This window comes from Neofelis nebulosa, chromosome 2, assembly GCF_028018385.1.
Source record: "Neofelis nebulosa isolate mNeoNeb1 chromosome 2, mNeoNeb1.pri, whole genome shotgun sequence".
Taxonomy (NCBI): domain Eukaryota; kingdom Metazoa; phylum Chordata; class Mammalia; order Carnivora; family Felidae; genus Neofelis; species Neofelis nebulosa.
In genome coordinates this window covers 127,673,768-127,744,500 of record NC_080783.1, presented here as the reverse complement: position 1 = coordinate 127,744,500, position 70,733 = coordinate 127,673,768, and the positions used below count along the sequence as shown (strand labels likewise).

Sequence of the window (70,733 nt, the reverse complement as noted above, 5' to 3'; positions counted from 1 at the left end):
AAATTATGGAAAGAGCCTAAATGTCCATCAACTGATGAATGGATAAAGAAATTGTGGTTTATATACACAATGGAATACTACGTGGCAATGAGAAAGAATGAAATATGGCCTTTTGTAGCAACGTGGATGGAACTGGAGAGTGTGATGCTAAGTGAAATAAGCCATACAGAGAAAGACAGATACCATATGGTTTCACTCTTATGTGGATCCTGAGAAACGTAACAGAAACCCATGGGGGAGGGGAAGGGAAAAAAAAAAAAAGAGGTTAGAGTGGGAGAGAGCCAAAGCATAAGAGACTGTTAAAAACTGAGAACAAACTGAGGGTTGATGGGGGGTGGGAGGGAGGGCAGGGTGGGTGATGGGTATTGAGGAGGGCACCTTTTGGGATGAGCACTGGGTGTTGTATGGAAACCAATTTGACAGTAAATTTCATATATTAAAAAATAAATAAATAAATAAATAAATTAAAAAAAAAAAAAAAGGATGGGCTGCACAGTTGAAAGCAGAAAAGACGGAGTATAGAGGAATGTCTGTAAATGGGTCTGGAAAGGGAAGATAGGACCTTGGAATTGGGGCTCCAGAGGCCATGTGGAGAGTGGTGTCTGCCCCAAAACTTCACTTGAGGTCCAGTGAGGAAGGGCTGTGCTCCCCAAGGTCAAGGCTAAAGGAGAACGCTGGTCTTTTTGACAGAACTTCCCAGGCTCCTAGTTCATTATGGGGCATAATTTTGAGTGAAACTGTCCAGCAGGTTTTCATGAGGATCTGTTTGCCTGACACTGACCTCTCTCATCGAGTGTGATCTGTACCCAGAGATTTCCTCTCTGTGGGGAAATAGATTCTGCAGTGTGGCAGTGGTGAGAAAGGGCACAGGGCCTGGGGTCCAAGTCCTAACTCACCACTTTTGGGATGCCTTTGTTAGACCCCAGGGCTAGGTTACATTGATTTCCACGGCCCCCCGGGGCTTACTTGTCTCCATCTCTAACTCTACAGCACCGCGTGGAGAAAGTACATACTTTTGAGTCAAACTAGCGTTCATTATGGGTCTCTGCCTGACACTGGCCTCTTTGTAGACTCTAAGTCAAGGCTATATCAACCCAAGATTTCTTCATTGTTGCGAGCCTCTAACTTTAGACTATGAACTCCTCAAGGGTGGGGACCACATCTGTTTTTCTATGAGTCCCAAACACCTTGACCTGTGCCTGGAGTATCTGATTAATACACGTTTGCGAAACTGAACTGATCTCTGGTGACGTTGTCCTTCAGAGCTCGGTTTCCTCACTGGTAAAATGTAGACAAGGAGTAGTGCCCACACCGGGACTATGGTGTGGCCTGAATGAAATGAGCACCATTCTGAAAGGCCTGCAGGACATCTGGCACATTAGGGGGTCCTCACACACTCTGAATGCACGAACTTTCTGTATTTGGCATCTTTTAATGGAACAGAGAAGGAATTCTCATTCCTCAGGTGAGGGTGATGGAAGTGACCATGGATCCTGGGAGACCCTTTCTTGGGGTTTTTCCTGAGTCCACATTGTAAAATTTCTTCTCTTGACATGCCTGCAGCTTAGGCTTTCCTGGTAAAGGACCTGGAGCTGTCCTTCCCGCAGAGGGTTCCAGGGTCAAGGAGACTGGTCAGAGGCAGAGATTGGCAGTGGAGAGGGTGGTAGAGGGGAGGTGGGATGCTTCTTTATGAGCGTCTGAAGAGGTCCCCTTGACAGCAGTGGGCTTGGCCTCTAGGTTGCTCTCTGAGGATGGAACAAGCGGGAACAAGCTATGTTTGTGCACCATGAAGACTGAGGGTGAACTTGGAAGAAACTTCCCGAGGCTTCCAAAGCTGGTTGTCTCATTCTATCTCAAGGGATTATTCCTCGAGTTGAGGCAATTTCTGATAGTCTGGTTCAAGAGAAAACAGCCATTGATGACCTTTCCACTGTTTTGTTTTATTGCTTTCTAAAACACACGGCTCATAGAGGAATGTAGTTTTGCAAAAGATTCAAACAATATGCACATTGGCAAATAAAGTAAAAGGTGACCGTCCCCTTGGGTCTCAAGCTACTCTCTTCATTCTCACTTTCTTCCAGGGGGACACGACTGTTAACACTTTAATGCAAAGGTCAGAACTTTGCCCACCCACTTACACATATATGTACATAAATGAAAACAAATATAAGCTTAAATAGGATCATACTATTTGCATTGTTTCATAACATGTTTCTCCAGGGAATATGTTTGGAAATTTTCCCATGTTTGTACATACAGACTTGCCTTAATGTCTCCATAGCATCCTATAATCTATGGATTATAATTTTCTACTACTTTTAATGGATATTTGATGGGTATTCTGATTACCAATGAAGTGGAAATGTTAAACGTTATTAATTAATCACTCATTTTTTTTTTTACTGACTTGCCTATTCATAATATCTTTCCATTTTTATTTATATTGGGTATCTGGTCTTTTATAATTGATTTTAGGTGATTGCCTAGAGTCCAGACATTAATCCTTCTTGTGTCACACACATTGCAAATATTTTCTCCCAACCTCTCGTTTGTTTCTTTGTTTCTGAGTCTCTTATTATACAAAAGTTATAATTTGTAAGTTGTCACATCTGTCAACTATTTTCTTTATGGCCTTAGGTATTATGTTTTGCTAAGGAAAGGCTTTCTCAGATCTAGATGGTATACTCTTATATTGTCATGTGATATTATTTATTTATTTATGTATGTATTTATTTAAAAGTTTATTTATTTTGAGAGAGAGAGCACAAGCAGGGGAGGGGCAGAGAGAGAGGGAGCCAGAGAATTCCAAGCAGGTTCTGCACTGTCAGCACAGAGCCCGGTGCGGGACTCGAACTAACAAACCATGAGGTCATGACCTGAGCCAAAGTTGGACACTTAACCGACTGAGCCACCCAGGCACCCTTCATGTGATATTTTAAAGTAGTGTTTCACTTAGTCGTTTTGACATACCTGGACTTAATTTTGGTTGGTAGTGTGAGTCTATTATTTATTTGTTGTTGGAACATGTTAATGGTGTAGATGGACAAAGGCAGATAGTGGCAAAGATAATTCCCAATAGCAAAGAAATGTTTAGCTTTGAAATCATGTGATTGTGTATTTTTATTTTGGGGGGTCAGATTTTAAGAAATTTCTAAGATGTTTGTGATAATAAATTTAAACAATGCAGAAATACATAATGTAAAAACTGAGGGTCCGTCCAGCTTTGAGATCCAATCCTCCTTTGCATGAATTGAATTTTTTTTTTTTTTAATTTTTTTTTCAACATTTTTTATTTATTTTTGGGACAGAGAGAGACAGAGCATGAACGGGGGAGGGGCAGAGAGAGAGGGAGACACAGAATCAGAAACAGGCTCCAGGCTCCGAGCCATCAGCCCAGAGCCTGACGCGGGGCTCGAACTCACGGACCGCGAGATCGTGACCTGGCTGAAGTCGGACGCCTAACCGACTGCGCCACGCAGGCGCCCCGCATGAATTGAATTTTTTATGACAAGTGTGTCTTAACAAAAGCAGGACACAAGTTTGTTGGCTGTTTGTATTTCTTCTATGAATTACATCTTTGTATCTTTTATCAGTTCTTTTTTCTTTTTTGTTATTTTTAATTTAATTTTAGAGATTGAGAGAGAGAGAGAGCACGAGCAGGGGAGAGGGGCAGAGGGAGAGAGAGAGAGAGAGAGAGAGAGAATCGCAAGGAGGATCCACACTCAGCACAAAGCCCTATGTGGAGCTTCATCCCATAACCCTAGGATCTTGACCTGTGCTGAAATCAAGAGTCAGACACTCAACTGACTGGACCACCAAGGCGCCCCTGTTCTTTTTTGCTACTGGGGTTTTTTTTTTGTATTGATTTGCAGGCAATCTTTGTATATTAAGACAATAACTCTTTGATTATTATTTATGTTCCGGATATTTTGGACATTCCAGTCTGTAATGATTAGCTATTAAATAACAGCATTTATCATCAATTTCCATTTCATTCATTCATTCATCCATTCATTCATTTCTGAAGGGCTGAACAATATGATGGAGAAGATCACTGAACCGTGAATGAAAACAGTGAGGTTTGTGACTTGGCACATCGACTCTGTGTAAGTCACTCGAGATCTGGGCTTCAGTGTTCTCTCTTCCAAGATGAAGACGTTGCATTAAGCTCTAAGATCCCTAACTTCTAGGCCTGTATTATTCAGCTGCTGCATTAGCATTGGCCATATTTTCTGGGCAGGAGTATGACAGATTCACATCCCGGATATGTTGTGCCCAAGTCCATAACAGTGATTCTGATTCCCTGATATACTGACCAGAAAATGGGGAAGCGTGGTGAATGTTCACCAAAGAGCACAAAAGCACTGACCGGGGTGGGCCCAGTGCCCCGGAGACGACACAGAAGGGCTGGAGAAGCAGGATATGAGACCCGGCATCTTAGACAAGTCACTTTTCCTATCTCGGCCTCCGATTTGATCTGGAAAATGGGAATGGGGAACTGTGGGATGCCAGGGGTTCCTAAGCTTCTTGCCAGCTCTGAGGTTCTCTGATGGGCCACGGAAGTCACGAGTAGTGTTTCTGTGGCTGCTGGGCTGGCTATTTGTCTGCTCATCTCCCCTCCCCACTCCTGCGGGAGGTAACCTCTCCCTCCCTAACACACTGTGCACAGCAGCTTTTGTGTTAACAGCATCGATCTGGCAGTTAGTGCCTGGCTCCGTCTGAGCAACTTGAGAACAAGACTTCTCAGTAACTTTTTAAAAACCTTAGTAAAAGACATTTTAATCCCTTCCCTGTCTTATTATTGATACATGCTCGCTGTAGAAAAAACAAAGTTCATAAAGCAGGTAAAGTATCCTAATGATGGGAGACATCTACTGTTAGCATTATCTCTTCTTTGCACACTGTATACACAATTTTGTAATTCTGGGGTTTTCCCCTATGCCACAATTATTTCCTTGTTTCATGAAACATTCACCATAAGCATGATTTATAATCCCTGTATATCAGTGGGGCAGGACATTTTCTTGTTTAAAAATATCTTCATGTGTATGTGCCATCTTTTCCCCCAAAGCAACGTTGGAAGAAGAGCGGGTGTGGTTATTATCTCTATTGTGGGGGATGGAAACAAAGCTCGCAGCGATTACTGGGCCTTCCCTGGGTCATGGAGCTGGCCAGATGCAAGATGGAGCTACTTCATACCTGCCGTCTGCATGGGCATGACAATTCAGTGTATTTTCACACTTAGCTTGTTCACTCCTGCCAATCATTCTGTAAAGAAGGTGGCTAGGAATTAGTATCATCTTTGCCGAGAGCGAACTGAGGCTCAGAGAGTTGAATGACTCGGGCAAGGACGCAGAGCATCAGTGGCAGGACCAGAACTGGAATCCTCCTTTCCTGACTCCAGATTTGATACTCTTGTGTCCCCAGTTGAGGGCTCTTTCCACTGAAGTCCCAGCGCAACAGGAAATTTAAGTGAGGCTGGTTGGCCTCAAGATTTCAGCGATGAGAGATCAGGGTTGTTGCTGGAGGGAAAGCCAGTCCTCTAATCAATCCAGACATCATTGATTTATAACCGAAGAAGGTGCGCACGTCAGCAGGGGAGGGGGAGGGGAGGGGGAAGGAGCAGCAGAACTCATCCCAGGAGGGGCCACAGGTTTCCTGATGCAAGGAAGCTGGGCCCGGGGAGGCCAGGAGAGGAGACAGGACAGAACTCAGTATGGGAGTTTCTCTTGGCAGAAAGTGTCTCTCCTGGGTCGATGGGACAGGCCTTGGAGAGTCTTCCTTCCTCTGTCCCTCTGCATTAAGTTCTTCAAAAGAAATGTGCTTTCATTGCTTTTCTCTCCCAGCCCTTGACTCCTCTGGACAGAAATAGCTGGAAAGAGACTGCTCTGTTGTCCAGAGCAGATGGTGGGTTTGGTGATACTCCAGAAAGCACTGGTTTCGGCTTGATTTTTCCAGAGCTGACCTGTCTGGTCTGATTTTCCATCAGCATTGAGACTGCTCAGTTCTCTGGCTTAGGTCCTCAGGGATGAGGGCTGGGAGGTTGTCCCCTCTCAGCCTAGCCACTTATCCTGGGACAGCAGATGGGCCATGGTGAGAGGTAGTGGTGGGTGGTGGGGAGCACTGGCCAGGAGACCTGGGTTTCCATGGAGCTTGGTCACTGCATACTGTGTGCTTTGGGGTGGGTTAGCTTCTAGGATATGCCCTCAGTGTCTTCAACTCAAAAATTAGACGGTTGTAGTAGATGACATCCAGGGCCCATGGGACTCCAGTGTCCCTTGATTCATGTAAAGATAGTAGAGCTCAGAGGACAAGTGTGCTGATCTCAGAAACAGAGTTAGACCTCCTGCGCTTCTTCTAGTTCTGTCACTAGCTAACCATTGCTGTTGACTTATTAAGAGCAAGTTACTCAACCTCTTCTGCCTCAATTTCCTCACCTGTGCAATGGGGACAGTCGTTAACTCACTACCTTATTAGGATGATTAAATGGGTTAATTTGGTCAAACACTTGGAACAGTGTGGGGTATACAGTTAGTGCTTTTAAAATAAATACGTGTTGCTGTTAAGCTCAAGGAAAGGTGGGGCTGGGTACCAGATTGGACTCCACCCTCCTGGAAGGCACACAGCTCAGCTCAGCTCACACCAGCAGGAATTCACCATTGTTTCTTCCTTCTGGAGCACAGCTGGGACTCCATGGTGTGTCTGGACTGATCAGTGACTCTGCACAGCCAGCTCCTTCCCAGCCACCAAATTCATCCTGCCAGTAACTAACCTGGATGCTTTCAAAGAGCCTGCTTCCTACATTATTTTATTGAATCCTCTCTCAACCTGGGAGGCTCTTGGTGGGGATGACACCAAGCTCACAGGTAGAAGACAGAGGCTCGTAGTCAGGAATGGGGCGGGCTGGGACCCAGCTGTCCTGTTTGTCTTTGTAGCATTGGTCTGGGGCAAGGGCCTTCGGCCAGCTGGGGTATCTGTGCTTGAGGTCACCTTATAGAGCACTCATTAGCTGAGTTGGGGGTGGGGGGCGGCGGTGGACTGCCATGTGCCTGGGCAGTAGACCTGATTTTTGCTGATCGTGAAAAAAAAAAGTATACAGACTCACCATGCTTCTGAAACTCACTCCCTTATTGTTGAACATTTAAGCTATTTTCAATTTTGAGATATCATTATGTACCTATTAAACTAGTAAAAAATAATTCTTTCAGAACCTTAGAAGCAGTTACATGTGTATTTGCTGATGGCTCCATAAATTGATCCAGGTTTTCAAGAGAACAATCCAGTAATATTTAAGAGCTATAAAATTATTCCTACCCTTTGACCTGATAATTCCACTTCTGAGAATATACGCCAAGGAAATAGCTTAAAAGAGAAAAAATAAGAAAGTAATTGCTCTTAGAAATGCTATTTATAAAAATTGGAAGCAACCCAAATGCCCAGCCATCAGGGTTTGGCTTAAAACCCATGGTGTATTTACATTCTAGAATATGATAGAGCTTTTAAAAATGATAAATATGGGAACCATGTCAAAGCACAGACAAGTACGCACATATGAAATAATGATGAGTGGAAAAAGGGGTAAGTATGTGTGTTTGTATGCATTTTCCAATGACAACTACACAAAGCAGGCCAATATTTGTTCAGCGAGCTGATAAAGGTTAGGTGCAAGTTGGCATTGCTTTTAATGTTCATTAAAATAGTTTCAGCTTACAGTAAAAATAATATGGGTCCTTTTATAGTCACAGATGATAGGACCAGCTACATAATTTGCAGGGATCACTGCTAAATGAGAATATGGGATGCTTTGTTAAAAACTAGAGGTTTGAAGATAGTGATAGCAGAGCTTTAAACCAAGTGCAGGTCCTTTTGAGCCCTGGATCCCATGTAACTGCACTGTAAGCCTGGGAAGCTGGCCCTGGCTAGAGCTGTTAATCCATTCTACTCACTTCACCGATGAGCAAAACGGGTTTATGAAGTTCAGCTTTGCTTAGGAAACCTCAGAAGCACCAACAACCCAAGGCCCCTTGGGGCTTGGAGTTAGTGCGGAGATGACTGACCATCAGAAGGGTGTGGTCCAGAGGGGATGTGGTCACAGAACTCTGGCCATCTGTCCCTGGGCCTTGCTGCCCCAGCTGGAGAGTCCACTGTGCTTTGTTCACCCACCCATCCGTTCATTTATCAAGCATTTATTCACCAGTCACGTGTCTCAGCTGCTATGCTGACTGATGGGGACACAGAGGACAAAGACATGGGAGCTGAAGGTTTACTTGCAAAGACAAAGGATTCTATTTGGGAAAAGCTATGGTAGGTTTGGACCAGTGGTTTAGACACAGCAGAGGGGCTGTGGGAACCCAGGGCTCTTCTGGAGGAGCTGAATGGCACCTGCGTCTTGAGGATGGAGTGCCTTGATCAGGAAGGTGAAGCGTACCTGGCTACCTAGGAAACAACATTCTCTACAAAGTCCAAGTGAAGACGGCATGTTTGGGAACTGCCAATAAGGGCTTTGGGAGCAATGTCCCATGATCCACTAATACGGACAGAAGTCAACTAAAGCTCTGCAGTCTTTACCTGGAGACAAGCTAGGAGTTTCCCATTCTGTGTTTATTTAGCAGACTTGGTTACTTTGAGCCTGTTGTTCCGGCCTACAGAGTCTTTTAAGGCGGACTCTGGCATCTTTCCTGGCTTCATGCCATCTCAGGTTGAATCGGCATGCTGTCCGTTTCCTTACCCAAGTGGTCAGCGGGAATACTGATCCTCCATTGGAGACTTCCGTAAGTTGTCCACAGGACTTTGTGAGAGGCTCTGCTGAATGTCTTCCTGACGCTGCGATGTAGCAATTTTCTGGCCCATCACAAATGAATCTTGAGAGATGGGCAGTGTTGTTTTTGGAGAGCCCGCTTCGTTTCTTGCGGGCACTGCTTGCTATTCTAAAAGCTCGCAGACAGACTAGCTGAGGACATTCCTCCCCACCCTCCAGAAATTTTTGCTCTGACCTACTCCTGAGAACTGGGGGTTGTCCATAGTGAGCTTAGAAACAGAAAAATACACAGCTCCTTCCCTTTCTCCCCCCACCTTCCCAGCACACACTGTCCTGGCCACACATCTAATCCTTGGCTCAAGTGTTAGTACCACCAGATGCCTGCCCCTAGTGTGCAGAGCCCCGTGAGTCACGTCCTTGACCACTGACTTCCCCATATGGGGCTGGCACAAATGCCCAGGGAAGCTGGACCCAGGCAATGACCACCAGGAACTGTTTGATTCATTTGCTCTTAAAACCTTCAAATACTGTCCTTCACTACCCAGCTGAGTTTGTGCTTGCCACTCAGTGTTAAGAATTAATCATCTTTTGGGGGTGCCTGGGTGGCTCAGTAGGTTAAGTATCTGACTTCTGCTCAGGTCATGATCTCGCCGTTCATGAGATTGAGCCCCACATCAGGCTCTGTGCTGACAGGTTGGAGCCTGGAGCCTGCTTCAGATTCTGTGTCTCCCTATCTCTGCTCCTCCCCCACTCACGCTCTCTCTCTCTCAAAAATAAATAATAAAAACATTTAAAAAAATTAATCATCTTTTGTATTTACGTGTAAATGTTGGTAGTGAAGATATTTGAGAAAAAGTTTACTCCGTTCATATCACTAAAAAGAATCATCATCAACAATCTATGATAACCATCTTGTCTGTATGCATGTAAATAGAGAGCTCTTAGGTAGTTAGGGAAATAATTTGGCCAAGATAGAATCATACTGTGCAGGGCATTTTTACTAAACATGGATTAAATGTAACTGAAAAAAAAATTTTTTTTAATGTTTATTTATTTCTGATACAGAGAGACATAGCATGAGCAGGGGAGGGGCAGAGAGAGAGAGGGAGACACAGAATCCAAAACAGGCCCCAGGTTCTGAGCTGTCAGCACAGAGCCCGACGCGGGGCCCAAAGTCACGAGCCATGAGATCATGACCTGAGCTGAAGTTGGATGCTCAACCGACTGAGCCACCCAGGTGCCCCTAACTGAATTTTTTAATAGTACAATAAGAAACTCAAGGAATTGACATGGAATTTCTGAACATCAGATAAATTGTTTTCACTACAAGGAATATTTATATATTCCTAAAGTATATTCAAAATATATTCTTAAAACAGCCTTCAAAATTAAGAGATAGTGCTGTAATTATTAAGAGTAAAGTAAGTTCTAAGCAAAATTTCCATTTGAGACACTATCCAGTGACTCTCTGTTATGAGAAATGAGAAAATTAGCATGTTTCTCTTTTCCCCTCACTCTTGCACAATGCAAGGTGTTTATTTAATGCACTCCTTTCCTATTGTCCAAAGTAGTCACATTCATTTTCTGCTAACTGCAATTTCTACTTGCTTAATCCACGGACTGTGGGCTACCTTGGAATGCTCACTGCCAGTTGTCGGTTTTTTAACCACAATTTTTCTCTCTTCAGATTATTCTGATTCACTCTTTGGTTGACCAGACTCACTGTCAGATAGTTTTTCGGAGGAGGGGGTCCTTATTTTGCGTGCCTGAAGGGGTCTGTCTGTTGGCTTTACATTTGAAGTTATGCATTTTTTAATAATCTTTTTTTAATGTTTATTTTTTTATATTGAGAGAGAGAGAGAGAGAGAGCGAGAGAGAGCACATGAATGGGGAGGGGGCAGAGATAGAGAGGGAGACACAATCCAAAGCAGGCTCCGAGCTGTCAGCACAGAGCCCAACGTGGGGTTCGAACTCACTAATTGCTAGATCGTGACCTGAGCTGAAGTCAGATGCTTAACCGACTGAGCCACCCAGGTGCCCCTATTTATTTATTTTTTTAAAGAGAGAGAGAGAGAGAGAGCACAGTAGGGGAGAGGAGCACAGAGAGAGAGAGAGAGAGAGAGGAGAATCTCAAGCAGGCTCCACGCTCAGCATGGAACCTGACTCTGAGCTTGATCCCATGACCCTGGGATTATTACCTGAGCTGAAATCAAGAGTCAGTCACTCAACCGACTGGGCCAAATATTTTTTATTCTTTTAATGTGGCTTTCACACCTGTGGTGTTTTTATTTTTCCCTTTCTTTCCTCAACCCGGTCAACTCAGGTTTTCTTTTATTACTTATAATAATCCCCATTTTTGTTTTTCAAAGAATTTTATTAGATTGAGTTTTTTAAGTTTACACACAGTAAAATTCACTCTTTGTGGTGTATAGTTCTATGGGTTTTGAAATGCATAGAATTGTATATCCGCTGCCATGATCAAGATACAGAATAGTTCCATTATCTCAAATAATTCCTGTGTGTTGCCCTTTCATAGTTAACTCCTCCCCCTGACCTCTAACCCCTGGAAACCACTGATCTGTCCTCCAACCCCTTAGCTTGGCCCTTTTCACTAAAATCATATAAATAAAGGTATATGTTATACAGCTCTTTGGATCTGGCTTCTATCATTCAGCAAGATGCATTTGGATTTATTCACATCATTGTGTGTGTGTGTGTGTGTGTGTGTGTGTGTGTGTATGGCTAATTACATTTTGTGGCTGAACAGTACTCTGTTGTTTAGATGTTTGTTGATCCAGTAACTGGTTGAAGGATGGTTGAGCTATTCCCAGTTTTTAGTTATTATGAATAAAGTGGCTATAAACATTCACATAGTGGTTTTACGTGAATGTAAGTTTTCATTTCTTGGTTAAATACCTGGGAGTAGGATTGGTAGGTTACACACAAGTATATGTGTGGTTTCCTAAGACATTACTAAGCTGTGTCCTACAGGAGCTGTAGCAATTTGCAGCCAGTGATGTATGTGAGTCTAGCTATTTCACATTCCTAGTGCTTGCTATTGTTGGGAGTTTTCATTTCAGCAATTCTAACAGATGTGCAGTGGTCTCTACACAAACCACACGCATTGTGGTCTTAATTTGCATTTCTTTAATGACTAATGATGTTTTATACTTTTTCGTGTGTTTATTTTCCACCCGTACACCTTTTCTTTTTCTTCACAAAGCCCGATATTTCCAAGCCTATTTATGTATCGTTTCTTGAAGTATGATTAGCATATCATGATATATTAGTTTCAGGTGTGCAATGTATGGATTTGACGATTCTACACATTACTCAGCCATGGAAAAGAAGGAGGCTGTGCCATTTGCACCAACATGGACAGACCTAGAGGGTATATAATGCCAAGTGAAATAAGTCAGGCAGAGAAAGACAAATACCATATGATTTCCCCCTACGTGGAATCTAAAAAACAAAAGAAATGAAAAAAAATCATCCATATGCCTTTTTAAGTGAAACATCTGTTCAAATCTTTTGCTCGTTTTGTTTGTGTCTCCTTACTGTTGAGATTTTGAAAGTTCTTTATGTATACTGGATACAAGTCCTTTGTTTGTCCAATATGCCATTTGAAAATATTTTCTTCCAGCCTGTGAATTGTCTTTTCGTTCTCCTACTAGTCCCTCTCATAGAGCAAAAGTTTTCAATTCTGACAAGGCTCAATTTATCATTAAAAAAATAATAGATTTTGCTTGTGGTGCCGTCTCTAAGGACTCTTTGCCTAATCCAAGATTGTAAAGACTTTTCTCCCTGGTTTTCTCCTAGAAGTTTGTAATTTTGTATTTTACCTTTAGGGCTATGAGACATTTTGAACTAATTTTTGCATATGGTGTGAGTGTTCATGAGTGTTCGGAGGAGGTTGCCTGGGACTGGGAGAGCGTGTCCTTCCTGGGGGCATGGGTGTTTTTCTAAGGGTCTGAAGAAGAGCAGAGAGAAGAAACCAGAGCTTCCTGACCGGCTTTCTGAGAGGTGAGAGTGATCTTAAACCTCTCTCCGTAGGATACGACATCCGGTACTGGCACACGGACTCCAGAAAGCCTCAGGGAAGACAGAGCTTGAATGGGCACGAGAAGAAGACTCCACGAAGGGTTCATCTGGGAAAGCTGCTGGAGTGGGGGATCTGGTGGCAAGGCAGACCTGGGCTTTTAGAGGGATAACCTTTAAACAATAATAGCAGAATGTACCATCTTGTATTGAACAGCGATTCTGTGCAGACACTTTATGTACCTACTTTCTAATCCATATCACCACCAGGCAAGGAGGGAGTTATTCTTATATACAGATGAGGGAACCAAAGTTCAGAGAAGTTAAGTTATCTGTTCAGGGCCGCACAGCTATTGAGCAAGAGGGCAGGATTTCAAGCTTAGGCTGGGCACTGAAGCAGGTGCTCTCTCTCCTGTGACTCAGGGCTCAGGGAACACTGGATGGAGGTAGATGAAAGGCAAGGAGTTAAGAAATGCTGGAGGTTCATCAAAGGGAGATTTCCATGAGGTCAAAGGACAGTTGAGTTGACTCTTGGACAGGGGCTGAGAAAATCCATGGAGTTGTTCTCCCCAAGGTGTCTTCTGAAACGGAGTTTGTAACTTCTCATCCATGGAGGAAGTGGAGGCTGCCCGAGGACTGGACAAAGTGAGCCTGGTGGCCACTGAAGGAGAATTCCCTTGAGGTGGCCCCGATGGAACCAGTTGTGCCTGCTGTCCTGGATGCTTCCTTCCAGGGCTGACTTGGCACTTTTTAGACCAGGCTCAGCCTGGGAAGCTGTCCTGATGACTAGGTGATGAACAACCAAATTCCTGTCTGCTGGATGGGTACCTACATCTTCCCTTGGCATCCCAGGTGGGGCACTGCCAGCAGAGTCCATGAACCATCATTGGCCAAAAGTCACTGCCAGGGGTACCGAGGTGGCCTGGTAAGGAGCAGGAGGTGTCCATCCTGGGAGAGTGGGACTGAGAGTCTGGGAGAGGTGGCCCTGGCAAAGGCCAGCAATTCTGGATCATTCGGTTGTTCTGCGTAAAGGTTTTCTTCCCTTCACCAAATATGGGGCCTCTCTGGCCTAGGTTACTGAGCTATTCCTGGAAGGTAGACAGGCAGGCACTGTTCTTGCTCTGTAAATAAATGCAGTGGAGCCACTGCCCAGCACCCCCTGGGACCAGGAGCCCAATGTGCCTCTGCTCTGGGAGAGGTGAGGGCCAGGGAGACAGAGACCCAGAGTCCCCCCATAGTCAGCTTCTAGGTGGTCCCAGGTGGGGTTCCATTACCATCGTTCAGCCCTTCATTGGCCCCTCACTGACAGCAGTGGTCAAGGAGGGCTCTGGATGCTGCCCTGGCACCTGGTCTTGGGCTCTCGAGTCCGGTGGTGAGGATCCGGGTGAGCAGTGTCCGTGTGAGTCCGTGTGAGTGGAGGGGCAGGTGGACAGCTGAAAAGGAGCTGGAGTCATTCTTAAGACAGTAGGTCTCTCCTTAACTCAGAAAGACAAAAGCTGAGGGCCGTCTGGGTGGCTCAGTTGATTAAGCATCCAACTCTTGATTTTGGCTCAGGTCATGATCTCACTATTTCCTGAGTTCGAGCCCCGCCTCCGGTTCTGTGCTGACTGTGTGGAGCCTGCTTAGGATTCTCTCTCTCTCTCTCTCTCTCTCTCTCTGCTCCTTCCCCACTCATGTTCACTCACACTCTCTCTCTCTTAAATAAATAAACTTTATTTTTACTTTTATTAAAAAAATTTGTTTAATCTTTATTTTTTGAGAGACAGAGAGAGACAGGACATGAGCGGGGGAGGGGCAGAGAGAGAGAGGCAGACACAGACCCCGAAGCAGGTTCCAGGCTCCGAGCTGTCAGCACCGAGCCCGATGCGGGCCCCGAACTCACCAACCTCGAGATCATGACCTGAGCCGAAGTCGGATGCTTGACTGACTGAGCCCACTGGGAGCCCCAAACTTTTTTTTTTTATTTTTAAAGAAAGACAAAAGCTGAGAGGATGAGAGAAGAGTCATTACATTTAGGACGAGTCTGAGAAGCATGAACACAGCCCATGCCCACGTCATCTAGAATACGGGAGTAAGGGGTGACAGTGCCAGGGTGAGGGCCAGTCCAGCTTCCCCTTACTAGTTGGGCAAGTTCTATAAGTGCTCTGAGCCTCAGTTTCCTCAGCTGTAAAAGTTCAAGGTTGTTGGGAGGAGTATTTGACATGGCTGAAGTGCTTAGCATGGTGCCTACCACACACGGTAAGTGCTCAGTAATTGGGAGCAATCTTCATCATCATCATCCACACCAGACGTTTTTATTGGTGCATTTGGAGTCACTCTACTTCACTTGGAGACCACATCCAACATGTAGTTATTATGTGATCCTGGTGAAACTCCTTGACCACGCTGAGCCTTGGCCTCCTGATCTCTACAATTAGAAGCTAATAATGAAAGTGAAGAAAGCCAACCCAAATTAGCTTGAAAAACTGGGAATAATAGCTGAACTGAGCTGGGCTTCGGGCTCACCTGGAGCCAGGCATGTGGACAATGGCGTCAGCATACTGTCTGTCCGTCTCAAGTCCTCTCTTCCATTGTGCGGACTCCTTTCTCAGGCAGGTTATCTCCTTGTGGTGGCAAAGCCAGCTGCTGTCAGGCCCGGGGAGGCCACCTTCAGAGGAGAAAGCAACACTACCTCACCCTGAGCGTGTCACACTCCTCAAAACGACTGTCTGAGTCACATGACCACCCCTGAACCACCCACCAGATTGGGGCTGGATCACATGGCCAGCCGTGTGGCAAGGCCCGAGGGCCCTGTGTTTGACAGACGCGCCAGAGGCCGGGGAGGGGGCACCATTCCCATAAAGCAGAGAAGTGCGCAGTTTCCAGAAGAGAGAAGGCTGGCCGGCCAGCCAGAGGCAATCACTGGTGATTAGAGTTAAAAGGATGCTCTAGGTAATTCCCTGGATGACCTAATGCCTTGTCTTAATGGGCTGTTAATGGGAACGCTCACAAGACTTCATTCTATGGGTCCCTCAGTGCCCTGGCAGGAAAGGAAGCAGGGACTGGGCACCCACTAGACTGCCCTCCGCACACAGCCAGTCCCAGCGTGCCGCTGACCACACCCACACCCTCACCCCTGCCTGCAGGGCAGTCCTGGAGGGCCGACTGCCCCCCTTGAGCTAAGGAGGTCCAGGTTGCACCAGGGTCCGAAGGCTGCAAATTCATACCTTGCGTGGACGTGTGCTGGGAGGGGATGCAGTGAAATACAGACGGCTCTGGGCTTGGAATCAGAGGCCGAGGGGCTGATGTCACCCCGGAGGCATGACCTTGAACACATTACTGCCCCAGGCATCTTCCTCTGCCCAGTGAGGGGCTGGGCTGCCTGGTCTCTGACGTCTCTCCCAGAGCTGACATTCTGGGAATCTATGAATGTTATTAAATTCATGAATCGGCTTCTTTGCCTGGAACAAGTCAGCTTAAAATACATGCAAATTGCACTAAGTATAGCTGTCCCCTTGCTGAGGAGGCAGTCTGGCATATTTACATAGTTTGAAATTGGCTGCTGCATGCACGGGGTGGGGAGTAACAGGCTCTGAGGCCCGGCTCTTAATGCAAGTGGAGTTCTGGACCCTTCCCAGCCTGGAGTCCCGAGGCCTGTCGTTAGCAGGGAGGGGGAAGGGAGCTGCTCATACTGGAGGCTAGATATGCCAGGATCCATTCTGGGTTCTCATTCTCTAAGATCAGTGAATCTTCACAGCAGTCCTTGAGAGTATTACTGTTCCCATCTAATCAATGAGAAAACCTACAGCCTGCCCAAGGTCACATAGAGAGTAAATGTTGAGGTTACTCTCAAATGTTGAGCCAGGAAGGGGCTAACTCCAAAATCCATGCTCTTTCAACCACACTAGACCAAGGAGAGCTTCCTCTTCACACGCCCAAGCTCAGTCAGACTCCCTGAACTTTGGCCATGGTCTTGTGGGCCGGTGTTGAGAGTCTTCATTCATTCATTCATTCATTCATTCAGTACATGGTGGGCATCTGCTGGGCGCTAAGCTCCGTTCTGGTGATTCTGCGGTAAAACCAGACAGACATGGTGTTGGGACTCTTGGGGCTTACATTCTGGTGGAGAGTCAGCAAATAAACAGGGGAATAAAGAAATGAAATGAATTGCAGATCGCGACAGATGCTCAGAAGATAATAGAGTGCAGACACCAAGGACACCAGGAGCCTAGCCTAGAAGGGGGCCATTTAGGAAGGACCTGGGATGGTGCCAGTAAAGCTGAAAACAGAACAGTGTCCCTGGCGAGGGTTCATCCAGCAGCTCCGGGTTCCAGTCTCAACACCTTTGGACCTTGTCACCGTGGGCAGGTCACTCACTCTTTCTGAGCCTCAGTCTGCCATCTGTGAAAAGGAAGTGATGATACCTCTATTGAGAGGCGGGCTGGGAGAATCGTAATAGTGTATGTAAAGCACCCAACACAGTGCCTGTCATGCATGTTATTGCTATTGTCACTATACTTTCTGATCTGGGCCTGGGGCCTGCATTGCTCTTGGCAGTGAGGCTGTTGGGTCGAATCCCTCTATGGCTAACCCCAAGACCATCAAGCCTGGGAGGGCAGATATGGGTAACAGGTCAAGAATCTGGGGCCTAGTTCTGGGCCTGGCTCTCATACCTGCTGCTTGGCGACCTTGGCAGGTCAGGGAACACATGAGGTCCCTGTGCGTCTCCTCTTCCTGCCTCCCAGGATGGCGATGACACATCAGGGTAGGAAAGTGCTTTGAACAGCTCTTCTTCCAACCAGTTCTCTCGTCCAACCAGCAGCATGACCTTGACAGGTTTTTTTTGTCTCTGAGCCCCAGTTTTCTCATCTGCCAAAGGGGTATAAGAATATCCACCTCGGTGTCATTGTCAGGTGCAGATGAGAGGAAGACTGTGCAGTGGCCCCTCCCTTATCCATGTTTTTGCTTTTTGTGGTTTTAGTTACCCTTGGTCAACCGTGGTCTGGAAGCAGACGATCCTTCTGACATATTGTAAGGTCAACGGTAGCCTAAAGCTAAGTCACAATGCCTGTGTCATTTACCTTACTCCATCACATTGTGCAGGCCCTTTGTCACCTCACATCATCGCAAGAAGAAGGGTGAGTACAGCACAATAGGATATTTTGAGGGAGAGAGACCACATCCACATAACTTTTGTCACAGTATATTGCTACAGATACTCTAGTTTATTATTGGTTATTGTTGTTAATCTCTCAGTGTGCCCAATTTCTAAGTTAAACTTTATCACAAGTACGAATGTATTGAAAAAAAAAAACAACAATGTCCGTATGGTTTCGTGCTATCCATGGGTTCAGACATCCACTGGGGGTCTTGGAACTCATTCCCATGGATAAGGGGGATCACTGTGCAGCTTGATAGAAATGGAGGGCTGTGTGCGGAGGCTAGGGTCACGCTCACCCCCACGTCCCGGCAGCCCGCAGAGGAAGGATGCACTAGAGTGGCTTGTATTCTGAGAGCCAGTGGGGAACACCGGGGCCCAGAGGAAAGACACACTGGCCAGGGACTAAATTGGAGCCACTCCTGAGGTGAGGGTGGGGACGGAGTCTCATAAGCCAGTTCTCCAAAGATGTGCAAATGACTGGCTGAAGTCAGTGTCCTTCCTACATTTCCCACCTTGAGGAAGATTGGACTTGGATCTGTACCTGGCTCTGTACAACCAGAAGGAACAGAGGAAATCTAGCAGTCTTGGGGCCCCTGCTTTGAGCCAGTGAACACTCACAATGCCTTACAGAGGAAATAGCTCAATTCCAGAGAGGTTAAGCAACTTTCCCAGAATCGCACAGCTTATAAATGTATTTGAGTCTAGTTCGGTCTGACTCCCAAGGCAGATCCTATTTTGTGGAGCCTGAAGCTTATTCAATTCTGGGGAGGCTAGGGGCGAGGAGGATAGAGGAGGGGGGTCTTTAAGACAAACATTTTATAAGAACACAACATTTGGTAAGAAAGTGAATACTGGTCTAGAATGAAAACAAGGGACCTTGGAGGGCCCATGTAAGTGAAGGCCCTTTGTCCATAGACTCAGAAAACATCACGACCATACTGTTCCTCATAGAAATCCCTAAGGATTAACCCTCTGGGCCTGTAGGAAATCATATTTAAGCCCTTCATTTTCCAGGAGAAGGAACTGAGGTGAACTTGTCAGGGCAACTAACTGGCTTTCACACCTGAAACCCCCGCCATGGACATGTGATGTGTCATGGAGAAAAAAACATAGCTCACAGCATCAGACATATCTGGGTCTAAGGCTCTATGCATCACTTTCTTAGCTACATGAACCTCTTTGAGCCTCAGTTTCTCCATCTGTTAAAACAGGACAGTAATACCTACCTTATAGGTTTTATAGGTATTGAATACTATGAAGAGATAAAGGATACAGGGCACATCACAGCTGCATTGTAAGGGTGTCCTGGAGTAATGAGAACTGTTGTCTGGGAGTGGGGTGGGGGGGGTGTGGAGGGTGACAGGGGCTCACTGCTGTCCTATTGAAACGGAAACCCTGGGGGAAGGAGCCAGAAGAAAGCACTCAGTGCTATCCCACCCCACCCTCCATATCAGTCAGGGCCCCAGTAGGCTCTGCTCCCCAAACCCCATGGCCTCAGGCTGGCCTGACCTGCACTCTTCTCACGCTCTGGGTGGCCAGTGGTGGGGCCAGCCAGGCCTGCTGGACGGGACCCAGGGAGTGGCGAGTGAGGCTAACTCCCTCTGACAAGCCCAGGAGCCGTGCCCCAGGGGCTGGCCAAGCTGAGACCCAGGGGCACTCCTGCTGGCAGGGCAGCTGGTCACATTGATCTCGTAATTAAATCAGGGCCAGGCCTGGCTGACCATCTGGGCTCTGACCCTACTTGGGCTCTGGCCCTTGGCTCCCAGGACGGGCCAGCGTTTGCGTCTGAGAGAGCGGAGGCTTTGTGGTTGGATGGAGATGGGACAATGGGGTGTCTTATGAGAGGCGCTACTGTGGTTCCATCCGTGGCTAAGAAGGGCCCCCTCAACAGCGCCTGGCTGCCCGTAGCTAGGACTCTAGGGAAGGGGCAGGGCTAGAAGGTGCAGACTCTTAAATGAGCACCTGGGCAAGTGGTCTCCTGATTAGCTCGCGGGAAAGGGCGGCTCTGTTGTGTCAGAAGCTCAGGCCAGAAGCTTGTGGTCATCTTGGATGCCTTAGTTTTTCTCACACTGCACATTCGGTTCACCAGCGAGTCCTGCTGGCTCCATCTTGCTTATATATATATATATTTAAATTTAAATCCAAGTTAGTTAGCATACAGTGTAATAATGTTTTCAAGCGTAGAATTTAGTGATTCATCATGTACATGTAACCCCCAGTGCTTGTCCCACCAAGTGTCCTCCTTAATGCCCATCACCCATTTTAGCCCAGTCCCCACCCAGAACGCCTCTGGCAACCCTCAGTTGGTTTTCTGTATTTAAGAGTCTCTTATGGTTTGCCTCCCTCTCTGTTTTTATCTTATTTTTCCTTCCCTTCCCCTATGTTCATCTGCTTTGTTTCTTAAATTCCACATATGAGTGAAGTCATATATTTGTCTTTCTTTGACTGACTTATTTAGCTTAGCATAATACATTCTAGTTCCATCCACGTTGTTGCAAATGGCAAGATTTCATTCTTTTTTTTAATTTAAAAAAGTTTTTTTAAAATGTTTATTCATTTTTGAGAGAGAGAGAGAGAGACAGACAGAGCGTGAGCAGGGAAGGGGCAGAGAGAGAGGGACACACAGAATCTGAAGCAGGCTCCAGGCTCTGGGCTGTCAGCACAGAGCCCGACACGGGGCTCGAACTCACATGACCTGAGCCAAAGTCAGATGCTCAACCGACCCAGGCGCCCCAAGATTTCATTCTTTTTGATCACTGAGTAATATTCCATTGTATATATACCACATCTTCTTTATCCAGTCATCAGTCAATAGACATTTGGGCTCTTTCCATAGTTTGGCTATTGTCAATAGTGCTGCTATAAACATTGGGGTACATGTGCCCCTTTGCATCAGCATTTTTGTATCCTTTGGATAAATACCTAGTAGTGCAATTGCTGGGTCATAGGGTAGTTCTATTTTTAATTTTTTGAGGAACCTCCATACTCTTCTCCAGAGTGGCTGCACCAGTTTGCATTCCCACCAACATTGCAAAAGTGTTCCCCTTTCTCCACATCCTCACCATCATCTGTTTTTTCATGAGTTGTTAATGCTAGCCATTCTGACAGGTGTGAGGTGGTATCTCATCATGGTTTTGATTTGTATTTCCCTGATGATGAGTGATGTTGAGCATCTTTTCAAGTGTCTGTTAGCCATCTGGATGTCTTCTTTGGAAACATGCCTTTTGCCCATTGCTTTACTGGATTATTTGTTTTGGGGATGTTGAATTTGATAAGTTCTTTATAGATTTTGTATACTACCCCCTTTATCTGAGATGTTATTTGCAAATATCTTCTCCCATTCTGTCACTTGCCTTTTAGTTTTGTTGATTGTTTTTTTCACTGCACAGAAGCTTTTTTATCTTGATGAAATCCCAATAGTTCATTTTTGCTTTGTTTCCCTTGCCTCCAGAGACACGTCTAGTAAGAAGTTGCTGCGGACGAGGTCAAAGAGGTTGTTGCCTGTTTTTTTCCTCTAGGATTTTGATGGTTTTCTGTCTTACATTTAGGTCTTTCATCCTTTTTGAGTTTATTATTTTTTGTATAAAGTAAGAAAGTGGTCTAGTTTCATTGTTTTGCATGTCGCTGTCCAGTTTTCCCAGCACCACTTGCTGAAGAGACTGTCTTTTTTCCATCAGATACTCCTTCCTGCTTTGTCGAAGACGAGTTGGCCATACGTTTCTTTGCATCCATCCTCATACATAGGATGTATAGGTTGGCTACCTAGGTGGGCTCCAGAATCCACCTGCTTCTCCCCAGCCCCTCCGCTGCATAGCCCTCCACGCTACCAGCCTCTCTCACCTGTGTTATCACGGCACCTTCTTGCTGGTCCTCCTCCTGTCTCCATCTTTGCCCGCTATGAATTCTACACACAGCAGCTGGTGTGATCACAGAAAAACATGTCCAATCACTTCCCTCCTCCGCTCAAAAGCCTCCTGTGGCTTCCCACCTTACCTGGGATAGATTCCGGAGTCCTTTCTGTAACGACAGGGTCCTATGGGATCTGCAAGCCGCCACCGAATCCCCATTCCCAAGCTTTCTGGCTTTGTGTGTTGCTGGCTTCCCCTGCCCTGGCCTCCAAGGCATGCCCTCTCCTGCCTGGAGCACTCTGGCCCTGACATGCCCTGAGCCTGAAATGCTCTTCCCACATCAATCTGCATGACCACTTCCCTGGCTTCCTTGAGGTCTCTGCCTAGATACCACCTTATCCAAGAGACCCTCCTTGATGACCCAGTGCACAAGAGCCCCCTACCATCACTCTCTAATCTCCTCAACCCCATGAGAGCAGGAGCTCTCACTAATCGGTTTATTGATGTATATTCATTCTCAGACTAGCAAGGAAGGGCGTTCAGTTCTTTGCATTCCTCATAAAATCAAGGGAGGTATTGGAGCAGGGTAGGGGCTTCATTCATGCTGCCTGATTTTGTGTGCATCTCCCTTGCCAAATGTCATGGCTCTTGACATCTTTTGAAGAAAAATGTGGGGCACCTGGCTCGCTTGGCAGTTGGCCAACTAGCATTCCAGTTACCAATTTGCTGTGTAGCCTTAGGGAAAAGGCTGTCCCTCTCTGGTCCTCAGTCTTCTCATCTATAAAACGAAGCACTTGGTCTAGTTGACCCCAGCGCCTTTTCTAGATCTGACAATCCAGGATATTATCACCCTTGACCTTCTCACCCCTCACCTCACTCTTGGTGACAATAGATGTGGGTTCCGTTTTGCTTCCAGCTGGGTGTCCTTGAAAAGTCACCATCCTTTCCGTGCCTTGGTTTCCTCCTCTGTAAACTGGAGATGATAATGCCTGTGGGGCTGGCCAGCACCTAGATGTATCATAAGGCTCAATAGCTGAAAAATTGCTCTGGAGTCTAGATCATGAATAAGAGGGAGACTTAGGGGCGCCTGGGTGGCTCAGTCGGTTGAGCGTCCGACTTCGGCTCAGGTCATGATTTCACGGTTCGTGAGTTCGGCCCCCGCGTCAGGTTCAGCGCAGAGCCTGCTTTGGATCCTCTGTTCCCCTCTCTCTGCCCCTCCCCTGTTTGCACTCTCCCAAAAGCTAAATAAATATTAAAAAAAAAAGGGGGGGGGGAGACTTAGCAGCATGGGCTTTGGAGCCACAAGGCCTGGGTTCAGATCCTGACCTTGCACGTTATGAAAGCTTCCCTAAGCCTCAGTTCCCTTGTACATAAAACGGGGATAATTAGCGTCTACCACCCAGGGTAGTCACAAGGATTAAACCAGTTAATATATGTACAGTGCTTAGAACAGGGGCTGGCACAGAGTGGTGCCATATGAACATTTGCTTTTATTATCTATTCATGGAATCATTCATTCGTTCTGAATGCATTCTGCAAGCATCGATCAAGAGCCTATTCATATTCTATTACAGCTTTATCTCCTTCCCTTCCCCAATTTAATTTTTCCTCCACCTTTCCCTTCTGAGGGGAGGAGCGGTCTTACCATGAGATATTTTTGGCACAAGAAGGACATCTTATTTACCTTAGATCCTCAGAACCTAGCATAGTACCAGGCCCATATCAGGCTCTGCAAATATTCACTGAGTTGATGAGCAGCAAGGAGGCCCCAGCATTGGGCAGCGTCTGTTAAATACTGATTCCCTGTCAGGCTCCCTCGCAAGGGTTTCGCATAAGGCTCTTATCCCCACAGTTCTGCAAGGTGGGTGCTATCACCCCATCTTATAGATGGGGACGTTGGGACTCAGCGAGCTCCATTACCCAGACAGAAACCAGCGCTGGGATTCTGAGGCTGACCTGCCAGTCCAGAGCTGAGGCTCCTTGCTTCCTGGGCCACTTCCCCCCCCCCCCCCATGCCCCCGAGAGTGGAAGGTATTACTTATTGAGCACTTACTGTGTACCAGGCATCGTACTAGGCTCGTTCCAATACACATTTCATCCTCATGGCTGCCCTGTGAAGAGAATGTATCCCTGATTCCCATCCCTGCTTTATAAATGAGGAGACAGGTAAGGCTGTGGGGGGAGGGGAGGACGGAGGAAAGAGGAGGAGGAAAAGCAGGGTGAAGGCAATCCCTTTGGCCACCTTCTGACCAGAAAATGTAAACTGGAGACGGAGGCTGGGGGAGGGTTGCAGACCCCCTAGGCTTCCTCCTTTTTCTAGATCAGGAGCTGAGGCTCAGAGGAGGAAAGCTTTTTCAGGAACTTTTAATATAGCGATTTTGCTCATTCACACCTCGCAGCCTCGTGAATCCCATTGACAAAAATACCTGAGGAGGGTGATCCCAGTCCACTGCACCTCCTAATCCCGAGACTTTCTGACTCTTCCCCAGTATGCTTCATTCCTTTATTTTCCTGGGGGCTCCCAGAGATCAGAGGTTCAGGGGACAGCGCTGGAGCCCTTGGTGATTTTTGCTGCAATGTCATTGTAAGACCCCAGCTGGAGTTGACCCCACCAGGGGGGCTGTGGTGTCATATCAAGGGCGTTAGGCCAGGTTTTGATGGCTTCCAGCTGTCTTGGGTCTGAGTCCTAGATTTGCCTCGTACTGGCTTTGTGAGCTTGGGCAATTACTTTGCCTCTCTGAGCCTCAGTTTCCTCATCTGAAAATTGAGATAGTGACAAAGACCTCACAGAGGTGTGTGTGTGTGTGTGTGTGTGTAACCCAACCCTGACTCCAAGGCCCAACATTTTCTAAGGTGCCAAGGTCTCCTCAGTCTTAGAATTTGGGAAGCCTGTAGGAACCCTTTAGATTCTCGGCCCTTGGGAAATGGGAAAGGCGTGGCCCTGGGGCTGCTGTGGTGCCAGGCAGGCTTTGGAGGGCAACTTCTCTGGGCTCTGTGAGAATGTGTGCTGTGGACAGGACATTAGGAGGTGCATGGCACCCTGACTGCAGACCATTTGCATCGTGATTCGGACCACCTGTACCTAAAGGTCAGTCTGACCCCAGAAGTGGAGATTAGAGGTCTCTTGTAGGACCAGAGAGAAACACAGAAGTAAGGGAGCCTGAAACATGGCTGTATCTTTGCTGTCTCAATGGCATGGATATCTTGGCCACCATTGTGATGATGTGATGTAAATAGTCATTGACTCAATGAATATTTATTGTGCCTGGCACTGTCTCAGATGCTGGGGATTCAGAGATTAACAAAACACTTAAAGATGCTTGGGAGAGAGAAAGTGCCAGAAGCCACCAGAGCACAATGGCTGTGGTTTTACTTCTCACATGGCTGTTGCTAGGTCCCCAAATGATCAGTGAAAAGAGTGTAAGTGTTCATCAGAACAGACCTGGGAAGGGGCGCCTGGGTGGCTCAGTCGGTTAAGTGTTCATCTTTGGCTCGGGTCATGATCTCACGGTTCATGGATTCGAGCCCCATATTGGGCTCTGCGCTGCCAGCTCAGAGCCTGAAGCCTGCTTTGGATTCTGTGTCACCCTCTGTCTCTGCCCCTCCCCGACTTGCGTCTGTCTCTCTCTCTCTCAAAAATAAATAAACATTAAAAAATTAAAAAAAATAACAGGACTGGGAAGAGGCTGATTTTCCATGGAATAGAAATCTCCATGCAGGTGGAAGATTTTCCTTCTCACAATAAGCATGGAGCCCTGCCTAGTGTCCAGTCTGGAATAGGTACGGGCCCCAAAGCCTTGATCTTTCCCTGATAAGCCAATCACTTGTGGGTGTGTTTCTTACTGACCTACGAGAGGGACGGGTGTGAGGGGTGGTCTAAAGGGACAAAAGGGAGAGATAATCAGAGCTGACAGGTTCGGAAATGTCCAATGATCCTCTGGTCAAAGAGATGCAGACTTGCCTCATTTGCATGTCATTTAAATAGCACTGATTTCACATCCGAATATGAGGTCTTTTCCCCACTGCTGTGCTAAACCAGCCTGGGAAACTTCAGGTCTGAGGCCCAAGCACAGCTGCAGCACAGGGCAGAGATTAATGGAAAGATGTCCTGGGAGCAGGGTCTGGTCTAGATCTGTGGTGCACAGGGCACAGGGCAGGCACCCCAGGCCAGGCAGGGAAGGGTCCAGCGTGCTCAAGTGGCACCGGTGGCCTACACTTGAACTAGCTCAGTCGCCCTTGCCACAAATGGGGAAGAGAAGTGGGACCTTGGCGTTGTAGCTTGTACACATCCCCAGCCCCTTTCCCTTTTCCCCTTGATATATTTGTCTAACAAAATCTAAACAGTCAGGGCCAGACAAAACTCTCTCCGGCTCCCATCCCTCCGCTCTTTAGGGGAAAGAGGTGGGAGCGCCACGTGTCACAGGAGAAACTAGCAGGAGGGACTGGACCTTGGGAGCCCGATTCAGTTTCCTATTTCTTTGGGGGCAAGGAGCCCTATTAGTCATCATTAGTCTGCTTGGGGCTGTTCGGAGAAACCTAGAGCTCTTCCGCATCCTTCACAGTTCCCATCCCATGCCGGAGGAAATGCCCCTGCCCCAGCAGCTGTCCTCAAAGGCTCTCATCTATCATGCTCTCCCTTGTCACCTCAGTACGTGCTACCCAGAAACAGCACCTTGTGCAGGTGCGAGCAGGGTTGGGGGCCAGCTGCTTTGGTGGGTCAGTTTCCCAGTGGGGGAGTATGGCAGAGACCGTGAAGGGGACATCATTAACAAGACACTAGGGGCAGAGTGGAGTGTGCTTGCTGGTGATTGAATGTAAGGGCTTCTCTTACCCCACACCTTGGCTCCTCCTGAGCCATCTGAATGCTGGGCAGTCCAGCTATGGACTAGATTCGCCCTTAGAAACAATCAGACAGACGAGTCTCCGCAGTGAGTGTGTGTGTGTGTGTGTGTGTGTGTGTGTGCACGCGCATGTGTGTATCAAATCTTTTCCAAGGAGGTGTCACTGCATCAGTGCGTTGCTAGAGAACCAGGCCTCTCCTCCTGGGCAGGCAAAGGTAGATGGTCTCCTCACTTGAGTGCTGACAGCACAGTTGATCCAGACCCCTGGGCACCAGCAGGAATGGGCAGAAGTGGGAGGGGGTTTGAGAACTGGGCCCTCAAAGGTGGGTGCAGCCGGAGCTAAATGAGGGGGTCTGACTGCTCTTGGTTTTCGAACAGGGTCCCCCTTACCCACCCATGCCCCAGATCCACAGAAGATGCAAGAAACACGCATATAATGTGAGAGGAGATCGCAACCCCCCACCCAGTGTCCCATCCACATTCTCTGCTTTGTGTGCACTGAGCCCTCAGGCAAGGGCAAATGGGCACATGGCCCAGGTGGCCCCTGATGCACCCAGGAGAGCCCTCGCCTATCCTGCCCTGGTCTCTGGCGGGGCCCTCGCAGTTGCAGAGCGGGGCAAGCTCACGTGCATGTCGTAGGGATGATAATCCGGTCAAGCAAGAAAGAAGGTGGAGACAATCCGTGTCTGTCAAAAATTTTATTTTATGTTTTCATTTCACACAGAATGATGTTAAAATAAATCCTCAGTAATATATATATTTATATACCTATTTACTTGTGTTGATAGTTACAAAAGACGGTGGCGCTCTATGAGGTCTATGTACACCCATGATCAGGGGGACAGACAATGTTCATCGAGGCATGTATGTACACACATATGTATAACCTATGTACAAATATCAGACCCTACTGACACAGGAACTCTCAGCTGCAGAAGTCCGGGGCGGGGCAGTGTTGGAGGGGCCGAAAGCTTCCAGAATATGTCAGCAAGAATGATAATACCTATATATCTTGTGCGATGCAGTTACAGCTGGTGTCTAAATTTTCATGAAGCAAACAACTAGTTAAATGCCTCCCGACTCCCATGAGTCTTCCCCACAAGTCCTGCTCCGCCTTCAACTCCCATTGGTCCCCAGCCTCTTATCACCATGGAGACCCCGGTTCCCTTTCGGCATCATCCTTACGAAGCTTTACCATCAGCCTTGGAGTTCCTTCTCCTATTGATCCCAGGGAGGCTCATTTATCTGCCTCTGCTTTTTGAGTTTACAGCAATTATCAGAGACAGAACACGGGAGGGCAGCTGCGGAGTCATGTATGAGCAGCAAGGAAGCCAGAGCAAACCCTAATTAGAGTCTGTGCTTCATGAGCCTAAGTGAGCGGCCATTTCCACATTTTATATACATATGTGTGTAATATATAAAATCTCCAGAGACAGCCTATATCAGCACACAAGCACACAGGTCTAGAAAAAGCATCCTGCACCCATGAGCCTTACAGATGCGTCCCTGCTGAAAAGGAGAGAATCCTCCTTGATGGCTGGCACCATTAATTCCGACTGTTCCAAGATTACCCTCAGCGGAGAGAGGGGTGCAGGAATGCAGAAACCCAGGCAGAGGCCAATTTGGCCAGGGCATTGTTTGCTCAGCAGGCTGGAGCTCGATCATGGGACTTTCCAGCTTCCTGGGGCCCTTCAAATGAAGGAATCATCCAAGCACGACAACAAAAGGAAACTGGGTCGTCGGATCCCACGTGAAGGCAGAACTGGGGCAAGCACAGAGCATGTTCAGACCCTCCAGAGCTGACACTCACCCTCGCCAACGCCAGCCAGCCAGCCAGGCCACTCTTGCTCTTCTCTCCCATTTCCTAGCCTGCAGCTGTTTGCTCTTTTCCAGCCCTACCTGGCAGGTCACAGTCCTTGCCCTGCACTTCACAAGCAAAAGAGGCAATAACGTCAGCAGCAGACGCGGAAACTGCTTAGTAGCAAAGCGAGGCCCTGGATATTCCCTCCCTCCCAGCCCTACCTCTCGCTTTCTCTAGCCGCCCTTGTACAAACAAGGCAGCCAGTGTCTAGGGAATCCTTTTCAGGAGAAGCAGGGCTTGGAGCCTCTCACAAGGACTGAGAAGAGACACGGGATTGAGTCCTCTGGGTAGCGACTGAAGGTCCTAGCACACAGCCACGTCGATGCTGCCCTCAACTATCTAGATGTTGCAGCAGCTGTGCACGGTATTATGTAACCACACCCGCCCTGTGCATCCGTCACTGGAATGATGCGGGGAGTTCTCAGCTGCGAACTCATCTGGAACATACCTGACTATTTTAGGCGTGCAGAGGAGCACAAAGTGTTTCATCTGTTTCCACGCTAGGGTTCACTCAACCTAAGAAGTGGCCATCCAGACAGGCTGCCTTGACTGGCCCCGTTGACCGCTCGTCAGGCTAAGTCTGGGTTATGGGCTTCTACCACATGATCGTGGCCAGTGTGGCCGGACTGGAGGGCTGCTGTGAGCAGAGGGAGGTGGCAGGCACCCCCACACTTCCTCAGTTATCCCAGGTAGCAGTGGGGAATCCCTCCCACCCACCCTCATCCGGGTAGACTGCAGGACGTGAAGCAGAGCTCTCTACCGTGCATCTAAGGTGTTGCCAGGGAAGATGGAGAATGAGATCGTGGTTCAGCTCAGAGCCAGCTGCTTCTCCAAAGAGGCAACTGAATTATAGCTGCTCTCCTGCCCAAACCTGCAACTTACACTTGGTCAGAACGATAGGGTGAGTTTGTTAGTTCTATTGGTCATCACACAACTTGCCTTCCAAGGGGCAGAGGGGTTCTTTAGATCTTCATCAACACCATTACTTGTAGATCTGTCAAAATTCAAGCCTAGGACGCCACCCATGACAAAGGGAAAGCCTAACAGATCAGTCCTGTGCCGCTGCGTCATCGGGCTCCCACCCCTAAGAGCCAAAAAGTCTGGAATAACTTTTTTGGCTTCCGTGGTGAGGTTACAGCCAACCAGGGCAGGCAGAACAAAGGATAAAGCACCTGGCCCTTAGATCAGACTTCCCTTTTATCCCTGAGTCAGGCAGCCACCTGGGAGGGAAAGGAAAGAGGTGATCCTGGAGCCCGATCATTTGTTATGAAAGAAGTGCCTTCTAGAGAGGTTCCTACGCAGAAGAAAGAGAGCTGAACTGGGGAGGTGGCAAGAATGCAAAGGAAGGTCATTTAAAAATTCAAAGAAACGCAGTTTATTCCTTGGATTGCCAAACGTATTCCACATTAGTGAAGCTAAGGGGATCGGTCACTGTATAATTTTCAAAACAATGGTATACATATATACATATACTATACATATATACACACAGATATATGTATATATGGAAAACCTCTGATAACTCAGGACCAATTAACCCAAACCTCGATTAACACAAGAATTATGTTTTCTTACTACACTTACGGTAGAAAGACGCAAATGACAGCCAGGGCATTCTCTGCTGAGCCAGGACGTGCCCACATGGTCAACTTCTGGGTACGCCTCGTGGCCAGCATACATTCAGCCTATCTCTTTGGTCTCCTCCGCCTGTATTTCTGTACGATGAGCACTGAGGTTTACGGCGTTGACCCTGAGCAATGCAAGGTCTTCTGTCGTCTTCAAACACTCTACTTGCTAAGGCAGGAAAGTTTATACTAACCTACTTAGGAAATGGGTTTCTTTCTTTCTTTCTTTTTTTTTTTTCAATAGCGAAGGTTCCCACACACGAACAACCATAACTGTAAAGCAGCCAAGCCGCCCCCTTCCCTGAGGATTTCCCCATCAGTTTACTGAGGTTTTGCTGTAATACACGTGTAGAGAGAAAGGTGGATTGAGAAGCCATGGAATGGGACCCTGGGGTTGATTGTCCAGTGTGGATATTTAACCTCACAGATTTTTCTTCAGCAGAGGGGGTCTCTTCTGAAGTCCCCAGTTATGTATGCAAATATTTGTGCAAGTGCACACGGTAGTGGGTTGGGGGGCCTTTGCTTCTCTACTGTCATGCCCTAAGCACCCACTTCCTGTCCCTGTAGACCTCCACCCCATGCAGTCCCTTTGGTTAAGCAAATCAGCTTATTTAGAAGGACAGCCAGAGGGCAACTCCCCAAATCTGCCCAGGCTACCCATCCCAGGTACGAACCTCCAGGCCACATTCCCCCAGCATCCTTCCCCCTGGGGAGGGGAGGAGGCGAGACAAATGGATCAAGTAATGGCTTTTAGTGCATGGAAATGATCTTTTGTAATGGCTCAGGATGCTTTATTCTTATCTATTGGTAAGTGCTTTCCTGCAGGGTTCCATTACACCCCACCAGATTGAGAGTCAACGAGATGGGCTGCCGTGAGGTCACTTCAAACTCAAGGTTTCAGTACCTACAGGTTGTGAAAATGACATGTGAGAGCTAACAGACAAGGGCAGGCAGGAGGGAGAGAGGAACAGAGAGGGAAGTACACATGAGAAAGAGAGAGACAAAGAAAGCCTTTGGTGGTGGTGGTGGGGGGGGTTCCTTGTGCATACTTGCACCTCTGCATAAGTTTACATTCCAAAGGAGGGTCAGGGCCTCAGAGGACAGGAGCCACGTGAACACACAGGAAGAAGAGGGAACCACAGACAGTGAACTAACAACGCTCAGAAGCCAAGGGCATTATCTGATAATCCAAGTACTATCACTTTTCAGTCCTGAGAATGTGGTTTTGAAATAGCTATTGCTAAAGAAAACAGTCGCCATTTATTTTATTGCACTTTTCCTCGTTAAAAATATTTTAAAACACAAACCATGAGAGATGGAACTGACCTTTGGTGGGAAGGGACGCAGAAAGAAAGGAAAAGCGAACCGGATTAGTTTGAAGAGGAAACCCATCCCAGTTTGTAGAGGACCCTTCACATCCTGCTTGCTGCTTTGATGAGGACAAAGAGCTGGTCTCAACAAGGGAAGACTCTGAAGATACAGATGATGGTCACACTAGCCATGTGGACACCTCCCAGCATCCAGCGCTCTGCTAGGTTAGCTCAGGTGGCTAATGACGTTCGGGGTTAAGGTCATGAGTTCAAGCCCGGCGGTGGACACTTTGCCGAGGCTGGGGAACCCCCACTGTATAGCCAAGGAGCGCCCCCGGCATTATAGCCTACGTGGACCAGCCTCTCAGACCAGGCAGCCATCACCCAGATGGGGGCTGTTATGATAATGGGACCCAGAAGAGCCAGAGCTTGGGCAGAGCTCACCATCCCAACTCCTGGGTAAGCCATTCAAAGCACCGTGCTCCTCCTATCTGCCACGGGGGCTATGCGATTTGCAAACTGTCCTCTAGTCTCCTTTGGGGAAAGTCAGCCTCCCCCTTTTTTCGCCACTACTGTGGGCTGCACTAAACCCCCAGCTGGAGACTTCTTCGGAGAGCACTGCCCTCTCTCAGCGTGAGTTCGCACTGATATTTTATGGCTAACTATGACGAAGGTGGCCAAAGTCCTCACTACAATGGAATGAGAGATCCAGGGACAGCAGATAAGACAAGCCAGTCCTGCAACCCTCCTCACATGAAGCAGCTGCACGAGCGCTCAGGCTGGGGTTCAGGCCAACAAAGCTTTCACGGAGTCCTTTCCACATCAAGCCAATGGAGTCTAGAGCCACACTCCCTGGGGGCCCCTTCCAAAAAGTTAACCTCCTGTTGACAGGCCTTGTCTATCTTCAGAAGTCCAGCTGAGACAGACAGAGAGAAGCAGAGAGGAAGGAAGACAGTGTGTCAAACACCACAGAAGCTTCGGGAAGCAGAGAGCCTTAATTATGTCCTTAGTTAAGTTCAGCTCCTGCAAAGTTTACTCTGAAATTTGGCCTTGTCTTCCTGACCATCTCCCCCACCTTTCCTGGACTTCTTTCTCTTTAGCCTCCTGCAAACTCCAACTTTCTTGAAGATTTGAGCTCACGGAGACACCTGCTGAAGCTAAGGGGGAAATTGCTGCCCTGACTTGGGAATACGGGAAAGAGCCAGCATATTGCACCAAGTGTGCAAATTTGAAGCCCTCCCCCCATCCATTCCCTGGTGCTGTTGCTTCCTCTGTCATTTGGAGGAAAGGGACAAGGGACGGCCACAGGAGTAGAGACTAAGATGCCTGAGCCTGACACCTGACTTCCATTCCCAACTTCCATTTGAGGTGGAGCCTTTGCTAAAAAGCACCCAGCTCTCAGCTAGTCCTAGCGGTGGGAAGCAGCAGCTTGGGGCGCAATCCAGACAGTGGGGAGTCTCACAAAGCATTCAAACGTGGACTTAGAATATAGGATAAAAATCAGGCCTTCTAAAAAACTGCTGTTTGCTTGTGCAGCATGAGGTTCACGTCCTTAATCATGTTTTACTTAAAGCACACTAATTGTGTGCGTTTCCTCAAGGCGTGGCCATCGGATGGGAGGCAGGGCATCCGGGCAGGGGCCCAGCAAAGGAAAGGAGCATGCCTGGGATTGAACACCCACAGAAGGGACTCAGGAGTTGACCCCACTGGGCTGGTGCCCAGGAGCAAGTGAGATGCCACAAGCAAGGAAAAGCGGTTCATTTTAAGAGACAAGTCTACGTCTGGTCTCGACTTTCTGACCCACTCCTGACAAAGCCACTGGGGGATGGAAGGACGGGAAGGTCTGTGGATGTTGAGGGGCATCTTCACTCTGGTTTTGGGCCCAGGTCCCTGCAGTTTCTTGAGTCATCAACTGCTTTCAAGAGAATGGAGCTGAATGGAGACAGCCTAGGGGTTGGGAGCAGGGGAGCCCGGGCTAGGGGGCTGCCCGTGTGGACTTGCTCCCAAGGAAAGGTCATGGTGAAGGTGTTAGGCTTCTGGCTGTCCCAGGTCCTTCCACACCCATGTTTCTGGTGGGAGGAAGGTGAATAAGTAGAAGCCCTCTGAGACTCCCAGTCTTAATCAGAGTTCTGCTTGACAACAGGGGCCCATCTCTCTGCTTCAAACCTGGGGGTCACTTCTCTGAAATCTGGAGGTGGGAGAAAGAGAAGAGGGTAGGGGAAGAGGCTTCTTGAAGGCTGCTGAGAGGCACAGATGCAGGCTAGGGAAAAGTGATGCAATTTCATCTTTTGTTTGTGTCTATTAATTTGTAGCTCTGGGGGCAGAGAAATGGATCTGAGTATATGTGCATGCTCCCTGTGAATCATGAGTGGATGTGCTTGGGTGTGTGTGCTGTATCTTCTGTGCCTCGTGTGAGTAACTGCATTGTGGGTATAAACCGAGTTTGTGTGCATTTTGTGGGCATAAACAACATAAAGTGTCCTTGGTATATTTCACATCCATACCCATCGTGTCCGTGTGGTTTTTATGCATTTTGCATCTGAGTTGCGGGTAGGTCTTTGCACATGGCATGTGTTGGTCTTTTGTGTTGTGTTCTGTGTTGGTGAGTGCGTTCCAGGTCCGTGCCGAATGTGCACGCTTTGGATGCGGGTGTAGCTGTGTATCACCTGTGTGTGCCCTTTTCATTAGTTGGTGCGTGTGCATCTTGCGTTTGTGTGTGGCAACAGTGTATCTATCGATTTGGGGGTGGGCGTGCACGTGTGTGTGTGCCTGCACCTGTGAATATTTTATGGTCCCAGGTCAAAGACGCTGGGATAAAAGAACTACCCCCTGACGGAGGCCTTAGGTATGGACTGTTTTACCATCTGTTCCCCTAGGTCTGTGTCCTCCCCACCCCATGTCTTGGGAATTCAGCACCACCTCCCATGAAGGAGAGGAAGAGAAGCATGGAGGCTTTGCGCTGGGCATGGGGTGTCCTGCAGATACCCGGGGACGTGGGTGACCAGGAACTAATGAGCACCCTGGGCCTAGCACCCTGAGCTGGTGCCCCACTCCCCCCAGGTAACTGTAGGTGCTCAATAGCCAACAGCGAGGCTAGGGCTGGAGCCACGACTGGGCAGCCCGACCGCACAACTCACTGTGTTTGGGAAATCTAAGCCATTATGTTGAAAGGAAAAAGCCCAGTCTGTGAGGCGAAAGCCTCCCCACCTCAACCCATTCCAGGGCCAGCCTGAACTCTACCTTTAGGCCGTGCGGTGCTCATTCACTCTCAGTCTGTCCTGGGGGTGGGGAATGAGTCTCTATCCACCCCCTTGGTTGCCAGTTCAATGAGGAGAGAGTTTGAGCCTGGCAATCCACATGACGACTGTGGGTCATCTAGGGTCTCCATGCCTTGGTCCTGGACTTCAGAAATTTCCACGTAGAGCAAGCTCCCTTTCAAGTCCAGACTTGTGGCATCTCGGGTCCCCAGAAGCCCTCCTCCTGGTGTCCTTGCTCTGAAGCAGGCAATCCATTCTGGGTCTTTAGGGAAAGGTTCATTTAAAGTGACTGATGCAGAGCCAAGTGACAATAAAGACCAAAGAGGGCGGGGAAAGATGACAACAGAGATGATTTAACATGATGTGCTGTAGAGACAAGGCCTGGGGCGGGTCTGGCCCAGGGCAGCTGGAGCTGGGAGGGCCGTGGGCCCTTGTGCACTCGGTAAGACAAGCTTCAGCCCCGGGAAACTGAAGCTGCAGCACATGGAGGGCAGAGAGACAACTGTAACATCGAAGAATCCGTGAAACTGGAGTGTCTGAGGCAATGGCAGCAAACCCAGGCCCAGTCGGGTTACCGATGAGAGAAATTAACCCATTAGGCCTCTCAGACAACCAACCCACCAAGCAGTGGATTTGCTCCTGAACCTGAACTCCAGAGAATGAATATGTGTGTGTGTGTGTGTGCGTGTGTGCACAAACATATGCACACACGTACGTATGTATGTATATAATACATAGTATATACATACATACTCTAGTGCACATAGTCAAACACATGCATAAATTGCCCTGTGTCCAAAATATTGCATAAGCTTATACAAGGTTCAAATGCAATTTTTTTTTTTTTCCTATAGCTAGCTAGGTAGAGGAACTCATGAAAGAGATACTCAATATATATTTATATACACTGGATCCACAAATCCGCCTGTCCTCGGGACCAGATGCCCTGGTCAGCTATAGAGTCATGCCCATGACCAGGTTAATTCCTAAGGTGCAGTTATGTGAGGTGTTCAGGCGCTGTGTTCCCTGCTCACTTTTCTGGCTTCGCAGAGGTCTGTGCCCCAGCTTGGAAGAACAGGGATGGAGTGGGCTGGAGAGCCAGAAGTTTTGGTTCCCCGTGCCAAACAGTCTCTCTTTTTTTTTTTTTTTCTCCTGATTGAGGGCTTTTGTCCTCTGATGGGGGGGAAAAACCCTAGTTCAATGCCATTCTGGGGCTATTAATACTCTAAATATGAATACTGTGTAGGCTACTAAGAAAATAGGTTATCTCCTGTGTTTTAAATATTGAGATTCATGCAAGAAACACCCATGCAGCTCTATCGCATCACTGGTAATTTCACTGCGGTGTCAGTGCCGCTGGCACGGCACTAGGAAAGCAGATGTCTGCAAACTCCAGTGTAACGAAGAAATCAGACGTGTTGTGTGACCCTGAAGCCTGCAAAAATGGTGAGATCTGAAGCCGAGAGGTCCCTTGGCTTGCTAGCTTCTCCCCATAGGCCTAAGAGCAAATGTGAAACTTGACAACTCACATTCGGCCATACTCACCGTCCCTCCCCCCTGGGGTTCCCTCACATCCACACTGCAGAGAAAAACCAAATGCAGCATTTTCCGTTACGAAACACAAGCCTCCAGACCATCCACTTGGCAACTGCAACTCACAAAGCCCAGCCCGTGACACAGAAAGTAATTCCAATACACAGGCCTGTGCGTGCTTTTCGGTGCAAAAATGGGAATGACCTTTTGCACAATTACCGGCGCTTTAAAGCTAAGCCACCATGGTTTTCCTCTGTGAAGGGGGAGGTGGGCTCATATGGGATGATGGTGCCGGGGACCTGGAGGCTGGGGTGGGGGAGGGGTGCATCTCCCGGGTGCCGTGTGCATGTAACTTGGAAGGGAAGGTGGCATTGAGGCGGTGGGTTATGCATTTGATATGAGGTGGCCCCAACGTGTCCTTCTGAAATTCTGGCTCCATGGGTGACCCCCCTGTTTGGAAACCCCTAAGCCGGCGATGAAGATTTGCATGAAAGCCATGGACAGATACTCTGTGCTCTAAATCCAAAATCAAAAGATCAAAAAGTCACTTGCACGACGACTGCTTTCCATGCAGAACCAGATACACACTGTAGAACACACTGACTACAATGCAGGCTATTACGCAAGATCTGCATTCGTTCCATGGAGCTGCGAGTACGGTAATGGGTTTCCATCAGACATCAGTTAACATTTTGGTAATATTCACATAGTTTGTATTAGCCAAAGTGCAGTTGGCCGTTTTCAAGTTTTCCTCCCTAAAGTCCTCGTTACTGTTGTTTACCCCCTCCTGGATCTCCATGTAATCAGACTTACTAATGGTAGAGGCACTTCTACTTTTCTTTAGGTCAGGGGAGGATGGGATCTTTGGACAGCTCGTCACTTGCAGGTACTGGGCCTGCTCCTCTCCCTCTGTCTCCCGGTGGTAGAAGTAGTTGAAGTTGGACACGATGACGGGGACCGGTAAGGCAATGGTTAACACACCTGCAATCGCGCAGAGGGAGCCCACGATCTTTCCCCCGATGGTAGTTGGAACCATGTCTCCATAGCCTACGGTTGTCATGGAGACGACTGCCCACCAGAAGGCATCCGGGATGCTGGGGAACTGGGAGTCTCGCTCATCGGCCTCTGCGAAATAGACAGCACTAGAGAAAAGGATGACCCCGATGAAGAGGAAGAATATCAGGAGGCCCAATTCTCTCATGCTGGCTTTGAGGGTCTGACCTAGAATCTGGAGACCTTTGGAGTGTCGAGACAACTTGAAAATCCTAAAGACTCTTACCAACCGGATGACACGGAGGATGGCCAGCGACATGGCCTGCTGGCCCTGCTGGGCATCCTCCGGCTTCTCGGCCAGCTCTGTCCCCAGGGTGATGAAGTAGGGGATGATGGCCACGATGTCGATGATGTTCATGATGTTGGTGAAGAAGCCGGCCTTGCTGGGACAGGCAAAGAACCTCACCAAGAATTCAAAGGAGAACCAGATGATGCAGAGGGTCTCTACGATGAAGAAAGGGTCAGTGAAGGAGGTCGACTGCTGGTACCCGATGGTGCTGTTGGAATAGGTGTGGAAGGTCACCCCGCCGCCATGCATGTCCTCGTTCTCATCCCGGAAGATGGGCAGTGTTTCCAGGCAGAAGCTGACGATCGAGATCAGGATCACCATGACAGACACGATAGCTATAATCCGGGCAGGCCCCGAGCTCTCTGGGTATTCAAAGAGGAGCCACACCTGCCTCTGAAACTCATTTTCGGGCAGAGGACGCTCTTCCTCTTTGATGTAGCCTTCATCTTCCCGAAACATTTCCATGGCTTCTTCTCCCAGCTCATAAAACCGAATCTCCTCAGAGAATATATCTAAGGGGACGTTCACGGGTCGCCTCAGCCGGCCCCCAGACTGGTAATAGTACAAGATGGCATCAAAGCTGGGGCGGTTCCGATCGAAAAAGTACTCATTTCGGAGGGGGTCAAAGTACCTCATCCGCTTCTTTGGGTCCCCTAAGAGGGTCTCTGGAAACTGGGCTAAGGTCTTCAGCTGGGTCTCGAACCGCAGCCCCGAGATGTTGATCACCACCCTCTCACAGCACTCGTGGTCTGCCTCGGGGTCATAGGTGTCCTGCGGGTGCCCAGGGAGGGCAGCAGCCTCGTCCGCTGGCTCTCCGGTGGCCACTGTCATAATTGGGGCTGAGAGAAGGGCCTCACACTATGCCTTCCAGCTGCCTGGCGGCAGGGAGCTCAGGGTACCGCTTATGGCCCCAGGAAACACAGAAGCATTGGCCTGGGTTCCTGCAGGAGAGCCCGTAGGCTCTCTGAGAGCTGGAGAGACAGCCTCGCTTGGCTGAAAGACAGAGGCAGTTAAGGACATGAGACCACTCGGCATCGGCAGCCCGACCTCGGTTGCTGCTCCTTGTCTCCTACCTCTCAGCCAAGAGTTCAGAAATATCACCACCACCACCACCACCACCACCAAAAAGCAGAACTTACTTTCACCTTGTAACCTGGCTGGGGATCAGAGGAAAGCAGGTGGCAGGCTCTCAAGAAAGCTCCGGACTGCCCTGCACTGGGGGAAGGTGGCTGGTACGGGTCCCCTCTGCACCGCACGGGCTTCATGGAGCACAAGCCCATACTAGAGGCCGGAAGGGAGCCCTCTCCCAGGCACTGAACTCGTGTCTTGCAGACACCTGCGCTCGGGGAGCTATTCACAGTGGTGGATCCGGGGCCTGGGTCTCCCGCATCGCCCCCACTCCAATGACTCTACGCATGGCTGTTATTAAAGAATAGACTGATTTACCTGGCAAGGCAGGAACCTGAAGCTCTCTTCCTCGCAGAGCTGATCAGATACTGTGGGAATCCTAGATACACAAATAGGCAGCCCGGCTGCCCATCACGCCTTCTCACTTGAGCGAGAAATAATGGTGAGTCATTCTGGGCAGGAGGGCAGGCTCCAGGTCCTGGAGGTGAGCTCCAGAACTGGGCTGGCCTGGAGGGGCAGTGGAGGGCCTGGCCAGGGACACGCAGGACTCCAGGGCAGCCGAACTTGGGTCTGGAGCCTTTGGAAGGAAGCAGGCAAGATGCAAAGTTCAGCAAAAGCCAGAGTCCTCCTGGCTGTCCTCAGGAGGTGTGACGTTGCCTGGAAAAAACAGCAGAAAGGTGGAACCGTGGCTCTTGGGTAGCTGGTGCCAAGATTTAGGAGGGCTCTGGCGGCTTTGCCTTCCGTGCCCACCTCCCATGCTGGTGTCACACCTGAGAGCTACCCCTCAGCCTCCCAGCCTCCTCCGGGGCGGGCTTCCATCAGCTGGAAGCATTTTTCTCTCAGGGAACAAGCCTTCAGGCTCCGCTGGGCCTGCCTCCTCTAGGGGCCTCCCAGGGCAGAGCCACAGATCTCCCTTGGTCCTCAGCAGCCATCTGGAGGGACTCTGGGCCAAGCCCTCCAGCCCCTAGGTCTGAACACAGCATCTCCCAAGGGGAGGGCTTCCTCCACAGCAGCCGGACTGTAAGCTCTGACCTCGACCGGGTCCTGGAGGAGGAAGAACCCCTCCCCCCCCCCCTCCCCAACACGCACTCCTTCAAAGCCCATCTAGGGAGATTCCTCACACGGAAAGGTCGATTCTACAAAAGCTGGCTGGCTTGGTCCCAGGACTTACTCTCCCTCGGGGATGCCTAGGTTGCAGGCTTCCCTCCGAGCAGGGTGGCATTTGATCTGGGCAGGCGCCCGACCACCGATCTCTCCCCAAGAGAAAATCCCTCCCGTCTCGGCAGGGAGCGCAGAACGAACGCCCGGCCAGCCCGGCTGCGAGGCGGCTTGGCAGCGGCGAGAGGGGGAGCCTGGAGGAAGCCGGCTTCCGGGCTGGCCCCCTGCCGGCCCAATCCCGCCGCCCCCAGGGCGGGGAGGGGTCTGGGCCCTCTCCCCACCGCCCGGACTCCGGCCGGGATTCCGCCAGGCGCGCCCCGCGCTCGGTTCCGCGCCTGCGGACCGGACCCACCGGCCGGCCGCCGCTGCGAGCGCCGCCTTAACCCCTTCCTGCCCGGCTCCCGCGGGCCCGAACGCAACCCGGCTCTCTCGCCCCTGGGGTCCATCTCCACCCGAAAACAAGGGAGCCCGAACTCTGGGGGTGGGGAGTAGGGTGCTGCCCCAGACCTCCCCTTCCTCCTAAGCGCGGGGGCTCCGCCGCAGCGCACGGCCCCCGGAAAGCGGAAAAGCCTTGCCCCGCCGCAAAGCCGTTTTGATTTGGAGCCGGAGAGGGGAATGCAGGCCGGCGTCCCAAGTGGCTCGGGTCCGACCGACCGGCGCTATCGGCCAGACCCGGTTCTGCTGTCAGCTGCACTTCCCATCACCCGCCCGCGCGCCTCGCTGCGCCCACCGCCCGCGCCGCGCGCAGCCCAAGGGTCCCAAGCCCATTCCGTGCCCTCTCCTTCCGCAGGGCGCCAGCCCCCACCCCCCCCACCCCCCCCCCCCCCCCCGCCCGGGCCGGACTCAGCCCGAGGCTGCCGCGCTGCGGGCTGCGCCGCCGGTGCCCCGCAGCCCCTCTGCGCGCCGCAGCCCGGGCAGGGGAAGCGGCCCGCGCAGCCCACCGCCCCGACACCCATTTACCCTTCGCGCTGGGCACCCGGGGCCTCCATGTTCCTGGCTGACCGCGAGCGCCGTGACACGGCGGCGGCGGGCGGCGGCGGCGGCGGCGGCGGCGGGGTGCGGGCGGCCAGCCGGGAGCCGGCTCTGCAGTCCCGCGGGCGGCGCGTACGGAGCGCCCGGCCGCCGCCCGCAGCCGCACCGCGCCGCACCGCGCCACGCAGCGCCGCACCTGGCCCGGCTGCGAACTCGAATTAAAGGGGCCGGCGGGGGCCAGAGCCGAGCAGGTGGTCGCTGAGTTGCGCCCCCCTCCCCCCCTCCCCCGGCCTCGGCCCCCACCCTGCGAGGAAAACACCCATGCTTTGGCAGAACCCAGCTTACGAACCAGAACCTCGTGGAGAGCTCAGCTGGGTGCTGCCGGGCCCGGGGAAGGGGGACAGAAGTTGAGGGGCGGTCGGGAGAGGCTCCTGCCAACAGAATGAAGTAGGCGAGGAGGAAACAATCGATAGCAGCCATCCCGGGTCCGAGGAGGGATCCAGCCCCGCGGGAGATGTGTTGCTATTTTTACGAAGCTGCCAGACAGAATTTGCAGACCCCCTCTCGCTCCCGTTCGCCCCCTCCTCCAGCTCTGCCTCCCCACCTCCCTCTTACCCTGCCAAAGCTTTGGCTTCGCAAGGGAATGCAGCAGGTATGGGCCGCAGTGTAGCTGAAACTCACTGGGTTGGTTTCCTGCCAAGGAGCCCCAGGAAACGGGCAGAACTGCAGAGCCGGCCCTCTAGGCTCTCCTCCCCTCCAGGGCCGGGCAGGGAAGGCTCTGGGCTGTGCTGCTGCCCTAGGGAAAGGCCAGCCACTCACAAAACCGGTCTCCTCACAGACCTTAACAGGGCCGGATGGCCCACGGAACTCTGAAAATGGGAGTCCAGCTCCCGGCGCCCTGGCACCCTGGGGTGTGGGCAAAAGAGAAAGGCCTTTGCTTTTGGAAGAAAGGGTAGGGGAAGCCCAGCCTACCCTCTGCTCAGATGGTGGATGTGAGAGGGTCCAGGGTGCTCATGGCCACATTACAGCCCCATGCCCCTGGGAGTTCTGGCATCTGGATCTCTGTCAGAATCATGGCTCCAAACAGTGATTCCTTGAGCCCCAGACTGGGGCAGACCAGGAGCCTTAGATGCAAAGGGGCTCCAGTCCCAGGAAGGCTCCTGCGGGGACCTCCTTGTTAAGAACTTTCGGTCACTAGGCCTGTAGCCTTGTGATGGAAGTTCTGACAGCCGTCAGGGTGGTCTGCTAGGTATGGTTTACGACTGGGGGCCTACCCAGAGCTGCAGGGCATGGTCTGGGAGGGAAGTGACCTTAGTGAGCTCTGGGGATGACACATAAAGCGGGGCTGGTTTGGCCTAGGGCTTCTAGAACTTGAGCCATCCATGTCCCAGCCTGAGGGTGACCTGGGTGTTTTGAAGCCAGCCAGGCTGGGACCTAAATCCCTGCTGGGTAGGAGGTGAATTAATTCAGCTCTCTGGACCTCGGTGCCCTCATCTGCAAAATGAGGATACTTCACAGGCTGTTGTGAGGGTTAAGTTGCTTATGTAAAGAGTTTAGCCCCCAGCAGACGCTCCACAAATGATGGTTTCTCCACTCTGCCTCCCTGTGAAACTCCCAGTAACTCCCAGCCTGTAGCTTGGCTTGTGGCTCTTTCTCTAAGTTCCCGATCACTGATCACCAGCTTTTTCTGGCCCATTCTCTCTGCCTCCCAGTGTGCCCCACCCCTCACTTCCCCTGAGATTTCAGCCATTCCCACCTCCTTCAGCCCACTGTCTGCCGGTCTGGGCTCCGCACTCCTACTGGAAAGTCTCCCCTCCCAGCTCTGCAATGCTCTGTTTCTCCTTCTGGCTCCGTGGGGGTCCTCATGTCAATTGAAGCACAACACACATCCATTTGATCACCTGTATATATTTTCTTCGCCCGCCTTTGTTCAAGTGAAAGCCGCGGACAGAAAAAATGCTCTTGAGGGAGAATTCATAATTGTGCTAATTGGTAACATGTGCCCACCATGTGGCGGACACTGTGCTAAGCACGTCCAGTTCAGCGGGAGGCTTAATCCTCACAGCTCCCAGAGCTAGTTTCTACATCGCTACCGTTTCCGGGGGGAAGGAAATTGAGGCAGAAAGAGGTGAAGCAACCTGCCCGACGTCCCTGAGTGGTGGCTCTGGGACTTGAATCAGGTGTCTGTGACCCCAGGGCAGATACCCTTAGCCCCCACGCCACACTGCTCAGGTACTGCTCTGGCAGCCCCAGAATTTCATTTCCCTCTTTGGGATCTTCCTCTGACCCCTATCCCATCTGATCGGGCTCAGGGGTATGTCGTCCTACTCCACGACCCCCCCACCCCCCTCAAAGCCTTACCTAAGTGTGAACAACAAGCAAAAAGAAATGAAGGAAAAAAGGGAAGAAAGAAAGAGAAGCATAATATCAGTTGTGCCAGGGCACGTGGGGTGTGGCTCCCACCCTGGACGGTCCCTCTTGGTTTGGCAGGGCTGTGTGAGAAAAAGAGCACGGACCCAGTTCCTACCTCTGGCATTTGCTAGCTGTGTAAACTCGAGCAAGTTAGTTATTTATTTATTTATTTATTTATTTATTTATTTATTTATTTTTAATTTTTTTTTCAACGTTTTTTATTTATTTATTTGGGACAGAGACAGAGCATGAATGGGGGAGGGGCAGAGAGAGAGGGAGACACAGAATCGGAAACAGGCTCCAGGCTCCAAGCCATCAGCCCAGAGCCTGACGCGGGGCTCGAACTCATGGACCGCGAGATCGTGACCTGGCTGAAGTCGGACGCTCAACCGACTGCGCCACCCAGGCGCCCCTCGAACAAGTTATTTAAACTGCTCTGGGCCTCAGTTTCTCCTTTGGTGGGCGGGACAGCAGAGCGGCTCACAGGATGGGGGGCAGGATGAACTGAGGTGTAGTGGACAGCCAGCCAGCTTAACCTAGCTGCTTGATCACTGTTAGCTCTCTTTCCAGCCCTCTAGAGGCCACCATTTCTTATTCTGGGCCACGAAAGGACAGCTGGGGTGCCTCTTGATCCCTCCCTAGGGCCGGCCAGACCCCCAAAGACCACTCCTTTATCCTTCAGTCGGGTGTCCTGCTTGGGGGCCGTGCCTTGTCTTTGGCAGAGGGAAATACTGGTGACAGTCACAGCAGTGACCTGCCAGTGACCTGAAGTTGTTGGTTCCTGCCCTCTGCGACTACAGTCACTGAAAGGAGGAGTTTATGACAGGGCACGTCCATGAACCCCAGCCCCCAACACACACACACCGAGGCACTGTGGGTACAGAGGGAGGGTCTCTTCGTCTTTCCCGCCATGATTCATGAATGTAGAAGACAGGAGCGCCCTTCTCCGGTGTCACTTCCAGAGGAGCGGCGTTCCTTCCTTGCATGACCATCACCTCTGCTGAGGCTTGGTCCCCCACCAGCCCTTGGGCCCACTGTGGTGGCACAGCCCCCTTGAGCCCACAGGAAGCAGGCCAGGGAAACAGGGAATGTGGGCCCAGGCGCCTGCTGACAGCTGTCGTGGGTTGTTGGATTGACTCCTTGGCACCACCTAAGGGGAAAGATGCCATCATCTCTATTTTATAGATGAAGATACTCAGAGAGGACAAGTCGCTGTCCAGGGCAATTTAGCTCGTAAGTGGTGAGGCTGGAACGGAACTCAAGATGTCTGACTCCACAAATCACTGTTCATTCTCCTGCCCACTTCAACCGTTAGCCTGGTGCCAGGCCTCTGGGCTCACTTCCTGGTCTTAGGGGCAGGGATCCCATCCAGCAGACCTTCTAGACCCTTAGGACATATCCATATATTCTGTGGAGGTTGCCCAACCTGCCAGGATGTCTGTTTTGGAAGCTTGTTGGTGGAGTCAAGACAGCAGTACAAGATTCAGGACCTGAAGTTTCCCCTCTGTGCCTTTGCCTGGAGCAGCTCGACTCATGGCTGTCACATCTGCAGGGCACAGGGCTAAGCCTCCCTCACCCCAGAGCTTTAGTCTTAGCATGCGGAGCTGTGTGACCCAAAGTCACTGGCTTGACCTTTCTGTGCTGTGGTTTACTTGTAAGATAGGAAGGGTAGCATTTGTCCCCTGGCTCCCCTTGCTTTGTAGGGTTTAAAGAGAGAGTGGAAGGAAGGAAAAAAAGAAGGAAGGAAATTAGCATTCATTTTTAGTGTGTATTAAAAATCTCAATTGTTAGCATCAGAGGAGAGTTGATGTGAATGTGCTTGGAAAAGCAGAAAGCCTGGTCTGTGTGGAAGAGGACACTGGTCCCGTCACCATTGCTGCTGCTGTCATGATTGTGCCCTGCCCGTGTGCATCATGTCTGACGTCCGAGGACTTCCCCTGGAAAGTAGAAGGAGCATCGTTCCAGTGCCCTACTTACCTAAGCGCTGCCTCCTGCAGGAAGCCTTCTGCGATTAACTCCCCGCTGCCTCCAAGGAACTCCTGTGAGGAGGCCTGGGCCTTGGCTCCTGTACTGCGAAGTTTGGCCACATAAAAGAATATATTAAGGAATGGGTGAAGGGGGTGGACCTTCCCTCCCCTTTTGGGGCCACTCCTCTGGGTCAGGCATCATGCTGGTGGTCTCACCCTCTCGTCTGTGCCGTTAGCACCCAAAGGCAGAATGGCGTCACGCTTGAGGTACAACCGCTCGTGCCAGCAGGTGTAGGACCCAATCCCCGGCCTGCCATGTTTTAGCCCTGTGACTCAGCTCCTCACCTGTAAACTTTCATTGTGTGGTGGGGATGTAAAACAGAACAGTGCCTATCCCGTAGCACACACTAAGTGATACTTTTGGCAGACCACCCTCAGCATTGCAATCACCTTTTTCCTCTCTGTTTGGAATAGAAGTGGGCGAGGTTGATGGGGGGCCGTGACACGGATGCCTTGGGTGTTCCAAACCACATCCCCTGGACCATCTGTGATTTCAGCTGCCTGTGGAGCTCTTTCTTTTCTTTCTTTCTTTCTTTCTATGCTTTTTTAAAAAATGTTTATTCATTTTTGAGAGAGAGAGAGAGAGAGAGAGAGAGAGAGAGAGAGAGAGATGGAGTGTGAGCAGGAGAGGGACAGAGAGAGGGAGACAGAATCCGAAGCAGGCTCCAGGCTCTCAGCTGTCAGCACAGAGCCCGACGTGGGGCTCGAACCCACGAACCGCGAGATCATGACCTGAGCTGAAGTCGGACGCTTACCCGACGAGCCCCCCAGACGCCCCTGGAGCTGCCTATTTCTGAGCACGCTGGCAGTGTCCCCATCAGTCACTGTGTCTTTTGGCTTTTCTGGCTCCAGACTCTTTCTGAGACTGTGGTGGCCTGCCCAGGTGGCCTGGGGTGGCCCGGATATTGGTGGGTGGGGGTGGGGGTGCAGCTCTGAATGTCCCAGCCTCCCATGTGTTCAGAGCCCCGATGGCTCACAGAGGTAATCAGTTCCATCACGTGAGCCAGCTGGCCTGGGTTAGGTCAAGGTCCTGACCACCCACCTCCTTGGGCCTGTGCTCTAGGCAGCTGAGCCAGCTCCCGGCCCTGCCCACGGCTGGCTCCCTGTGCACTCTGTCATCAGCCCAGGCCTGTCTCCGAAGCCTCACTTCCCAGGACTGCGTCTCCCTCGCACTCCCCTGATTTGGAGAAAGCCCACCTTTTACTCCGTCGCCCAAACCAGAAACCTGGGAGTCTTATTGGCTCTCTTTGCTTCCCCCACCCCAATATCCCCTGCACGCAGTCCCTCACTTGGCCTTGGTAGCTCTTCACTTCTCTCCGATTCCCTCTCCGTCTCCTGCTACCCTGGTCTCAGCCGCCAGCAGGGGGGTCTGAGCCACTATGGTTCAGGCTAGCTCTCCCTGGTCCCTTCTCCCCACAGTCGCCATAGTGATCTTCTGAAAGAGCAAATCCCGTCATGTCACTTACCTCTTAAGCCCTTGTTGGCTCCCTATTGCTGTGACCCAGACAACGTGTTCTTTTTTTTTTAAACTTTTTAAATGTTTTTATTTATTTTTGAAGGAGAGAGAGAGAGAGAAAGAGAGAGAGAGAGAGAGAGAGCATGAGCAGGGGAGGGGCAGAGAGAGAGGGAGACACAGAATCCGAAGCAGGCTCCAGGCTCTGAGATGTTCGCACAGAGCCCAACGTGGGGCTCGAACCCACAAACTGTGAGATCATGACCTGAGCCAAAGCTGGACACTCAACCGACTGAGCCCCCCAGGAGCCCCCCAGACTACGTGTTCTGAAAGACAAGCAGAGCCCTTCGTGATCTGGTGTTCCCCCACCCTTCCTCTGTGCCCATCTTAAAAGTCTATGCTGGCATTAGGCCAAACGGTCTTGATAGCTCTACCTGGCTTAATACAGACACATTAAATGAAGTCCTACAGTTAGACAGACTTGGCGTCGAGTCTTGGCTCTGCTGCTTGCCGCTCATGTGACCTCAGCTGGGGTATTTTCCCTCTCTGAGTTCCAATCTGTAAAATGGGACTAACGCCTAATGCTTATTCTGAGGACCTAAGGAGATAATGTGCACAGGGTGTTTATCTCGGTCGCTCTCCTGCAGGATGGGCTCAAAAATACGAACTTCCAGATGGTTCCAGGTCTTCCTGCTTTGGCTTGCAGCCTCTCACCCAGAACACCCTGCCCCCCCGCCCCTCATTCCCCCGGTGACTCCTAACATTCAACTCATGTCACATCCTCCACGAAGCCTTTCTGGACCCTCTCCCTGGTCTCCGCTCATCCATGCAATGCCTGTACGCTGCCCAGGAAACAGGCCCATCACACTGAGTTCTGGGAGTCTGTCTCTGTCCCCATGCTCTCTTCCCCTGGGCAGGGGGCATCCTGAGGGCAGGTGCTGGTGTCTCCCACCTGCAACTGCGTGTCTGGTCCAGGCCAGGCCCAGAGCTATATTTGTGAGCTGGCAGATGTTGGCAGATGTGTGGAAGGCTCCTGCTTCTGAAGAACCCTCAGTCACCCCAGGACCGGCTAGGACCTGTTCCCGACTCTTGCCTAATCCACAGAGAGGGTCCAAGAAGGACGGCCGGTCACACAGCAGCCACTAACCCGGGGGGAACACACCTGGGCAGCCCCTGTGCCAGAGGATGACAGAGGGGGTAGAATGGTTCCCCCCGAGGGGGGTGGCTCCCTGTCTATTTCACAGAGAGGCTAGATAGCTTGCTCAAGGTCACACAGCTAAACCAGGTAAGAGCCAGGGTTTGAACTCAGGCTCCAGGATTCATGCCCTTTGCCTTTCTGCTGTGCTGTCTCACAGCTTGAGCGTCCGGGTATCCTGTGGGCTGGACTAGATCTTGTCCGCCGGTCACTCTGTGCGTTAAGCTCTGCAAGGATTCCTCAGGACCCTTTCTTTGGCTCATGCTTCCCCACCTATGGCTGTTACACGTCATCAGGGACCGGGACTTACTGCACCGGGACACCGTGAGTCCCACCACGGTCATTCCAACGTTTTCACTGCCTTGTGTCCACCCCTGAACCTTCCTTCCTGAAGTCTTAACTCAGAGGTCTCCATTCCACCTGTGGCCATAGAGCACGATGCCCCATCCCCACGCCCAGCACACTCCAGCATTTCACACAGTTGCAGAGAGAAGCCAGGAACCCCACAACCTTTCTTCTTTGAGGCCATCATCCCCAGGCCCTCTGTTCTCCTTAACACCTCATGCCATTCTCTGAAAATTTCTCCAACTTCTTTTTAAACTTATTTATTTTTTGAGAGACAGAGAGAGAGTAGGGGAGGGGCAGAACGAGGCGGTGGGGGGGGAGAGAAAGAATCCCAAGCAGACAGAGCCCGACACGGGGCTCGAATCCATGAACCGTGAGATCATGACCTGAGCCAAAACCAAGAGTCGGATGCTTAACTGACTGAGCCACCCAGGTGCCCCAATTACTCCAACTTTTAAGTGTGTCTCACTCGGAGGTCCCCAGAGAAGAGCCCTTTGGCCCGGGTGTGGCCCAATCAGCCCAGAGGTAGGGGCACCAGCACGGCTCTTATCACATGAACACAGCACACACTGACCCTTCGTGTCCATGTCCTGTGACTGTTTGGTCTGGGCCTGATTGTTACTCTGACCCCTGTGTCCTCCTTTTCACCTCTTTACTGCCTAGTCCAAACGCAAGTGGACTAGAGCAGACAAACGAGCGGGAACCTGATATGGAAAGTCCGCCGGCCTGGCAGTTGCGGCCCCGGCTTTGCCACTGCCTGGGTGACCTTGAGGTGTGTGACCTTGGGTAAACCACGTGTCTTCTTTGTGCCTCAGCCCCTTCATCTGTAAAACGGGAAAGCTGGACAACACGATCTATACGACCTCATCTTGCTCTAGGACTAGTTCTTTGACTTCACCGAGCCAAGGAATGGGAGCCCTGTGCAAACAAATGCATGTATCTCATTAGCTCGTATCATCAGTGCTCCTATTAGAACTACTTTGCTTCGAGGACCCTGAGCCTCAGAGAGGCGTGTGACCTGCTCAAGGTCACAAGGTTCACTCTAGGGAGTGGCAGAACTGGGACTCGGGCCCAGGCCCCTCTGACCCCCAAGTCAGCAGCCCCCATCACATATCAGTGCCTGTTTTAAAAAGGGAGGAAGGAATTTTGGAGATTCTAAATCACTGTGAAATGAGTCCTGAAAAAAATTCAAAACAGTGCAAACTTGATGCTCAGCGCATCTTAATGATGTTCTCTGAATCCAAGAAGGGTCATTACAAGGGGAACTCTGGGATTCTTCAGCTCTGAGACCCTACGGAGAGAAGACAGGCTGATACCTCAGCAAGAGAGCTCGCGTAGATGGTGGGGCAGGGGGGTGGGGGGTGGCAGAGGGATAATGATGGAAACTATGGGACATTTGATGAACTATGAGACCCAAGGACATCTTAAAGAACACGGCCTGACTGTCACACACCTCTTAGGTATGGCCTTCCCCAGAATGCTAAGAGTCAGGTGAGTCAGGTGAGTTCAAGACTGGGTAGGGAAGTATCAGGTGGCAGATAATGTGTGGAACGGAATGAGCTCTGGTCTGGAGAGGTAGTAGGGCCTTGTCCGGGGAGCTCAGATGTGAGGTTCTGGATGACTCAGCCTGTCTGACCTGACTTTGAATTAGGGAAAAGGGAAGACAGAGAATGGAGGTGATGGAGCCATCTTGGCAACTTTCCCAGTGTTGCAGAGCCAAGATGCGCCCGGAAAAATGAAGGGAAGCCGACAAAGGCCCAGGGAGATGAGGGAGGGCCAGACAGAGGGACAGAGAGTTGGAACCGGTGTTTTTCCCTGCCCCTGCACACGCCCAGCGGCGACTTGGCTTGCCTGACAGTCCCCAGCTTAAAATTCCGGGATCATTCAACAGTGCCACCCAGTGGCTATGTGGGAGAGGTGCAGAGAGGTGCCCAGGGAAGCTGAAATTAGATGGAAGAGGAAAAGTACCCAGCCGCGCAGAAAAAGAGAAAGCTCTGCGTTTCTTCCTGCCTTGAGGATATAGTGCAGGGCTCCCCACAGGTCTCTGGGTCTATGAAGAGCTGTTCTGTAGTGGTCCACACCCCCCAAAGGACTGCCTGTCTCCTCTCAGCCGGGGCACTTGGAATCTGCTGGGTTCAGCCCACGTTCCTCTAATCTGGAGGCCCCAGGACCTGAAGAGACAGGGATAGGGATGCTTGCAGCCCTTCCCCCAGCCCCACTTTCTTGGATGAGGAAGGGCCAGCTGACCCTCCCCTTGGGTTGATCTGGTCATGGTCAAGGTCATAGTCGCAGTGAGGTTAGCATAGTGCGATCTCTAGGGCAGCAGGGGAGGGGGCTGCAAATCACTTCCCAGCAGACTGCATTCCACTTCTCTTCTCGTGCACCCTCCCTGGGGTCCCTGAGCTTTTAAGAAAGAGACAGAAGCTCTTCCTCTAAGAAACGTGGGACCCCAGAGTTGGGTCGTGAAAAAGGTGGCACAATTCCTAAGAAAAACACAATAGAACCTGGGAATGAGGGTCTCCTTGAAACTCTCCTGCCCAAGAGTATGTGATAAGGACAATACCTAACGGAGGCAGGTCCTATTTTCATTCTCATTCTACAGATACAGAAACCAAAGCTTAGTGAGGGTGAGTAACGAGCCGGTGGCCGCATGGCCAGTAAGCAGGTGCGAGGGGCAGGAGCTGGACTGTGGTCTGTCCGACTCAGCAGCCCCAGCTCCAGACGGGGCCCTAGCCCAGCCAGGAGGAGGTTCTCAACAAAGTGGATCCTTCCCTGGAGCTGGAGAGGGAAGCAAGTTGTCAGTAACTGACTCTGACTCGAGGCAGAATGAAATGGCTTCAGCTGACGAATAAAGTACAAAAGTGCATGAGACAAGGGAAGCCTTCATAAAAGACGGGGTGTTTGAGAGGTGGCGTTAAGAAGAATGTCCAAAGGCCGTAAAAGGGCTGTGGAGGGTTGGGGCTTTCTGCATGGGGTCTCTGCATACCTGCATTCACTCCCTGCAGAAACCCTCCCTGCAGAAACCCACCATCCCAAGCAGCGACCCCCTCCCTGCACCTTATCCTGCTGTATTTCTCTTTAGAGCACTTATCTCTACCTGTCACTTTGCTATTTACATATTTGTTCGTTCTCTTATTCCCTGTTGCTAGAATACAAATTCCATGGGGAAGGATTTTGAGGATTTTACTCTTTCTTATACCCCCAGTGCCTGGGGTGTTAAGGGTAGTCAACACATATTTGTAAAATAGATGTCTAAACGCATGAGTGGATTCCAGGATACGGGGACAAGAGGGACAGGGCACAGAAGCAGTGTCGCCTGCCCCAGGAATACCGAGTCATACGGCAGGACTGGAGCGGGCTGCCTGGAAGGACACAGTGAGACAGGAAAGGTTGTTCAGGAAGATTGGGGAAGGCCTCGAATGCCATGCGGAAGAGTTCGATTTATTTTGTCCTATAGATGAGAGTGAACCTTTGAGGGTTTTGTGGAAGAGAGAGACAGGATCCAACTAGATTTTAGAAAGATAACTTAGGAAGGTAATATGATTTATAATGAAATTTGTCATGACAACGTAGCGTGAGGGATGATCTGAGGTGGCTCCTCCTGGTGAGAGGTGACAGGCAGGAAGAGACCAAGAGATGGTCCCGGTAGTAAGAAGAAAAGATCAACGGGGAGCCGCAAAGGGGGAATCAACAGGACTCAGTGGTCAGTGAGATGGGCAAGGGGGAGAAAGGACCGCGGTGCCTTTGGCCAAGCAAGGGATTCAGGAAGGTGTCAGGTGGGTGTGCGCCTGCATATGTGAGCCTATGTGGGTGTTGGGGGATTGAGCCACGGGAGGGCAGTTATGGCAGAGAGGGGGGTTGTGGGGCTGCTACGGCCAGGCTGTCCTTGTCATCTAGGCAGGTGACAATGCTGGTGTGATGCTCAGGAGAGAGGCCAGGGGCTGGGGCTGGGGTATTTGGAGCCATGGGGGAGAACGAGATCCTCCAAGATGAGAGTTAGATGGAATGAGAAGAGAACAACCCACTTTATGGGGAAAGGAAGACAGTGGAGGGGAAGGAGCCAGTGGAGTCACGGTCAGAGGGGCCGGAGGGCCCGAGAGCAGTGTCCCAGACAGCCGCATCTGGGCCAGGGCCTCGCTGACATATTCACGTCCCCCACTGATGGGACTTCCATGGCATCTGAGCCCCATGGCCCTCTCCCTCGTTCCCACACAGAAGCACAGGGCATGGCAGGGTCTGATATCCCAGGGTCCCTACTTAGGGTCAATGTTCGCGCTACACTGGGGCCAACAATTCTTCAGAAGGAAGAAATACTTTATTAGTGGTATCTGTGGAGCTAAACGTAAGATAGTTTTGTTTTTTTTTTTTTAATTTTTTTAACGTTTATTTATTTTTGAGACAGACAGAGCATGAACAGGGAGGGTCAGAAAGAGAGGGAGACACAGAATCCGAAACAGGCTCCAGGCTCTGCTGTCAGCACAGAGCCCGATGCGGGGCTCGAACTCACGGACCGCAAGATCATGACCTGAGCCGAAGTCAGACGCTCAACCGACTGAGCCACCCAGGCACCCCAAGATAGTTTTTTAAAAACACTGGCAAAGCTCATTAGAGTTTTCTCCAAAGTAGCCTTGTCCTTCCCATTCATCTGTTGGGAAGGGTAGACTGCGGTCTAGAGATAGGACCCAGTGCCCAGATGTGGGCTCTGGGGAAGGGGAGCCAGAGGAGTTTGGAGCAGGCTTTGTGACCTGGAAATACCTGGGGGGCAGGGTCGGGCACTGTGCCTTCTAGGAGACGCGGTGGCCGCCTCCTTCATGTGGCTCACTGATTGCAGGGGAGACAGACTTGCAGATGTCGGGTGATGGGAGCCATGGGACCCATGGGAGACCACTCTGCCAGGTGGCTGTAGGGGTGGGGACTTGGGACAGAGAGGATTTGGGACTTGGCCCTGGAACCCAGGGTCCCACCTGCTCCCTGCTGGGGTGCACAGATCCACAGTCCCGTAGTAGGATGAGCCCAGCCACCCCAAGAGAGACCTGTCAGCTAATTATTTTTTGGCGGATCTGAGGAGCCCAGAATCCCAAGCTTTTCTCTGACTTTGCCATTTAGTTGAGGCATGGCCCCGGAAGATCGGCGATGCCTGTTGTTCTTTCTGTTTGGAATAACTGCTCTGGGTGGACTTTCCTTCTGGGAGGAGGCGAGGGGGACGTGTGACCCTCCGGTGAGAAAGAGACCCAGGAGGGTGATGGAAGAAACATAAGGAGAGGACAAGAAGGATAGAGAGCCTTGCTCAGGTAACCTGACATGGTTACTTAGACATCCAACAGGCAGCTCAAACTTAGTATGTCCAAACGGACTTCTCCTTTCTGCTCCCCTCACCCCCAAACCTGGTCCTGAACCACGTCAGCGCTCACCCAATTGTTCAGGCCCAAACCCTGGGAGACAGCCTTCTACGAAGCCATCAGCGAATCCTATTGTCTTACCTTCAAAATGTATTCTGAATCTGGTTCAGATTCCTCCAAGGAGCAAGGCAGGTACTGGATACTCGCATCTCTCACCTGGGCTCCCAACAGGTCTCTCTGCTCTTCCCCATGGTCCCAGAGAAGCCAGAGTGATTTTTTTTTTTAATGTGAATCAGGTTGTATCATGCCCTTGTTCAAACTCCAATAGCTGTTTACCGGCCTTAGAACTAAACCTCCATCTCTTCTGTGGCCTGGAAGGCTCCGCACCATCTGTGCCCCCGATACCTTTCTGACCTCATTTCCAACCACCCCCCACCCCCGCCCGTGCTCACTCAGCTGGGCCAGCTGCCTCCTCGCCTGTCCCCAAACCCAGCAAGCCCATCCCTGCTGCAGGGCCTGTGCGTTGACTGTCGCCACCCCCTGGAAGACTGACCCGGAGCATTCTCAATATTCGCTTCCTTTCTGGGGTCTCTGCTTACACATGGTCTCCTAGGAGGTGCCTGGCACGTAGGAAGAACTTAATAACCAGCATGGAATAATAGCCTGGCCAAAGCTCTCTTGTCTTGGCCATGAAATCCGCCCCCACCCTGGGCGGTTCCACTGGACCTACACTGAGAAGATGCGATCAGCCCCGTTGAAAGCACCAGATGCATGCACTGTCCATGGCCGCCAGAGGGCGCCACAGGCAGCTTCAAGGGCACACTGCGGCACACGCTGCCACTGCAGCAGCCTGGGGACATTGGAGCCACCCTGCCCCAGTCCCCCAGGCCCCTAACCCTCCCCCAGCACGGGAGAGATGGGAAGTAGGCATTCCGAACCAGCACCTGGCTCCCCGCATACCTGCTAACTGAGGCCTTCTTAGAAACAGGCAGGTGAGACCTTGCCGATTAAAAATGGGTTTTCCCTCCACTTATTTGTCAAACGCCAAGCCCCACCGTCTCCTGTTACCGGAGGTCATGTTGCTGACAGCAGTGCCCCCCCCCCCCGCCCCCAGTCTCCCTTCTGCAAATACAGAACCCAGAAACTGGAGCTTTAGTGTGGTTAAGGAACACAAACCCCTCTGCCCAACCAACCCGTTTAAGCAGCCAGGCCTCTGGGGACAGCATTCACAGCTTTTCCAGGCTGACTCGGGCCTAATCTTCTCCCAGGAGGTCACCGGTCCCTGTGGACATCTCCCACTGCAAGTGCTGCTCTGAACTGTAGTTGTGGGAGCTTCCTGAGAAAGAGAGTGGGGGAGGGGGGTAGACAGAAAAAGAGAGAGACCGGGACAGGGAGAGAGGGATTAAGCACTCACTTGGTGAGGACCCAGAGCCAGGAGGCTACCAGACTTCTCAGCCCCCAGACCGAATTTGACATCTGTAGCATCCAGACCCATGCCCTGTCCTCACCCATCACGGTCTCTCCTCCAGACCCTTCCGTTCCCTCCGGGCCAATCCCGTGAGGGCAGGTGAGCCCTCAGTGCAATGGTGTCTTGGAAGTTACCTCACCACCTCACCACTTCTTGGGCACCTCCAGCATGCTGGGAACCCTCCGCTTACTACCCCCATCCCCATTTCCAGGTCCTCAGGTGTGGTTGGGCCCATGGGGACCGATGGAATGTCTTCTGGATGGTAAGCAAACTGTCTCTCCCGGGCACGGCCACTCATGGGGCTTGCCCGTCTATCCCGAGGCTCCTTCTCAGGGGCTGGATGTGATGCCATTGACAATGGGGCTTTCGTTTGGCAGAGGGCCAGCGAGTGGGAGTGGGAAGGCAGGACAGGGAGGGAGGGAGGCGGTGAGCTGCTGGTCTAACCAAACGACATCCCGAGGACAGGATGTGGGTGGGAGCTGAGTACAGGATCAGGGCTGAGCTGCACCTGAGGTGGGAATGGTCAGCCTGTCTTCCACGCGGCTCCGCTTTGTGGTCATTCCCACCGAAAATTCCTTTTAAAATATCCTCCCCACTCCCCCCCTCCCCCCAGGAGCCCCGTGTGTGGGATCATTTTGCCTGAGAAACAAACTGCCTGTATTATGTAACGATGAGTGTGAGTATCCACTGTTAGCAACGTGAACGTTTGTAACAGCCAGCATAGCTCCTGGCCCGCATGGGAGGCTGCCGACTGCCTCGCTCAAGGGTGAGGATTCAGCCCAAAGTAAAGCCACGTGACATTCTGCTTTGCTTGGGCAGCCCTGTTACAGGGAAAGGTGTGACTTTTCCTCAGGCTTTTTGCAGTTCTAACTAGAGTGCCACAGTCTTGCCCCTGGGACGCCAAGTCTCTGGAGAGTCCTGAATGTGGACACTGGCTTCGGTTTTGTCCTTCACATGAACGGACTGCACCGTTCAGAGTCCCACTCCTTAGAATGCTGTTCTTTCCTGGATGAAGAAGGCTGCATTAGCTAGTTTTTTTTTTATAAGTTTCCATGAAAAAAAATGGGCTACTAGGCTAATTTTGACTATAGCCCTTCCAGGTAGCAAAATGCTTTAGCCTGATAAAATACAAGTGTCTCTGGAACATAAAATTATAACTTCGTTTAAAAAAAAAAAACAAAACTGGTGAGATTTCCAGCTCTGGCAGAGTGAGGACTCTGGCAAATCCTCTCATCCAAAAATAATGCTCAACTGGACAGAATTGTCAAAATCATTTCAGGGCTCTGAAAATCGATCAAATACGAACTAACACACTGAGAAATGTTTACTCATTAAAAAATTGTTGGGGCGCCTGGGTGGCTCGGTCGGTTAAGCGGCCGACTTCGGCTCAGGTCATGATCTCGCGGTCGGTGAGTTCGAGCCCCGTGTCCAGCTCAGAGCCTGGAGCCTGTTTCAGATTCTGTGTCTCCTTCTCTCTGACCCTCCCCCATTCATGCTTTGTCTCTCTCTGTCTCAAAAATAAATAAACATTGGGGCGCCTGGGTGGCTGGTTGGTTGAGTGTCCGACTTCGGCTCAGGTCATGATCTCACGGTCTGTGGGTTCGAGCCCCGCGTCGGGCTCTGTGCTGACAGCTCAGAGCCTGGAGCCTGTTTCAGAATCTGTGTCTCCCTCTCTCTGTGACCCTCCCCCATTCATGCTCTGTCTCTCCCTGTCTCAAAAATAAATAAACGTTAAAAAAAAAATTAAAAATAAATAAATAAATAAACATTAAAAAAATAAAAATAAAATAAAAATAAAAAATTGTTGAACTTCTGGCCTGCACAATGGGAATCTGTGGAGTTAGTGCACAGAGCTTCCCTCTTACCCCCCAAGCTTGGGAGAGGGAGAGCTACCAGAGGGTGTCTGGCTATGAAAACCAACAGCTTCACTGCTGGAGAAGTCTCTCTTGATTTGGAGAGGAGGACAAAAGGCCCACGTTCAGGAGAGTTTTCAGTAAAAGTAGCAAACACGGAATGAAACAAATGGGAAAGCCCACAGCCCTGCTTGCTTGATGCTTCATGTCGCTTGGGGTGGGCAGCAAACCAGTAGCGTATTCAGAAATGTAACAGAAACATCTGGAAATAAGATAGTCATAGAGGGACTAGATAAGTTCTCCACACATCTCTGGTTGACTGGGAGGCTGAGCTCATGCAGAGGCAAGTTCCGGGTGGAAAATACAAGCTGACTTTAAAACTTGCCCGAACTTTGAATGCACTCCCCGCCTGCACTCAGATCCATGGGTAGAGGGTGGATGCTTTACTGGCTCAAGGTGCTTGGGTACAATCTCCGGCCAATCATTGGCTGATCATTAAGCTATCAGACCAGAGGCAACCCCTCTAAAGACAGGCTGAAAAAGAAAAAGGGAGTAAGGAGGTAAGAATAAGCAGGCACATCAGTGAGTCACGTTGCAGAGAGACAAATAACCACAGATTAAACCCAGGCAAGAGGGGCGCCTGGGTGGCTCAGTCGGTTAAGCGGCCGACTTGGGCTCAGGTCATGATCTCGCGGTCCGTGAGTTCGAGCCCCGCGTCGGGCTTTGTGCTGACAGCTCAGAGCATGGAGCCCGTTTCAGATTCTCTGTCTCCCTCTCTCTGACCCTCCCCTGTTCATGCTCTCTCTCTGTCTCAAAAATAAATAAACATTAAAAAAAAAATAAAAAAAAAAACCCAGGCAAGTTACTCAAAAGACAAAACCCAACCAAACAAGAGCAGCAAAAAATTTCAGAGGGAAAAAAAATCAGAACCTAGAGTTGCTACAAAATATTATCTAAAAATTTCCAATTTTCAACAAATTATAAGACATTCAAAGAAATAGGAAAATGTACTCCATACTCAGAAAAACAGCAGTTAAAAATGGTCCTCAGTGGGCCCAGATTTTGGATTTAGCAGAAAAAGATTTCAAAGTAGTTATTATAAATGTTTAAAGAAATAAGCATGTTTAAGGAATTAAAGAAAAGTATTAGGAAAATGGCTCAACAAGTAGGGAATCTAAAAGAATGAATGCAAACTCTAAAAAGAGGACCACATGTCAATTCTAGAATTGAGAAGTATAATAGCTGAAATGGAAAATTCACTAAATGGGCTTAACAGCATGTTTGAGATGTCAGAAAAAAAGAAAAGAATTGGTTAACTTGAATGAAAATCAATAGAAACCATCCGCTATGAAGATCAAAGAAAAAAAATGGAAGAAAAATGAACAGGCTCTGATATCTTTCGTATTATGCCAAAGGTGCCCCCCAAATGTGTCATGAGACTCTCAGAAGGAAAGGAGAGAAAAGAGCAGAAAAAAATATTTGAACAAAAAGTGGCTGAAAACCTCTCAAATTTGATTAAAAAACCCATGAATCTGTGGATCTGACAAGCCCAACGAACCCAAAATAAGGTGAACACAGAGAGATCTGCACCTAGACACGCCATAGTCAAACTGTTGAAAGCTAAAATGAAGAGAAAATCTTGAGAGCAGCAAGAGAAAAATACCTCATCACACACAGGGGAAGAAGCATGTGGTTAAGAGCTGACTCCTCCTGAGAAAAAAAATGGAGGCCCCAAGGCAGTAAAATGATGTAAAGTGAAAAAAAAAAAAAAAAAAAGCAAGGGGAAAACAGCATATTTAGTATGCTACCTTTTGAATACCGAAGTCAAGAGAATACAAATACACATGTGTGTGTGTTCATATCTGCACAAAGAAATACTGGAAGGATACAGAAGAAATTAAACTCAGTGGTTACCTCTAGGGCTTATAAAATGGGGCGGTCAGTGTAGAATGAGAAGAGACATATCAATGTGTATCTTTATTATTTTGATTTTTGATCTATACAAAACATTGCCCTTCAAAACAACAACAACAACAACAACAACAAAACCCTATTTTCAAAGGTTGCTATTAGTGGATATTAAAGATCCTAAGCCTGAACTTAAGAGACTCAGTTTTCCGGCTTTATCTCCCCCTCAGCCCTGCCCAGGGCTCAGGCTCCAGCCAAACCAGGTTCTCTGGAACCTGAATCTTGTTCTTTCACCTCCTTGCATGGAATGCCATTTCCTTTCAATCAATAATGTCTAGGGCCCTCTCCCACTTCCCTGGGAGGCTTTAATAATAAGAAGAATGTAACAGGATAAGGATGATGATGATCATCATCATGGTGACAAGGATGATGATGGTGATGATGGTGGTGATGATGAGGAAGATGGTAAGTGAGGGTGATGATGATGGTGACGATGATGGTGACAATCATGGTGATGATGATGGTGACAATCATGGTGATGATGATGGTGATGATGATGGTGATAATGATGGTGAGGATGATGGTGAGGATGGTGATGATGATGGTGACGATGATGGTGACGATGATGGTGATGATGATGAGGATGATAGGGTGATGATGATGGTGACAATGATGGTGACGATGATGGTGACGATGATGGTGACGATGATGGTGAGGATGATGGTGATGATGATGATGGTGATGATGATGATGGTGACGATGATGGTGATGATGTTGAGGATGATAGGGTGATGATGATGGTGACGATGATGGTGATGATGTTGGTGATGATGATGATGATGGTGATGGTGATGAGGATAGTGATGATGATGGTGATGATGATGGTGTTGACCACTGTTTACCAGGAGCCTTCTGTGTTGGCACTGCAGTAGGTGGTTGGTTGCATGTCTTTTAATCTTCCCGCCAACTGTGTGAAGGAGGAATTGCTATGTCACACACAGGAAACCCTTCCCAGAGATGGCTCAGCTCAGTGACCCAACCTTGATGTCTGGGGTCACATAGGTCCAGGCTTAGACTCCCAACTAAGCTCCTTCCCAGTTCTGTGATTTTGGAAAGCTACCTTATCTACAGAAGCTTTAATGTATTAATTAGTAAAATGGGAATAATAAAAATTCCTACTTCAAGAAGTTACTAAGGATTAAATGAGACACTGGGAAGGAGACACTCCACACATAGCTTGGCACATAGTAAGTGTTTAGTTAATGTCCAGGCACAAAGTCTTTGTAGTTCCAGATTCTATCCACTCCCCCATGTACAGTCTCTGTCCCTTGAAATGTGAAGTCCCAGCCCCCTGAGCTTCTTGGTGTTACCAGCAGCACTATGCCAGCTAATGCCATGTTATCTCTATCCACCTCCATGTGTCCTTAGTTAGACGGCAAGGGCTCAGGACCAGGACTAGCTTTGCCTTTCTCTGTATGGATACCCCATGATTGAACCTGGCACTTAATAGATTCTCAATAAAAATTTAATGATTAATTAAGTCTGAAGGAAGACAGTGGGGAAGGGGAAGAAAGGTAGAAGAAGAAAACTAAAATAAAATTAGGGACATCTTAAAGACTAGTTTAAGGGGTGCCTGGCCAGCTCCATTGGTTGAGTGTCAGACTCTTGGTTTTGGCTCAGGTCATGATCTCATGGTTTCATGGGTTTGAGCTCTGCGTCGGACTCGGCACTGCTTGGGATTCTCTCTCTCTCTCCTTCTCCCTCTTCCCCTTCCCCTCTCATGCTGTCTCTCTCTCTCTCTCTCAAAATAAATAAACTTAAGAAAAAAGGGATGAGTTCAATTAAAGGAAACATTAGTGCCAGACTTGATTTCAGGAGGAAGTGAGAGAGGCAGGAACCTCTATGGGGTGGACAGGAAGTGAAATATCAAGGATAGGAATGGGAAACGAAGTATTGAAAGTAGTGCCGTGCATTGAGGAAACATTTATATTAGAGAGGCTGCTATTGGGCAATGATGAGTTCCCCTTTTCTTGAATTCAATAAGATATAGATGATTGAAGTGCAATGCAAAAGCCACTGTTAGTTCCCAAGTGCCTTACCCAATAAAGCCTTGTTGTTTCCAGATGATGGTGGTGGTTGACAAGGCTTTTCAGCGATCACAGGCTGTTGGTGTGCCCTGATGTGGGGAGAAGGTGGTGTGCCCCTGGGAGCATTAGTGAGCATGGGTCATGCGAGGCCCAGAAGCAAGCCTCAACTCTATCCTCCACCCTGGGCATGTCCTGAGTCGAGCAGAATAAGTGAGGACTGAGACATTTTCCCCTTCTTCCATGTTCACCCTCAGAAATCCTACCCATCTTTTAAGGTTGGCTGTGAAGGATCCTTCTAGATGTCAGAGCTGACCTGACCATCGTCCGTGTTCCACAGCACTGGTTTCTACTCAGTGACGGGTCCACCCCAAGCTGTTTCATATGAGAGGAAGAAGAGGGGAAGACTGTTCACCCCAGCCTGTGAGCTCCTTGAGGGCAGGGATTTATCTTATTCATCCCTGTCCTGTCTCAGGGGCCACATACACTTCCTGGCACCTGCTGTCTGATAATATAACAGATGCCCCGGACATTTTTATTGGGCAAGTTCTCTCTGCAGAGGGTTGGAAAAGAGCAGATGACATAAAGGGCGGGAGTCCGGATTAGATACCCCATCAAAGTGCCCCCATGGTGCCCTGGACATCCTGCACCTTAGCAACCATACATGAGTCTCTCGTATGTTTTAGACCCATCTCCCCTCAGCCAGATCCTTGGGAGCAGAGATGGACTGACTTGTGCTCAAAGCAGGTACAAAGTGAGCATGAAATTGTGAAATGGTGGACACAACCTCACAATGTTGTTCTTTGACTTAGAGCCCAGCAGAGCCATCTCCTCTGGGAGTCATGGCTGTGCCCTTCAAACCCAGGAGCTGGTCCCTGGCTCCCAAATGTGGCGGCACATTAGAATCTCCTGGGGGAGTTAAAAAAAATTCCTGGTGTCCAGGCTGCATTTCAGAATGTCTGGGATGGGTAAAAGCCTGGCATCAGTGATTTGCAAAGATCCCCAGGCGATCCCAAGGGCCACTAAGTTTTGGAACCACTTGTTTGGGAGGTATTCCAATAAACTAGTAAATTAAAGTAAGGAGGGCACCCATACCTTTGACACAACATAAATGGGTTTTAACCATCATAGGACTTTTTCAAAGTGCAAAGGATCTGCTGGGACAGCCAGAATTTGGCCAGATGCTGCTTACATTTACAGATCACCCCGAGAAAGAGGCTCAGTTAAGTACCTCAGCCTGGTTGCCCTCTCTTTCCTCTGTGTGCTTATTCAGTATTGTGATTATTTGTTGCCATGTTTTTGTCCCCACTAGCCTGTGAGCAACTCGAGAACAGGAACCGTGTTTTCATAAGCACACTAAGTGTCTGACCCACAGTGGATAGGTGACACATGTTTGTGCAATACTTGTGTTCATGAATTCGTTCTTTCTTTCTTTCTTTCTTTCTTTTTCTTTCTTTCTTTCTTTCATTTATGCAGGGATGCATTCAACAAATGATAAGGATAGAAGGGATAATATTGGCAGAAAAGAAGAATAAATTAGGAAGAGAGAGGAAAAAAAATATGGATTCCATGAGGAGACAGAATCCAAAGTAGGGGAGTAAAAACCAAAGAAGAAAAGAGTATTCATTCACGTCATGCAGAAGAATATGAGTCAGGCTGGAAGAGGCATACGTATTTTTTATTAAAAGGACTCGAAAGTTAGTTAACATCTGTAAGTATTCTGTATCTCTTCTCCTTTTTAGTGTATGAATCACAATAAAATCAATTAATTACAAAGGTACTATATGCACAATGTCTTTTTTCCTCTTCCAGGCCTTTAGCTCTAGGAAGGCAGACCTTACCCCTGGCATTCACCTCCACATCCGCAGTGCCTAGCACAGCACGACATACAATGGTGCTCAGTAAGTATTTACCCAGTAACTCAGAGGATTGCCCATGGCTTCAGTTCCTTCTTTTATTAAAAAAAATCATAATATACTCATTCAGGGTTGCTATAAGGAATAATTTAGATAATAATATATATAAGTACCTGGTGCATGGTAGGCATTCAACAACTGTTAATTCATTATTACTATTAAAAAGAAAATGCCTACTCTGCCAGCCTCTATGCTACATAAGGGCCCAAAAGAGGCAACGGAAAGAGCAAAGAAACTGCACCTTTTACAGAGAGTAAGGATTTGAGAACCCCAGTGTCAGCACCTCCCACCTCAACGCTCCCCGAAGAGTCTCAGTCTACTCCCAACACCCTCCTTGGCCACATCCCGCCATGGTGAGTCCTGGACCGACCAAGACCAGTCTTCCACTCCACCACCACCAGATGGCTGCACAGAGCTCTCTGGCTGCTTGGCCTAAGTAAGGTCGGCAGGTCAATGCCCTGTGCAGTGCAGGGTCTCTGAAACCCTGAAGGAGGGGACTAACCCTTGCCCCTCTGGTCTTGGTGTGCTGTTTGGGAGTCACAACTGGTGCTTTGATTTTGGCCTCTTCCTTTCAATTTTCAATCAACAGATTCCAGCCTCTTGCCCCGGGGTCATCTTACACCTGCAGGGTACTTGTTCAGAATCCTTCCCAGAGCACCTTCCCTTCACCTTCACTCCATTTCAGACCCCCATGTTGCTTTTTGTGAAGGTTCAGAATCCCGTTGGGCCCTTAAGATGTGTCCCCATCAAAGTTCACCGTCTTATGCCTGTCACTGCTCGGCATGGCCCACGAGGCATCTCCCATTCTGTCTTTGCTCACATCATTCCTGTCTGTTAATACCCACCCATCGATGCTCATATCTTCTGCCCCTCTATTTCTCTCAGCCTCTTGAAGACCCAGCTCAAAGTTCATCTCCAGGAAGTCTTCACTGGTTTGGCACCAGATGAAGGCTCACGCTACTGAGTACCCCATCAACATTTCCTTTCTTGGTAAGTGCTCTCTGGGTTTCAGGTTTGGTGGTTTCATGATGCTTTGTCAACAATCTTCAGGTGTTTCCTGTCACCCTAGCAAGGGAGGGCAAGAGTAAGTCTTTCTCTTCAAAGGAAAACAAGTCCTTTTTCCCTACTCTGGTCTGTGCCCTGCATTCATTGAGCCCTTAATCATTACTGGTGAGCTAAAGGGAGTGAGGAGGAGGTCCCCACACAATGGTGTGTGGGGACGAGGGCAGAGGGTGCCCTGGAGAGCAGCTCAGATGAAACAATCCAGATCCCCTATGTCCCCAAGGCTCCTTGTTGAACAGGATGGGAAGGACACTGTAAAAGGCAAAAGTCCCAGAAAAATTAGATTTTTAGTCTTCTTGGAAATCTAGTGCCTTCTGAGGCTTACTGAGAAAATGCAACCTCTCTGTTCACTCATTCATTCATTTATTCAGAACAATGTGTTGAGCATTGACTGGACTGTGGGTACTAGGAACATACAGATAGACCGAATGCCAGTCCTCAAAACCCCCAAGGTCTAATGGGGACACAGGCTAGTGAACAGCCTATTACTGTGGTGCAGAAGTGCCACGAGGGAGGAAAATGCAGGGCTCTGTGGGAGCACAGAAAGGGAGGGGCTGGAGGAGGCCATTGAAGGTTCCAGAATCAGTGACTAAGAGTTGAGCACTGAAGGGCCAGTGGGAATTAGCCATGTGAAGAATTAGGAAGAGGAACCAGCACTTGTGAAAGCATGAAGGGAAGACAACATGGAAGGCCAAGGGATTTATAAGGAATTCATTATGACGGGGCTGCCTGAGCAGGAGATCCAGGAGAGGTGCGTGAAGAGGGTGGCAGGAGCCAGATCTTGCAGTGTCTGTCAGCAGGTTCTGCAAAGCCTATTTGGACCTTTTGTTGGAGGTAGAGAGCCTGGAAGGCTTTCAAGCATAGGGGAGACATGATTGGATTTTCCTGTTAGGGGTGATCACTCTGCCTGCTGAGGGACGGAATGAGAACAAGTGACGCAGAAGGTGAGGAGGCCAGAGGGAAAGATACTGCTTGTCCCAGCTGACACAGTGTGGGTATGAACTGGTAAGAGATACTTTAGGGGTACAGTCACAGGCTCAGTGACCTGGGTGGACCTTTCAGGCTCTGAGGGGTCCATGGCAGACATGAGTGGGTAGTTCAGGGGGATTTAGATGTTGCCTGGAGTTCAGGAGACAGGCTGGGGCTGGGTCTCCAAGGAGATCTGGAGTCTGCATGGACGAGGCCTCCAACATAGAGGAGATGACACTAGGGGCAGGGGAGCAGAAGAGGGGAAAGCGGGGATATCTAGGGACCTAGAAGAGAAGGAGGAGCCACAAGGGGAATGGAGAAGGCAGGGTCATAGATAGAGAAGGTAAGTTGGGGGCAGGGATGGCATAGAAGCCCCAGTGGCGGCAGGTGGCAGAGTCAAAGGCAGCTGAGCTCAGGCATTTGGAGTCAGCAACACTGGGGTGATGCTTTCAATGGGACGGTGTGGGGCAGAGGCTGAGGCCATAGGCAGAAGGAGGAGTGGGAAATGAGACAGGAAAAAGACTCAGGGCTGCCCTTGGAAGGAATCTGAATATAAAGGAATTAATGAAAAGGGGTGGTGGTAGAAGGGAATGTCAGATTAAAGAAGTGTCTCGTTTGAGACTTTTTGGTTTGGGATGGAAGAAATGTATGGAGGGAAATGGGTCCAGCATGAGTAGTTAGGGATGTAGGGGAAATAAGAGAAGAGAATTCAGAGAGGGAGGACATCAGAGTACAGGTGGAGGGAGAGCCATCAGGTAAGGCCTGGGGCCCTTACTTGATGAGAGAGAAGGAGATGGGCTTTGTTGAGAGCCAGACTGGTGGAGTCAGGGCTCTGGAGCCTGGACCAGAAAGAAGGCCACTGAGGCAGACTGAGCTCTGTCCAGAGTGTGGTGAGAAGGAAGGATGGGGCAGTGCTCCTGTCCTCGTGGCTCTGTGATCTTCTCCATCAAGACTCTACTGTCTGGGGAAAGGAGCAAGGAGGCCACCGTAGTCTCCAACCCGATCTGGGGTGTGATTTGCTGGAGAGGGAGCTGGAGAGTGATAGCAGTATAGTAAGGGTTCTTGGAGTTGAGAATTTAGCCAGAAAGTACTCAAGGCAACAGTCCAGGGCTCTGGGCAACCTCTTGGCAGGAGTGAAGACAGGACGAGGTGGATAGGCTGGGGGAGAAGAGAGTGATCGAAGGTGGAAGGTGTTGCTAAGTTATCAGAGCCCCTCATGGGGATTTGGGAGAGCTTGAGGGCTGGGTGAGACGGGGTGTTGGAGTCTTTAACATTCCCAAGAAGCGGCAGGTTTTATCAAAGTCCTGGATGTGACCTTGGGTGGGGAGCCCAAGTGGAGCCCGGATGTGGGATCCTGGAGCGGAAGAGGTAGAGGTGCTGGATGGACAGAGCACAGGAGCCTGACATTATGGTGATGAAAGAGCTGCAGACTAAGTGACTGCAGGGGAGGGTGAGGTCTCCTTAAGGTGACGAGAGTTGGTGGCACTGGACCTAGCCCTCCCCTCAGGCCTGCCGAGATACAGTGGCTTGCCTGAGTACAGGCAACTAGAAAGTGGCTGAGAAAAATTAAAATTACTCTCATGTGTGGATTCTCTTACTCCTCCTACCTGCGCGAGCTGCCCATTTGGACGGACGTTTCGGTTCACTGAAAGCTTGGTCTGCAAGCCCTTTTATGCTGGCTGAATTTGTAATATGTAGTCACCGTGTGACTTAGGGAAACGCACGGCATGTTCTGCGAGCCTCTGTGCAATGAAGGGTTGAACCGTGGGTTTTCGACCATGTCAAGTGGAGTCCGAGTGACTCCCTGGAAGAGGCTAAGGCCCCCCCGCCCCGGGGGCAGGACTGAGGGGAGTCTGAGTGGGGACGGGCTCCTGGTTGCCACCTGAGAAGCTGTTTTTGGATCTGAGTACTGCAGTTCTGCAGGAGATTTTGGGCGGAGCGAGGATTCAGCTGTCCAAAGCAATGTTAAAATTGGTCTTGCCCAGGGCCGCCTGGGTAGCTCAGTTGGTTAAGTGTCTGACTTCAGCTCAGGCCACGATCTCACAGTTCATGGGTTTGAGCCCCATGTCGGGCTCTGTGCTGACAGCTCAGAGCCGGGAGCCTGCTGCAGATTCTGCGTCTCCTTCTATCTCTGCCCCTCCCCCACTTGTGCTCTGTCTCTCTCACACAAGAATAAATAAGCATTAAAAAAAAAAAATTCGGTCTTGCCTGGCCCTTACCCTGCACGAGCCTTTTGCTGTTGTGTGCTGTAGGGCATGTCCCTGGTGGTGCGTCCTTATTTGCGGACCCTTGTTAGTTTGAATGTTAGGCACTTGGCGGGCAACTGGGCAGCTCCAGAGCCCTGCCCTGAGCCCACTGAAAAGCCAGTGCTCTTCTGAGGTGGTCATGGTGCCCTTCCAGAAATCGAATTTTACTAAAGTGGTTTTGATGGGCTGAGGGCTTGGGCGCTCAGTAACCTCGAAGATGGATTACATCCTGAGTCTAGCAAGTGGGACAGACAGGTCCTGTAGCCAAGGGACAAAGCCCAGACCTGTTCTTCGTCACCTAGCACCAGCTGGAATCTCTTGTCCCTGGGCTGGCAGCTGTGAGGGATCACTTGGCCACCAGGCAACCTTCCCAGCTGGGACCTTCGTGAGAGTCTGTGCCAGAGAAACGACATCTGTGAGTCACTGCTCAGGGGAAAACCCAGCTGCTCTGCTCAGTCCCGGGCCCTGTGGCCGTGGGGAAGGGCCAGCAGGCAGAGCAAGAGTCGAAGATAGGCTACTTTGTTTTTCTCAGTTTCTACAGCAGCTTTCCAGATTTGCATTTCCTGATTTCAGAAGGGAAGTTAGGAGGTGGGACTGGAACCAAAGAGGCAGATGGAAGGCCCACAGCTACGGAGTGTGGAGGGCTTGAGCTGAGCTGTTGGACCTATTCCTCAGACCCACTGGGTTCTCACCTTTGTCCCCCCACTTTGCTTCTGACCCACAGGTGGTGACAGCCAGGCTTTTAGTCTCCACGTGGTATGCTTGGGGCAGTGAGTGTCAGGAAATGGGGGTGACTCTTGTGTGGGCAAGATGAATCAGGGGAAAGTCTCCCCAAATACTGGGAGAGAGGAACTGGGGAGGAGGGTGAGGTTTGTTTCACAACACAGAAGGATGGATCCTTGGTGCCGTGGCAATTCTCTTCACTGAAGGGAATGTCATCCAGGTGTGGGCCTGACAGCCATACATGTTAGTGGGCTAGCCCTGGAGCAGTCCCTGCGAGGACTGGGGTGATTACTTGGGACCATGGTGGGAAGGGCTGGTGGCTGAGGATGTCATTCTTCATGACAGTGAAATCACCTCGGAGACTGAGAAGCCCTTCACGGGGGAGAGGGACCAGAATCTCTTCACTTAACCTGAGCTTGCAGTAAGCCAAGTGTCTTTGAGCTCCATGTTTGGTTGAGTCTTAGTGGGTCAGGGAGCCTGCCTTGCTCTGTGTGACACAGATAAACCTCAAGCGTATGGCTCAGTTTCCAGCAGTGGGTTTGGGGAGTGATGTGAGCAGGTGGGAGTGTGTGTGGGGCTTGCCTGGAGTAGCAGCCAGTATGGCAAAAGTCCTACAAACCAGCCAGGAAGGGAATGCTTGAGGCCGTTGGGGATATTTAGTCTAGAGAAGAGAACAGGAGAGTGTTTTGGAACACTTCTTGCTCCAGATGGCGGAACTGGGGCCAGCAGACGGAAATAACAGGAAGAAAAACTGCAAACCGCCAGAGATACACCTGTCTGATCATTTTAACACAACAGAACCTGGTGGTTAACATCCTGGGCTCTAGAGCAGCGTTACGATGGGCGTAGTCACAAACCTGCTCACAGATGTGGTTACGAGACCTGTTCGGTGTTGGCTTGCACCACGATTTTTAAAAATTCCATCAGTAAACAATACAAATTGAGAAATTATGCTTATACATCTGTATTTATAACCTCTCTTGAAAAACCTGAAGGGCTGATCACTCAGGTTCATGTTCTGTCATGGAACAATAAACGGTACCAGGATGACAGCTGCCCCCTCCCAGGTCATCACAGATGCCACTCTCCTCCACCTTTCTTACACCTGCATGGCTTTCACTGATTCACAGGTACCCAGCCCTTTGGAGGGATTGCAGTTTGCAACTCTGTTCTAGTTAAGAGCTCAGGGTTTGAGTCCTGGCTTTGCCACTTTCAAGCAGTCGTGATCTTAGGCAAGTGAGTCAACGTCTCCAAGCCACAATTTCCTTTTCTGAATATGGGATTTATAACAATACTGACCTGGTGGGGTTAGAGAACTCATGGATAGTGGCTAACGCAGAGTGGGGCACTTGACCAGAGCTCACCAACTATTAGCTGCCCGGGGAGCTGTCCAACAGTGGAAAGGGCGTTCTCACAAAGTCTTGGGGCTCCATCACCAGCATCAGACCTGCAGAAGTCGAGGACTGCAGAAGAGAAAAGCCACCAAAGATCTCTGAAATAAAGGGGTCATGTGCCAGTTCTCCATGGACCATCTCCAATGACCAAGTCAAAGGTGTCGGTTTAGGGGTGCCCTTGGTGCTCATTAAAATCAGATTTTGTCTAAAAGGGACCACGAGGAGCCAGAAAGAATGTGTTACTTTGAGTAACCTGCACCTTCTTGGGAAGCTGTCACATGCTCAGAGTGGGGTGGGGTTCCAGCTCTACCTGCCACTTCCTTTTCTGCTGCAGGATTACTTTGAGTTCACTGGTAGCATTTCCTCCCTCACTAGCTGGCAGAGGGTCATCAGTCAGCTCTGCAGACTGAGCAGCCCCAGGGCAGCCAAACCCATCCCTATTCCTTAACCCTGTGATAGAGCCTTCAGTATGTCAGGACCTGTCTGGGACCTGGGTCTCCCTCTGGGTGGGGTCTGAGCAGTATGGGTGCCCTTCGGGAGGTCTGATGAAAGATACTTTGACAGCTGATTCCCACCAGGCCCTGAGACGTCCCCTGCTGAAACAGGTGACTGAAAGATTTGTTTCCGTATCCTAAGCCTTCATGCATTTCCTGACTCTAGAAGCTGAGCCTGCTTTACGTACTTGGGATGCTGAGCTAAGAGTGGACATATCCTTGCTCAGGGAGGTATCAGAGGAGAGGAGAGAGTGAAACTCCAGTTCATGAGCACAGAAGGACAAGGGAAACAGTCCATGTGTGCCACACATGCCTGGGCAGAAGCTTGGGGGAGATGGGGGACAGACCCCCCAAGTCTGGAGCCACAGGAAGGCAGCCTGTGGGGATCAGAGGATGATGGCTGTAGACATGGGTACAAAGGATGGCAGGTGAAGTGGGGTGAGTGGAATGAGCAGGGGATTCACTCTGAGTCTCTTTCCCTTGTTGCTTCTCCACTCCTCCATTTTTCCTCACTTCTCCTCTTTGGCATTCGCTGTGGCCCCAACACCTACATAGTGTTACAGCCGGAGAGCGGCTGTCAGGCACCTGCCCACTTGCTTCAGCCCTAGGTGGCACTTCACATGCGTGGATCTCCCTTTTGGCTGGCCTGAATAGCACAGAGCGGTAAGAAGCTGATGTTGGTCCAGAACCTGGCTGCCTGCAGAATCTTGAGGCCAAGCCCTGACCTGCAGCCTGACTTATCCAGATGTCAGGGCCCAAGCTCTCGTTCCTGTGTTCGAGCTAATTGGTCTGTTTAGAGAAGCATTTTTGCCTCTGCCCTTTGGGCACCTGTTCCTGGGAAGCTGTCCCTCATTTAGTGTTGGCCTTTGCACTGGGCCTCTATAGCTGCTGAGTCTTCATCTGACGTCATCTGGCATCATCATCTGACGCCATGTCTCATGGCCTCTGGCTTGAATCTGGGGGGCTGGAAACTTGTTCAGGCAGTAGAGTGTAAATTAAATATTAGATCTAAGAGGATTTCACATACCTCATAG

General features: G+C 50.0%; 1 protein-coding gene across 4 annotated transcripts; it reads right to left on the bottom strand.

Annotated features, from left to right (window-relative positions):
* Positions 1–27,308: 27,308 nt before the first annotated feature.
* On the bottom strand, positions 27,309–41,542 carry KCNA2 (potassium voltage-gated channel subfamily A member 2). 4 transcript variants are annotated; one of them, XM_058716251.1, is made up of 3 exons: positions 41,427–41,542; positions 39,000–39,338; positions 27,309–38,546 (listed from the first exon to the last, which is right to left on the bottom strand). In XM_058716251.1, the coding sequence occupies exon 3, from the start codon at positions 38,382–38,384 to the stop codon at positions 36,885–36,887; it is 1,500 nt and encodes a 499-aa protein (XP_058572234.1). In that variant the 5' UTR covers positions 38,385–38,546; positions 39,000–39,338; positions 41,427–41,542; the 3' UTR covers positions 27,309–36,884. The 4 variants fall into 4 exon arrangements, with proteins under 4 accessions (XP_058572234.1, XP_058572232.1, XP_058572230.1 ...); XM_058716249.1 differs by lacking the exon at positions 41,427–41,542 and adding an exon at positions 41,161–41,325; XM_058716247.1 differs by lacking the exon at positions 41,427–41,542 and adding an exon at positions 40,800–40,907.
* Between the last annotated feature and the right edge of the window lie 29,191 nt (positions 41,543–70,733).

What these genes read in the sequence shown, in the direction of transcription:
- KCNA2 (XM_058716251.1), bottom strand. Translation starts at nt 38,384, where the DNA reads ATGACAGTGGCCACCGGAGAGCCAGCGGACGAGGCTGCTGCCCTCCCT.